A 71062-nucleotide genomic window follows, 5' to 3' on the forward strand; every position below is an offset into this window, starting at 1 on the left:
ATAATTAAAATAACCCTTAGACTACTGAGAGAGTTATTGAAGTTAATGCGAAAACTCTTGTGGAAAATATGCAAAGGAGTAATAATATGGACTATGGTATACGAGAGAGTACATCAAAGATCTCCTGGCCGATTAGAGCAACGGGAGACAGAGGGAACACGGGTAGACCTACTAGAGGTCACGAACTTGTGACCTGCCGAGTTGTCAACCGCAAACATACACTGCTCTAAGAGAATTCTCTTCGATTATAATCACAGCCGTATATATCCCCCCCCAAGCAGACACATCGATGGCTCTGAACGAACTTTATTTAACTCTTTGCAAACTGGAATCCATTTATCCGGAGGCTGCATTCATTGTAAGCTGGGGATTTTAACAAGGCTAATCTGAAAACAAGACTCCCTAAATTTTATCAGCATATCGATTGCGCAACCAGGGGTGGAAAAACCTTGGATCATTGTTACTCTAACTTCCGCGATGCATATAAGGCCTTGCCCCGCCCCCTTTATGAAAAGCTGACCACGACTCCATTTTGTTGATCCCTGCCTACAGACAGAAACTAAAACAAGAGGCTCCCACGCTGAGGTCTGTCCAACGCTGACCAAGCTGACTCCACACTCCAAGACTGCTTCCATCACGTGGACTGGGATATGTTTCGTATTGCGTCAGATAACAATATTGACGAATACGCTGATTCGGTGTGCGAGTTCATTAGAACGTGCGTTGAAGATGTCGTTCCCATAGCAACGATTTACAGCTGTAATCGCAGCAAAAGGTGGCGCTACAAAGTATTAACTTAAGGGGGCTGAATAATTTTGCACGCCCAATTTTTCAGTTTTTGATTTGTTAAAAAAGTTTGAAATATCCAATAAATGTCGTTCCACTTCATGATCGTGTCCCACTTGTTGTTGATTCTTCACAAAAAAATACAGTTTTATATCTTTATGTTTGAAGCCTGAAATGTGGCAAAAGGTCGCAAAGTTCAAGGGGGCCGAATACTTTCGCAAGGCACTGTATATACTGAGAGGAAGCATGGTCGCTGTGTTGCGATGTGTGGGTTTGCTGTTAAATTCTACTCCATTCTATATATATGCGATGGATCTGTGAAGATGGCCTGCTTTTTGTAAAGTGGATGGATACCAGAGAGGTGGTGATGTGCACAACAATCCACAAGTCCTTCAGTGGGGATCATGTTGTCAGACGTGTGAAGTACGGTGCCGGGGCATGGACCACCAAAAATGTCCCCATTCCAACTGCAGTAACGGACTACAACAAGAGCATGGGAGGTATCGACCTATCAGATGCGCTAATAGGCTATTACAATGTTCTACATAAGACAATGAAATGTTACAAGACGTTCTATCATTTCATATCTATCATTTCATCATTTCATTCAAAGCCCTTCCTCTCACAGAAAGCTGCTCATCAAGGAGCTTGCTAGCTGCAGCACCACAGCACCATGTTCTACCTACTCTACCTCTGTCCCTTCTGCTCCTGCCCAAATGTATTTCTGCAGGTATGGATGTGCCTAAGGGCCAAAAGGGCACAGCATGGAGGCGTCGCTGTGTTGTTTGCAAGATGAAGTCCCCGATCACTTGCACCACATGCTTGGTGACCCTCTGCTTTACAGCAGAAAGAGACTGCTATGGCACCTGGCATCAGCAGCACAATATTGTGTAGAGCTTTAGCAAAGTGGGTGGGGTTATATACTTCCTGTTTGGCACTGTCCGGGGGTCTCATCAGACTGGGCCACAGTGTCTCCTGACCCGTCCCGTCTCAGCCTCCAGTATTTATGCTGCAGTAGTTTATGTGTCGGGGGCTAGGGTCAGTTTGTTATATCTGGAGTACTTTTCCTGTCTTATCCGGTGTCTTGTGTGAATTTAAGTCTGCTCTCTCTTTCTCTCCTTCTTTCTCTCGGAGGACCTGAGCCCTTGGGCCATGCTTCAGGACTACCTGCCACGATGACTCCTTGCTGTCCCCAGTCCACCCGGCCTTGCTGCTGTTCCAGTTTCAACTGTTCTGCCTGCGGCTATGGAACCCTAAACTCTTCCACCGTGCTTCTACACCTGCATTGCTTGCTGTTTGGGGTTTTAGGCTGGGGCTATATCTTCCAAATATTGAAAGTGTGTAAATAGTTACCCATCTTATTTTGTAAATTATATATATATATATATACATTTTTTTTCTTCTTTTTTTTAAATCGATAATTGTTTTTTCCCCATTTTTTTTCTAAATTTTTTGGTGGGGGGGGGGATGTGTTAGGACACCATTTTGGTATTTTGTATATATTCATTTGTTTCAAAATGTATACCTTCACCAATTTGGCCACTTGGGTACATTTGGGCTACTTGTGTGGGACACCTGGGTGACTTCATGATAAATGTCATGTAGCACACTCATTTTGGAAGTTATCATTCTGAAACGTTGCACAAGTACTGTTGCCCTCTTATATTTTTCACTGAAATTGTCCCCATCATCCTATCTGAATGTGTGTTTTATCTTGTTCATTTGAAAAATAATGATACAAAAAGAAAAAGGAAACATGTTTTTTTTCATTGTTTTATCTAAACCAGATCTATTGTGTGTTATTCTCCTACATTCAATTCACATTTACACAAACTTCAGAGTGTTTTCTTTCAAATGGTACCAAGAATATGCATATCCATGGTTCTGTACCTGAGCTACAGGCTGTTAGATTTGGGTATGTCTTCTATAATTGAGAATTTTAATAAGCATTTCTCTACGGCTGGCCATGCTTTCCACCTGGCTACCCCTACCCCGGTCAACTGCTCGGTACCCTCCACAGCAACCCGCCAAAGACCCCACCATTTCTCCTTCACTCAAATCCAGATAGAAAGATAGATAGACCTGCAAAATCTGGAAAGAGCCGTTCTGAAAGAGCTGCCAAATCTGGACACGTACAAATCAGCCGGGCTAGACAATTTGGACCCTCTCTTTCTAAAATTATGTGCTGAAATGGTTGCAACCCCTATTACTAGCCTGTTCAACCTCTCTTTCGTATCGTCTGAGATTCCCAAAGATTGGAAAGCTGCCGCAGTCATCCCCCTCTTCAAAAGGAGTGACACTTTAGACCCAAACTGCTACAGACCTATATCTATCCTACCCGGTCTTTCTCAGGTCTTCAAAAGCCAAGTTAACAAATAGATTACCGACCGTAATGAATCCTTCCGCTATGCAATCCGGTTTCAGAGCTGGTCATGGGTGCACCTCAGCCACGCTCAAGGTCCTAAACGACATCATAACCGCCATCGATAAGAGACATGACTGTGCAGCCGTATTCATCGACCTGGCCAAGGACTCAGTCAATCACCACATTCTTATTGGCAGATTCGACAGCCTTGGTTTCTCAAATGATTGTCTCGCCTGGTTCACCAACTACTTCTCTGATAGAGTTCAGTGTGTCAAATCGTAGGGCCTGTTGTCCGGACCTCTGGTAATCTCTATGGGGGTGCCACAGGGTTCAATTCTCGGGCCGACTCTCTTCTCTGTATACATCAATGACGTCACTCTTGCTGCTGGTGATTCTCTGATCCACCTCTACGCAGGGGACACCATTATGTATACTTCTGGCCCTTCGTTGAACACTGTGGTAACTCAAATCAAATCAAATGTATTTATATAGCCCTTCGTACATCAGCTGATATCTCAAAGTGCTGTACAGAAACCCAGCCTAAAACCCCAAACCGCAAGCAATGCAGATGTAGAAGCACGTGGCTAGGAAAAACTCCCTAGAAAGGCCAAAACCTAGGAAGAAACCTAGAGAGGAACCAGGCTATGTGGGGTGGCCAGTCCTCTTCTGGCTGTGCCGGGTGGAGATTATAACAGAACATGGCCAAGATGTTCAAATGTTCATAAATGACCAGCATGGTCGAATAATAATAAGGCAGAACAGTTGAAACTGGAGCAGCAGCACGGCCAGGTGGACTGGGGACAGCAAGGAGTCATCATGTCAGGTAGTCCTGGGGCATGGTCCTAGGGCTCAGGTCCTCCGAGAGAGAGAAAGAAAGAGAGAAGGAGAGAATTAGAGAACGCACACTTAGATTCACACAGGACACCGAATAGGACAGGAGAAGTACTCCAGATATAACAAACTGACCCTAGCCCCCCGACACAAACTACTGCAGCATAAATACTGGAGGCTGAGACAGGAGGGGTCAGGAGACACTGTGGCCCCATCCGAGGACACCCCCATCCACTACCATCCTGAGACAAGGCTGAGTATAGCCCACAAAGATCTCTGCCATGGCACAACCCAAGGGGGGGCGCCAACCCAGACAGGATGACCACATCAGTGAATCAACCCACTCAGGTGACGCACCCCTTCCAGGGACGGCATGAGAGAGCCCCAGTAAGCCAGTGACCCAGCCCCTGTAATAGGGTTAGAGGCAGAGAATCCCAGTGGAAAGAGGGGAACCGGCCAGGCAGAGACAGCAAGGGCGGTTTGTTGCTCCAGAGCCTTTCCGTTCACCTTCCCACTCCTTGGCCAGACTACACTCAATCATATGACCCACTGAAGAGATGAGTATTCAGTAAGGACTTAAAGGTTGAGACAGAGTTTGCGTCTCTGACATGGGTAGGCAGACCGTTCCATAAAAATGGAGCTCTATAGGAGAAAGCCCTGCCTCCAGCTGTTTGCTTAGAAATTCTAGGGACAATTAGGAGGCCTGCGTCTTGTGACCGTAGCGTACGTGTAGGTATGTACGGCAGGACCAAATCAGAGAGATAGGTAGGAGCAAGCCCATGTAATGCTTTGTAGGTTAGCAGTAAAACCTTGAAATCAGCCCTTGCTTTGACAGGAAGCCAGTGTAGGGAGGCTAGCACTGGAGTAATATGATCAAATTTTTTGGTTCTAGTCAGGATTCTAGCAGCCGTATTTAGCACTAACTGAAGTTTATTTAGTGCTTTATCCAGGTAGCCGGAAAGTAGAGCATTGCAGTAGTCTAACCTAGAAGTGACAAAAGCATGGATTAATTTTTCTGCATCATTTTTGGACAGAAAGTGTCTAATTTTTGCAATGTTACGTAGATGGAAAAAAGCTGTCCTTGAAATGGTCTTGATATGTTCTTCAAAAGAGAGATCAGGGTCCAGAGTAACACAGAGGTCCTTCACAGTTTTATTTGAGACGACTGTACAACCATTAAGATTAATTGTCAGATTCAACAGAAGATCTCTTGTTTCTTGGGACCTAGAACAAGCATCTCTGTTTTGTCCGAATTTAAAAGCAGAAAGTTTGCAGCCATCCACTTCCTTATGTCTGAAACGCATGCTTCTAGCAAGGGCAATTTTGGGGCTTCACCATGTTTCATTGAAATGTACAGCTGTGTGTAGCATAGCAGTGAAAGTTAACATTATGTTTTTGAATAACATCCCCAAGAGGTAAAATATATAGTGAAAACAATAGTGGTCCTAAAACGGTACCTTGAGGAACACCGACATTTACAGTTGATTTGTCAGAGGACAAACCATTCACAGAGACAAACTGATATCTTTCCGACAGATAAGATCTAAACCAGGCCAGAACTTGTCCGTGTAGACCAATTTGGGTTTCCAATCTCTCCAAAAGAATGTGGTGATCGATGGTATCAAAAGCAGCACTAACGTCTAGGAGCACGAGGACAGATGCAGAGCCTCGGTCCGATGCCATTAAAATGTAATTTACCACCTTCACAAGTGCAGTCTCAGTGCTATGATGGGGTCTAAAACCAGACTGGAGCATTTCGTATACATTGTTTGTCTTCAGGAAGGCAGTGAGTTGCTGCGCAACAGCCTTTTCTAAAAAATGTGAAAGGAATGGAAGATTCGATATAGGCCGATAGTTTTTTATATTTTCTGGGTCATGGTTTGGCTTTTTCAAGAGAGGCTTTATTACTGCCACTTTTAGTGAGTTTGGTACACATCCGGTGGATAGAGAGACGTTTATTATGTTCAACATAGGAGGTCCAAGCACAGGAAGCAGCTCTTTCAGTAGTTTAGTTGGAATAGGGTCCAGTATGCAGCTTGAAGGTTTAGAGTAACTAACCTCCAGATGAGCTTCAATATCTACAACTCTCCTTCCGTGGCCTCCAACTGCTCTTAAATGTAAGTAAAACTAAATGCATTCAATCGATCACTGCCTGCACCTGCCCACCCGTCCTACTCTGGACGGTTCTGAGTTAGAATACGTGGACAACAACAAATACCTAGGTGTCTGGTTAGACTGTAAACTCTCCTTCCAGACTCACATTAAGCATCTCCAATCCAAAATTAAACCTAGAATCGGCTTCCTTTATCGCAACAAAGCATCCTTCACTCATGCTGCCAAACATACCCTCGTAAGACTGACCATCCTACTTTGGCGATGTCATTTATAAACACTCTACTCAACAAATTGGATGCAGTCTATCACAGTACCATCCGTTTTGTCACCAAAGCCCCATACACTGCCCACCACTGCGACCTGTACGCTCTCGTGTTGGTTGGCCCTCGCTTCATACTCGTCGCCAAACCCACTGGCTACAGGTTATCTACAAGTCTCTGCAAGGTAAAGCCCCACCTTATCTCAGCTCACTGGTCACCATAGCAGCACCCCCTCGTAGCACACGTTCCAGCAGGTATATCTCACTGGTCACCCCCAAAGCCAAATCCTTCCAGTTCTCTGCTGCCAATGACTGGAAAGAATTGCAAAAATCACTGAAGCTGGAGACTCATATCTCCCTCACTAGCTTTAAGCACCAGCTGTTAGAGCAGCTCACAGATCACTCCACCTGGACATAGCCCATCTGTAAACAGCCCATCTATCTACCTCATTCCCATACTGTATTTATTTATCTTGCTCCTTTGCACCCCAATATCTCTACTTGCACATTCATCTTCTGCGCATCTACCATTCCAGTGTTTAATTGCTATATTGTAATTACCTCACCACCATGGCCTATTTATTTACTTAACTCCCTTATCTTACCTAATTTGCAGTCAGTGTATATAGACTTTTATTTTGTTTCTACTGTATTCTTGACTGTATGTTTTGTTTATTCCATGTGTAACTCTGTGTTGTTGTATGTGCCAAATTGCTATGCTTTATCTTGGCTAGGTTGCAGTTGCAAATGAGAACTTGTTCTCAAATAGCCTACCTGGTTAAATAAAAATGAAATATATATATTTTTTAAAGCCTGCCACCAATTGTTCCTGTTCCCAAGAAAGCTAAGGTAACTGAACTATATTACTATCGCCCCGTAGCACTCACTTCTGTCATCATGAAGTGCTTTGAGAGACTAGTCAAGGATCATATCACCTACACCCTACCTGTCACCCTAGACCCACTTCAATTTGCTTACTGCCCCAATAGGTCCACAGACGATGCAATCGCCATCACACTGCACGCTGCCCTAACCCATCTGGACAAGAGGAATACCTACATTGGAATGCTGCTAATGGACTATTGCTCAGCATTCAACACCATAGTACCCTCCAAGCACATCATTAAGCTCGAGGCCTCGGGGTTCTGGACTTCCTGATGGGCTGCCCCCAGGTGGTGAACGACATCTCCACTACCCTGATCCTCAACGCAAGGGTGCATTCTCAGCCCCCTCCTGTACTCCCTGTTCACCCACGAGTTCGTGGCCATTGCACGCCTTCCAACTCAATCATCAAGGTTGCAGACGACACTACAGTGGTAGGCTTGATTACCAACAACGACGAAACAGCCTACAGGGAGGAGGTGAGGGCCTTCGGAGTGTGGTGTCAGGAAAAAAAAACTCACTCAATGTCAGCAAAACAAAAGAGATGATCGTGGACTTCAGGAAACAGCAAAGGCAGCACCCCCCTATCCACATCGATGGGACAGCAGTGGAGGAGGTGGAAAGTTTTAAGTTCCTCAGTGTACATATCACTGACAAACTGAAATGGTCCACACACACATACAGTGTGGGGAAGAAGGCACAACAGCACCTCTTCAACCTCAGGAGGCGGAAAAATGTGGCTTGCCACCAAAAACCTTCACTACGTTTTACACAATTGAGAGCATCCTGTCGGGCTGCATCACCGCCTGGTACGGCAACTGCACCGCCCACAACCGCAGGGCTCTCCAGAGGGTGGTGTGGTCTGCACAACGCATCGCTGGGGGCAAACTACCTGCCCTCCAGGACACCTACAACACCCAATGTCACAGGAAGGCAAAAAAGATCAAGGACAATAACCACCTGAGCCACTACCTGTTCACCCAGTTTCCATCCAGAAGGTGAAGTCAGTACAGGTGCATCAAGGCTGGGACAGAGATTGAAAAACAGCTTCAATCTCAAGGCCACCACTAGCACAGAGAGGCCTTACCAACCTACACAGACTTGATATCATTGGCCACTTAAATAAATGGAATACTAGTAACTTTAATAATGCCACTTTAAAAATGTTTACATATCTCGCATTACTTATCTCATATGTATATACTGTATCCTTCACTATCTATTGCATCTTGCCGTTCTGTCACTGCTCATCCATATATTTTATACTTATTATCCCTTTTCTTTACTAGATTGTGTGTATTTGGTTTTGTTGTGGAATTTGTTAGATATTTGGTTTTGTTGTGGAATTGTTAGATATTATCTCTTAGATACTGCTGCACTGTCAGCTCTAGAAGCATAAGCATTTCTCTACACTTTGCAATAACATCTGCTAACTATGTGTTTGTGACCAATAAAATTTGATTTGATTTCCACCGGTCCAATATGCATTGCTCATGTTTCTTGGCCCAAGCAAGTATTTTCTTCTTATTAGTGTCCTTTAGTAATGATTTCTTCACAGCAATTCGACCACGAAGGACTCATTCAACATCTCCTCTGAACAGTTGATGTTGAGATGTCTGTTACTTGATCTCTTTGAAGCATTTATTTGGGCTGCAATCCGAAATCGCAAAAGCAGGTTGCCCAGCCCAGCAGAGATAGAATCTTCTGCAAAATCTTTCACAAGGAGATTCCTGCAAAAAATATTATCCTTTGCAGCAGAGGTAACTCTGGGTCTTCCTTTCCTGTGGCGGTCCTCATAAGAGGACGCTTGGTTTTTGCAGCTGCACTTGAAGAAACTTTAAAAGTTCTTGAAATGTTCCGCATTGACTGACCTTAATGTCTTAAAGTAATGATGGACTGTCAATTCTCTTTGCTTATTTGAGCTGTTCTTGCCATAATATGGACTTGTTATTTTACCAAATAGAGCCATCTTCTGTATACCACCCCTACCTTGTCACAAAACAACTGATTGGCTCAAACGCATTAAGGAAAGAAATTCCACAAATGAACTTTTAACAAGACAAACCTGTTAATTGAAATGCATTCCAGGTGACTACCTCATGAAGCTGGTTAAGAGAATGCCAAGAGTGTGCAAAGCTGTCATCAAGGCAAAGGGTGGCTACTTTGAAGAATCTCAAATATATTTTGATTCAAGACTTTTTTGGTTACAACATGTCATATAGGTTATTTCATAGTTTCGATGTCTTCACTATTATTCCACACTGTAGAAAATAGTAAACAAAGAAAAACCCTGGAAGGAGTAGATATGTCCAAACCTTTGACTGGTACTGTAGGTAGCTAGCAATATAGCTTCTTTGCAAAAAAAAACTTAGCCTAGTATTCATGGCACACTATAAATATCTGACTGCTACTAGGAAAGTATTCTGTACAAGACTAAATAGACAAATAAGACATTAGTTAACTTCTTGCGTCGAGCCATCCCGGATCCGGGATCGTGAATACAGCCTCAAGCTCATTACCATAACGCAACGTTAACTATTCATGAAAATCGCAAATGAAATTAAATAAATATGCTAGCTCTCAAGCTTAGCCTTTTGTTAACAACACTGTCATCTCAGATTTTCAAAAATATGCTTCTCAACCATAGCAAAACAAGCATTTGTGTAACAGCATTTAGCGTTAGCATTAGCAGGCCACATTTTCACAAAAACCAGCAAAAACATTCAATAAATAATTTACCTTTGAAGAACTTCGGATGTTTTCAATGAGACTCAGTAAGATAGCAAATGTTCCGTTTTTCCTGAAAGATTTTTTGTGCAGGAGAAATCGGTCCGTTTGGTGCATCACATATGGCTACCAAAAAAAAACGAAAATTCAGTTATCCAAACGCCGAACTTTTTTCCAAATTAACTACATAATATCAACTGAAACATGGTAAACGTTGTTTAGAATCAATCCTCAAGGTGTTTTTCACATATCTCTTCGATGATATATCGGTCCTGAATGTCTCCTCTCTCCTCTCAATCACATGGAAGAATGGTTGCAGCTGGAGATTGCGCACCAATTTCGACGCAGGACACCGGGCGGACACCTGGTAAATGTAGTCTCTTATGGCCAATCTTCCAATGATATGCCTACAAATACGCCACAATGCTGCAGACATCTTGGATGAACGGCAGAGCGCATAAACTCGTTCCCAGCATATTCACAGCCATATAAGGAGACGTTAGTAAACACAGCGTCAAAAATCCTGTTCATTTCCTGTTAGAAGTTGCATCTTGGTTTCGCCTGTAGCATTAGTTCTGGGGCACGCACAGATAATATCTTTGCAGTTTTGGAGACGTCAGTTTTGTCTTTCCAATTCCATGCATAGTCGAGCATCTTTTCGTCACAAAATATCGCGCTTAAAACGGGCACGTCTTTTTATCCAATAATGACATAGCGCACCCATAGATTGAAGAGTTAGACCATGCGGTCCTAACAGTGGCGTACATCCGTTTCGCGGGGCCAGCAAAGTTAACGAGGCAGAGAAACATTTGCAGTTTTATAGCTAAACTCATGCTATTTTACACATTTGCCATGAGGCTGAGAGAACATGTTGCATTTTTAAAACACATTTTCTGTAATATATATATATATTTTTTAAATGCTTATGAAATGTTCATATACTATCTGAAGAGCCCAATCAAAAAATATATTAAAAAAAAAAAATTAATTGGGGGTGGGGGGGGGGCTGATTCAGTCAGATCACATGCCAGACTGTTCTTGGTCTGTTTCACTCTGACATGGTGGACTGGATTAATCTATTTCTGCTGTGAGAAATTTAAATGACCTCATAAGGCAATTGCAGGATACTGATATTCATACAGTAGTTCATTTGTATCATCAACAGCTGCAATTGCATGTACCATGCTCCTCAACAATGTTCCTTCTGTTAAACGACAGAATTAGATTCATCAAAATGAAGAAACAAATACCAATTCCAAGATTGAATTTTGGAAGTCTTAAATGAACAATACATATACAGCACAACTGTTAAATTGTTTAACTATTTTAGTTACATACAGCTTTATTGGCGACTTCAGACAAAGGCAAAAACGGGAAGGCAATTATTCACAATGAATGAGGCAATGCATTCTTATTTAAATAATTTGTGAATGAAGGGTAGAGGAAGGGAACGAAGGAGTGATTTAAGCTCTGGCTTGGTCCTTCTGCTGGAACTCTGCAATTCGGGTCTCCATGATAGGCCTGAAGTGTCTGATTAATCCCTATAGAGAGAAAGAAGAGTATGAGGCAGTGAGTTAAGAAAAGGGCAAGTTAGCCAACTACACTATTACCAAATCAAATACAGTCTGTTTAAATAGCAGTCTCTATGGACAGATGCAGGCAGTCCATAGAACCCTGTATTACGTACCACCAATACACAATAATTGCTCATTCTATAGGACTAACCCGAACCATACTGTGCTGGCTTGGATATTTTCACTATGAGGCATTATTGTGTAACCAGGCCAGCCAAGTATAGTTTAGTTTGGCACTATAATGTGAATCAGGCATTTCACTGAAATAATAAACGTTTTGTTTTAGAAATGATAGTTTCCGGATACGACCATATTAATGACCAAAGGCTCGTACTTCTGTGTGTTATGTTATAATTAAGTCTATGATTTGATAGAGCAGTCTGACTGAGCGGTGGTAGGCAGCAGCAGGCTCGTAAGCATTCATTCAAACAGCACTTTCGTGCGTTTGCCAGCAGCTCTTTGCAATAATCTCGGGAGTTGATAGGCTTGAAGTCATAAACAGCGCAATGCTTGAAGAATTGCGAAGAATGAATGCTTACGAGCCTGCTGCTGCCTACCACCGCTCAGTCAGACTGCTCTATCAAATCATAGACTTAATTATAACATAATAACACACAGAAATACGAGCCTTTGGTCATTAATATGGTCGTATCCGGAAACAAAACATTTATTCTGGTGTAACCGATGTGAAATGGCTAGCTAGTTAGCGGGGTGCGCGCTAATAGCGTTTCAAACGTCACTCGCTCTGAGACTTGGAGTCGTTGTTCCCCTTGTTCTGCATGGGTAACGCTGCTTCGAGGGTGGCTGTTGTCGATGTGTTCCTGGTTCAAGGCCAGGTAGGAGCGAGGAGAGGGACGGAAGCTATACTGTTACACTGGCAATACTAAAGTGCCTATAAGAACATCCAATAGTCAAAGGTATATTAAGTACAAATCGTTTAGAGAGAAATAGTCCTATAATAACTACAACCTAAAACTTCTTACCTGGGAATATTGAAGACTCATGTTAAAAGGAAACACCAGCTTTCAAAAGTTCTGAGCAAGGAACTTAAATGTTAGCGTTTTTTACATGGCACATATTGCACATTTACTTTCTTCTCCAACACTTTGTTTTTGCATTATTTCAACCACATTGAACATGTTTCATTATTTATTTGAGGCTAAATTGATATTATTGATGTATTATATCAAGTTAAAATAAGTGTTCATTCAGTATTGTTGTAATTGTCATGATTACAAATAAATAAAACACCATCATCCAATTAATCGGTATCGGCTTTTTTTGGTCCTCCAATAATCGGTCTCAGCGTTGAAAAATCATAAATCAGTCGATCTCTAGCCCAGACAACACAGTAGTGGCTTCGGGACACGTCTCTGAATGTCCTTGAGTGGCCCAGCCACAGCCAGGACTTGAACCCGATCGAACATCTCTGGAGAGACCTGAAAATAGCTGTGCAGCAATGCTCCCCATCCAACCTTACAGAGCTTGAGAGGATCTGCAGAGAATAGGAGAAACTCCCCAAATACAGGTGTGCCAAGCTTGTAGTGTCATACCCAAGAAGACTTGAGTCTGTAATCGCTGCCAAAGGTGCTTCAACAAAGTACTGAGTAAAGGGTCTGAATACTTCCGTAAATGTGATTTCAGTTTTTTTTTTAATACATTTGCAAAAATGTCAAAACCTGTTATGGCTTTCATTATGGGGTATTGTGTGTAGATTGAGGGGAGGGGGAGGGACTATTTAATTCATTTTAGAATAAGGCTGTAACATGACAACATGTGAAAAAAGGGGTCTGAATATTTTCTGAATGCACTTTGTATACAGTATCTCATGTATTTACCTGTACGGGCCACGCGGCTCCATCACCCAGGGCACAGATGGTGTGCCCCTCAATCTGCTTGCTGATTTCCCAGATCATGTCGATCTCAGCTGCCCGCGCATCACCCTTCACAAAGCGCCACATCATCTTGTTCATCCAGTCCACTCCTTCACAGAGGGAAAGAGAGATGGAGAAAATAAGTAAGATAAATATGGGAATAGGGTAGAAAGAGAGACAAACAGACTTGTAAGCAGTCTTTAAAAGGCACAACATATGGATCAAAATAGTTAAGTAGCTTTCCTTACCCTCCCTGCAGGGGGTGCACTGGCCACAGCTCTCATGTTTGTAGAACTCAATCAAGCGGGCGATGGCTCTGATGACGTCAGTCTGCAATGAGAGTACATCTCTCAACAACATATCTCAATGTGTCAGATCTAATTTCAATTACCCTATATGTAAGAATCACTTTCTCATCAGTGTTATACTGATACATACAGGGCCAGTTTCCCAGACACAGATTAACCCTAGACCTGTCCAAAATATCCTTTTCAATGGAAATTTTCTATTGAAAGTGTTTCTTATTCCAGGACTAGGCTTGATCACTGTCTGGGAAACCAGCCCATACAGTGTGGATGAGAGTTTACAGATTTGTCCATGACGATGAGAGCGGCAGTGCCAAGGCCAGTCTGAGCCTGGACCAGGCCGTCAAAGTCCATCAGCACGGTGTCACACACTGAACGGGGGATGAGGGGTGTGGAAGAGCCTCCAGGGATCACACACAACAGATTGCCCCAGCCACCGCGCACACCACCTGGGAGAGAGAGAGACATTCACTTTGGTCAGTTGAATTGAGGCTGCACATGTGTGTTAATGAGCAAGTACGATATATATACTGTACCTTAATACTGAGAAAGGTATGTTGTGGCATTAGTGTTTACTAGGAAACCTGATTGAGGGCTTTGATACAAAACCACCTGATAATGTTCAAATCCTCTGGATTGCTTTATTACTAATTTAAGACAACATACAGTACATATATTTGATTTCTTTGAACTGACATGTTTGCTAACTGTAGCAACAATGGTGAGGTGGTTATTATACATTGGGAAGAGAGATGCAGCTCAGTTTTAAATGCTCACGTGGTGTACGGTAAGGACGTACCTGCGTGTCTCTCGATGAGGTCCTTGAGAGGAATAGACATCTCCTCCTCCACTGTGCAGGGGGTGTTGACATGACCTGAGATGTTGAAGAGCTTTGTGCCTGAATTCCTCTCTCTGCCAAAGCCTAGGAACCACGTGCCACCACGGCGACAAATAGTGGGCGCCACGGCTACCGTTTCAACGTTGGCGACAGTTGTTGGGCAACCAAACACACCTTGGAGGGAACAAAATGGTCAACCAGTTTAGAACTAAACTTTTAGAAGAAATGTTAAAGGATATTTGGATGTTATTGATGTAGAGGGTGTTCTGTTGAACCTCTAAATTGACCTATTATCATCAAAAAGATATCATTGCCATGTCATGATTAGTTCCATATTCTGGTATTACTACATCATGGGGGGACTCCATCTTCTTCTCCACCTCAGAAACTCACCAACGTCAGCAGGGAATGGGGGCTTCAGGCGGGGCTTCCCCTGCTTGCCCTCAAGGGACTCGATGAGTGCAGTCTCCTCTCCACAGATGTAGGCACCAGCCCCACGCATCACAAACACGTCAAAGTCGTAGCCAGAGCCGCAGGAGTTCTTCCCAATCAGACCAGCTGCATAGGCCTCGTTGATGGCCACCTGAGGTCAAAACCAGGATCAAATCAAATGTATTTATAAAGCCCTTCTTACATCAGCTGATATCTCAAAGTGCTGTACAGAAACCCAGTCTAAAAACCAAACAGCAAGCAATACAGGTGTAGAAACATGGTGGCTAGGAAAAACTCCCTAGAAAGGCCAGAACCTAGGAAGAAACCGAGAGAGGCCAGTCCTCTTCTGGCTGTGCCGGGTGGAGATGGCCAAGATCAAAAAAGACATCATTCAAAATCAAAATCAATTACCTTAAAAGGAACCATATATGTGTTGAACGTACTAGGAACATTGGAAAAGGTGAAAAAGTGTGCCACATCTAAGAAGAGTAAGCATAACTGTTTAGAGATCAACCTCTAAACCATTGTAGTTATGAATTTGTTTTCCCTTTTCATGCAGTCCACGCTCTCACCTGCAGGTTGGAGGACTCATTGTAGAACTCTCCCCTGATGTAAATGTAGGCAGCGCGGGCTCCCATGGCCCTCCCGGCCACCAGGCAGCCCTCCACCAGCTTGTGGGGGTCGTTACGCATGATCTCCCTATCCTTACAGGTGCCAGGCTCTCCTTCATCAGCATTCACCACCAGGTACTTTGGTCTAAGGATCAGATGAAGGGGGGATAGGAGTTTTAGATTCCTTTCTCAGGTCAAAGTTGGCAGTGTCAAATGGGGGTGTAGGGTAAAGTTGCGCCTGGATTCTGATTTTGGGTAAGCTTAGCATTCTCCCCACTAATGTTTAAGATTAGTATTGGGGGAGGGAAAGCTGATCCTAGATCAGTACCTAGGGGTAACGTCACAACGGAGCATCACATGAGCAACATAGGCAGTACCACTGACCTGCCATCACTGGGCTTGTTCATGAAGCCCCACTTCATGCCGGTGGGGAACCCTGCTCCGCCTCTCCCCCGCAGCCCTGAAACCTTGATCTCGTTGAGGATCCAGTCCACTCCCTTCAGCAGGATCTCCTTGGTCTTGTACCAGTCACCACGACTTTGAGCTCCCTTTAGCCTGGAGCGACATAGGGAGAGAGAAATAATATGACACCTAATTCCTAAGAATACTATACGACTGATTGATTAAGTAATATGCATGGAATGTTATATAATTGTACAGATGAAAAATGATGGTCCAAGCTCTCATACCCCAAAGGCCAGCATTTCTGACATTGTGTAGAATGTTATTGTGTATAGAGAACAGTTTGTAATGGTACCTCCAGTCATGTCGGCCATACAGGTTGGTGAAAATTCTATCCTGGTCAGCCAGGGGTCCAAATGTTGTCTTCTTTGGTGGTGCCTAAAGAGATTGCAAAACATTAGGCCTAATAGTCTAAATACAATATAGAATATTTGCTACCAATAGTCTGGAACTGTCAAGTTTGCACTTTACACAGCTTGTGGAAGGATACCTCAACAGTTGTGCTGTTAAGTCGTGTGATGGACGTCACTCTGCCTTGACAGACAGCAACTGGGCCCCGAGCCGCAGCACAGACCAAAGCCAACCGGGACAGGGACAGCATCCTGATACCTGGTTGTAAGGACAGGAAGCAGTCAAGTCGATAGTTCAAATAATTTCAAATGTAGCCACAATACGATTATATTCATTGGTCAACATCCAGGGCAGGCTTCAGTTCCATCCCCATTACAAAAGCTCAAGCAACAACATTACAAAACCCAATGGCAATGTGACACGACCCAAATACAACACAAAAACATCAGGCGCCGTTACATGAATAGCATCAACGTCCATCATAAAATCCATGCCAAGGAAGCATACCGATTGCTTGTCAGGCAACTCTTTTCGTCGCCACTGAACAAAGAATACTGTTGTCATTGTGTTAGTTAGATAAGGATGCATAGCACTGAAATTGTAACATTTCACGGGCCTAATGTTCAAAGGTGTATAAGGTGTTAGCTAGATAAGGATGCATAGCACTGAAATTCTAACCTTTCACAGGCCAAATGTTCAAAGGAGACATCGTCAAATATCTAGCTAAAAGCCAAACACATTTCCCCTGGCACAGCACTACAAGGACCTGCAAACGTCCCACCATGACCTCCACTTTGTGATAGCTAACATTACAGTAGCTAGCTAGCATGCTAAACAGGCTACGACAATCGACTTCTGATGCATAAAACTGCTCCAAGTCTCATAATAATCCTATTATTTTTGTTACGTTTTGCATGATATATTAATGTAGCTATGCAAATAACAAAAGCACCTATGTTTTTGTTGCAAAAGTGGTCTTCGTACCTTGGTGTTGAATCCCGAACCTGTGTTACAAAATTACGTTCTTCTTCTTCTATGAGGTTTCTATGAGGCATCCAATTTGTTGCATTACCGCCACCTACTAGACTGGAGTACAACTCCCTAATTTACACTTCCTTGATAGATAAAATGTAACAAATAAATACCATACCCTCTAACACTACGCTCACAAATTTCAAAATTATATCAAATACAATTTACACCACCCTACTGCACTAATTAAATGCATTTATTCCTACCTCATCATCCTGAATTTAAATTTAATTTGTTTTCAATTTAACCAGGCAAATCGGTTAGGAATAAATTATTTTTTACAATTACAGCCTAGGAACAGTGGGTTAACTGCCTTGTTCAGGTGTAGAACAACATATGCTTACCTTGTCAGCTCAGGGATTTGATCAAGCAACTTTTCCATGCCATGAAAAGTGTGTTGGCCACTAACCACTAGCCTACCTGCAGCCCCAAGGAAAGGATAGGACATCACCACTTAACACACACCCTGTAACTCTTGATGTCAAATCTCGTACACCCAAATACCTCTCTGCAACTACCACCACAACTGAAATGTTCTGTGACTTACATTCCATCACTGCAGTACAATTGATAACCATAACTATAAATGCTAAAAATCCAATCTTACTGAAACACATTCACTTGATGGCCTATCCCTCTGTACTGGTACAGATCTACTACTCACACCACTCCTCTCAGGATCCCTCCCCCTTGACCCATCTTCCTCTACTGTCTTCACTGCCTCAGCATATGACAACTTCTGCTCTACTCTGACCCTGGAAACCTCAACCTGTCTCTCTCGCACGGGACATTTCTGAACCCCAGCCCCATGGGCACCCCTACAATTAACACATTCCACTACTTTCCCCAATGCTACACATTCCTTTGTCTCATGCCCTTCTGCACACTTCTCACACCTAGGAACATCCCTCCTACACACTGCTGCCACATCCCTATAAGCTTGACACCTGTAACAACGTAATGTATTTGGTACAAAAGCTCATACATGATAATACGGCACTTCTCCTGACATACATCTTGTTCTTGCCTTCTCAAGGTACGCCATTTAACAGGCTGTCACAATCTCCATACAATCAGCACAAACCCCTTGGGATGTGGCGCTCAACAGTGCATCCCACAGCTTCGTCTTGATGTGCTTCTTTATCTCCCTACAAAATAATGAGCAGAAGCAGCAGCAGCAGATTCTTCTTCTGTAATAGCTTGGCGGTCCGCAAACAATCGTTTAAGTGCATGCCGCCACCTACGATCACTCATGATCTGTACGATCACTCAGGATCTGTCCAATTCTGTACTACCATGAAAAAAATGTTTAAAAAAAAAATCCCTACTAACTTCTACCACACCATATGTCCCCCACATTTACAACACGTAACCTTCACATTGCTCCCACATTCACCGTAATCATGTTCGCCTCCAACACTTGGCACATATTTTCCTTCCTTTACATTGAACAGCTACATTTCCCATTCTTTAGCTTTTTATTCTTCTGTAAGGTTTCATGGCAGTCTACACCTATTGGTGTACTGCTACCACCTACTCTATGGGTAGTGAACGAAATATAAAAATAAACATCTTATACAATACAAAAATCAAATAAATCCAAAACATCCCCACCCCACTCCTTCAGTGATAATCCAAATCACATCCCTACACAGGCCCAGGTGCCTGTATGGACACAACATTCATCGATGGGATTCCTTGTAATGCCTCTGCTGTAAAATCCCTGAGTCCCAAAAAACCTTCAGCTACACTCACAACAATGCCTATTTTCTCCGATTTCATCGTTGTTTGCGCTGTGCACTTTATAACCAATGCAATAAATAATACAAAGTCCACCCTTTTATGTCAGGATCCTGTTGGCGAGTAATATTTAGTGATGTCTCTAATCCAACTACCATGGTTTCTTCAATGTTACTCCCTTCTTCCACTCTTCTCACCACCTCCAGATAGGCGACATGCCCGTATTCTTGCCACCTCGGTCTCCATCACCCTAACAGAGCACTTCATGAATTCTGGCGCATGCTCGCCACCACAATTGTAGCATTTCGCCTCATGAGCGGAAGCTAATACCTCTCGACCGGAAACAGTCCGCCTCGGAAATGGTCCGGGTGCCGCAATTGCAAGGTATTTGAAACTTTTCTAACATCCAAAAATTAGTTACCTCAGGTTCATTCAGCCGTTCCTATAGGGAAAATGAATGGGGAAAGAACAGGGTTTTGGGATGAATGCAGAAAATTCACTTTAGCGGTACTAGCGGACCAGCACTTGTGATCCTTAAACCCCACCCACACAAAATGTATGATAGGAAGATGACATGTTGGGCCTATGGGATTGGGTGATCAGCACTAACCAGACTATTGTTGGTTGTAGGAATGCATGGGAAATGGCAGATGTCAAGATTGAGTCTGATGCATCTACCAGTGAGAGGAGTGAAGAGAATGAGAATTCTGGATGGACGACTGTCGCTAAACGTCGGAGTAAGATAGCCAAAGTGTCAGTTGAAATGCAGTTTAGTAAGCAGAAGGCTCACGCTCCAACTTCTCAGTTTGTAGTGGGAGTAGGGTTTAGGGATAAGGAGATGTACGTTGGGAATCCGTTCTATGTTTACAAAATGGTGAAGAATGTATTGTGTGCTGTGGAGTCTGTGAGAGTGACCAGAGGTGGAATTGTATTGCTCTGTTGTGCATCGGAAAGCAAAATCAGCGAGCATTGAACCTCAGGAGTAAGGGATGGTGGCCATGCATGGACAAGGCTGCAAAGAGACACTTCAAGTCGTGCCATGGTTGTCAGATTGTACCACGACCAGATGTGCCAAAACTGCTGAGACCCACAGCGCTACCTGATGGGCCGTGGCAGGACGTTGCCACTGACCTATTGGGTCCACTACCAACAGTACACTCAATACTAGTAGTTGTAGACTACTACAACAGATATTATGAATATGATATCATGCAACTACAACAGAAAAGGTGATTGGAGACTATTTTCAGTCGTCATGGTCTACCACTAACAATCCGGTCTGATTGTGGCCCACAGTACATATAATCGCAGTTCCAGAACTTCTGCCAGGAAAATGGGATACAGCAGGTAAAAACAATGCAAAAATGGGCACAGGCAATGGTGAAGTGGAGTGGCAATATGCTTCCCTCATGAAATGGATTCGCATTGCACAAGCTGAGGGGCTGGACTGAAAGCGGGAGCTACGCAAGTACGTGACAGTATATAGATCCATTGATCACTCTACCACGGGCAGGAGCCCAGCTGAGCTCCTTTTCAAAAGGAAAATGAGGGGAAAGCTCCCAGATATAGCTACACCACAGAGTTACCTGGAGACACGGGACTATGATGCCGAGCAGAAAGGAAAATCCTAAATCTATGCAGACAACCGTCGCAGAGCCAAACACTCTGATGTGGACATCAGAGATCAGGTTCTCCTACAACAGGACAAAACAGACAAGTTCACAACAACTTTCAACAAGATACCACACATGGTGATCAATAAAGAGGGAAACAATGTGGTTGTTCAATCTCAAACTGGAGCCAGGTATTTAAGGAATACAACATTTGTGAAGAGGTATATAATTGAGGAGCCGGATCCACAATCTAAGGACAACTAATCTGAGACAGTACATAGAATCCAAACCAGAGACCATCTGTGAGAGATCACTACAAAGACCAGACACCCATGCCAGTCAGGCCTCACAGACAAATTCAACTGCCACAGAAGTTAACAGACTTTGTCATTAAATAATTATCCTGATGCGAAGACTCTGAATATTTGAGTTATGTTGTGAAAAAGAAAATGTGAAAAATGTTTTGTCACAAAAGAAAGGGAAGTCCATTAGGAGAACAGAAATAATAAGACATTGAACAGATTTCAGTTGTTTATTGATAAGATAAAGGTTGCTATACGGGTAAAGAGTAAGTGCTGTTGTGTATGTCAGGGTGACATTGACGTTCATATCCATGTAAAGGAGGGATGTTGTGTATTGACATGACATACTGAGATAGGACGTCACCACGTCAGTAAAGTAATGTGGGGATTACACAGATAGTGATGGAGTAAAGACATGAAGTTTACCTCTGAGTCTGGTTAATTTCATTCAGTATAATATCTTAACTTAATACGAGTTGTAAGTATTAGATTGAACACACACCACTGTTATACTGTGCCATTATTTGCCTGTTTATGCCCCGCCTGTTAGCTTGCAAGATTCTTTTCATTTTCCTTTGACCTCTCTCATCATAAAGCTGTTTTTGCCCACAGGACTGTTGCTGACTGGATATTTTTTGTTTGTCGCAACATTCTCGGTAAACCCTAGACACTGTTGTGCGTGAAAAGCCCGTTTCTGAGATACTGAAACTGGTGCGCCTGGCACCGACGATCAAATCATGCTCAAAGTTGCTTAGGTCACTATTTTTGTTCAATCAAACAGTAACTGAATGCCTCAATGCCCGTCTGCCTGCTTTATATAGCAAGCCACGACCACGTGACTCACTGTCTGTAGGAGTGAACCATTTTCGTGAACGGCAAACCAAATAAACTGGCCTCTGAGTGTATACCACCCCCTCATGTTTTATTCAACGAGGCACCTTCATTTTGTGTCTATCTGTCTCTGTCTGTCTGTCAACATATCGGTCATTAGCAATGTCCTTTTTCAATTCATAAGTGCAATTTTTTTCCCCATAAGAGCTAAATAAATTGTATTTACATGTGCCATAATACACATAATATACAATCAAATAAAGCATCATCTCCTTCAGCTAATGAGAAATAAATTGATAATTTCAGCCTCCAGTATTTATGCTGCAGTAGTTTATGTGTCGGGGGGCTAGGGTCAGTTTGTTATATCTGGAGTACTTCTCCTGTCCTATTCGGTGTCCTGTGTGAATTTAAGTGTGCTCTCTCTAATTCTCTCTTTCTCTCTTTCTTTCTCTCTCTCGGAGGACCTGAGCCCTAGGACCATGCCTCAGGACTACCTGACATGATGACTCCTTGCTGTCCCCAGTCCACCTGGCCGTGCTGCTGCTTCAATTTCAACTGTTCTGCCTTATTATTATTGGACCATGCTGGTCATTTATGAACATTTGAACATCTTGGCCATGTTCTGTTATAATCTCCACCCGGCACAGCCAGAAGAGGACTGGCCACCCCGCATAGCCTGGTTCCTCTCTAGGTTTCTTCCTAGGTTTTGGCCTTTCTAGGGAGTTTTTCCTAGCCACCGTGCTTCTAAACCTGCATTGCTTGCTGTTTGGGGTTTTAGTCTGGGTTTCTGTACAGCACTTTGAGATATCAGCTGATGTATGAAGGGCTATATAAATACATTTGATTTGATTTGATAAGACAGACTATGTCAATAGAACCTAAACGTAACATAGAGGATAGATAAATAGGTAAGTTACATTTTGGGCAACAGAAGTAAATAGAAATAAACTATAATGAACAAAAATATAAACGCAACATGCAACTATTTCAAAGATTTTACTGAGTTACAGTTCATATGAGGAAATCAGTCAATTGAAATAAATAAATTATGCCCTAATCTATGGATTTCAAATGACTGGTCACAGATACCTCAAATTGCCATCGATAAAATGCAGTTGTGTCCGTTGTCCATTTGTTATGCCTGCACATACAGTGCCATAACCCCACCGCCACCATGGGGCACTCTGTTCACAACGTTGACATCAGAAAACCGCTCGCCCATATGACGCCATACACATGTTCTGTGGTTGTGAGGCCGGTTGGACGTACTGCCAAATTCTCTAAAACGACATTGGAGGCAGTTTATGGTAGAGAAATTAACAATACATTCTCTGGCAACAGCTTTGGTGGACATTCCTGCTGTCAGTATGCCAATACACACTCAAAACTTGAGACATCTGTGGCATTGTGTTGTGTTATAAAACTGCACATTTTAGAGTCTCCTTTTATTGTCCACAGCACAAGGTGAACCTGTGTAATGCTCATGCTGTTTAATCAGCATCTTGATATGCAACACCTGTCAGGTGGAAGGATAATTTTGGCAAAGAAGAAATACTCACTAACAAGGATATACATAAATTTGTGCACAACATTTTTGATAAATAATATTTTTGTTTTTTATTTCACTCATGAAACATGGGATCAACACTTTACATGTTGCATTTATATTTATGTTGAGCATTGGTAAAGCCTAATTTAAGGGGTTACAAAAGGTAAAATATTAAACAGCATTATCGCAAATGTCCTCACTAACCTAATGCCGAAAACTACTAGCCAGTGAAGCTATCTCTGGCATCGTGAGATGAAGTAACATTACATGTACAGTGCCTTCAGAAAGTATTCAAGTATTTTCTTTTAGCCCCTTTTCTCCCCAATTTCGTGGTATCCAATTGTTGTAGTAGCTACTATCTTGTCTCATCGCTACAACTCCCGTACGGGCTCGGGAGAGACGAAGGTTGAAAGTCATGCGTCCTCCGATACACAACCCAACCAAGCCGCACTGCTTCTTAACACAGCTCGCATCCAACCCGGAAGCCAGCCGCACCAATGTGTCGGAGGAAACACCGTGCACCTGGCCACCTTGGTTAGCGCACACTGCGCCCAGCCCGCCACAGGAGTCGCTGGTGCGCGATGAGACAAGGACACCCCTACCAACCAAGCCCTCCCCTAACCCGGGCGACGCTAGGCCAATTGTGCGTCACCCCACGGACCTCCCGGTCACGGCCGGTTACGACAGAGCCTGCCCAGGCACTCTGATGGCACAGCTGGCGCTGCAGTACAGCACCCTTAATCACTGCGCCACCCGGGAGGCCAGTATTCACACTACTTGACTTTTTCCACATTTTGTTGTGTTACAGACTATATTTAAAATGGATTCAATTGCAATTTTGTGTCACTGGCCTACACACAATACCCCATAATGTCAAAGTTTAATTACATTTTATGATTTTTTTTCTCCAAATTCATTAAAAAAGAAAAGCTGAAATGTCTTGTGTCAATAAGTATTCAAACCCTTTGTTATGGCAAGCCTAAATAAGTTCAGTAGTAACAATTTGCTTAACAAGTCACATAATAAGTTGCATGGACTCACTCTGTGTGTTTAACATTATTTTTGAATGACTACCACATCTCTGTACCCCACACATACAATTATATGTAAGGTCCCTGAGTCAAGCAATGAATTTCAAACACAGATTCCACCAGAAAGACCATTGAGGTTTTCCAATATCTTGCAAAGAAGGGCACCTATTGGTAGATGGGTAAAAATTAAAAGGCAGACAGAAGTTATTAATTACACTTTAGATGGTGTATCAATATACAGAGTCACTGCAAAGATACAGGCATCCTTCCTAACTCAGTTGATGGAGAAGAAGGAAACCGCTCAGGGATTTCACCATGAGGCCAATGGGGACTTTAAAACAGTTAGAGTTTAATGGCTATGATTGGGCTGAAAACTGGGGATGGATCAAAAACATTGTAGTTACTCCACAATACTAACCTAAATGACAGAGTGAAAAGAAAGAAGCCCGTATAGAATACACATATTCCAAAACACGCATCCCGTTGCAATAAGGCAATAAAGTAAAACTGCAAAAAACGTGGGAAAGAAATTAACTTCATGTCCTGAATACAAAGTGTTATGTTTGGGGCAAATCTAACACAACACATCACTGAGTATCACTCTTCATATTTTCAAGCATGGTGGTGGCTGAATCATGCTATGGGTATGCTTGTCATCGGCAAGGACTAGGGAGTTTTTTAGGAAAAATATTTACGAAATAGACCTAAGCACATGCAAAATCCTAGAGGAACACCTGGTTCAGTCTGCTTTTCAAGAGACACTGGGAGACAAATTCACCTTTCACAAGGACAATTACCTAAAACACAAGGCCAAATATACACTGGAATTGCTTACGAAGATGACATTGAATGTTCTTGAGTGGCCTAGTTACAGTTTTGACTTAAATCGGCTTGAAAATCTATGGCAACAACCAGCTTGACAGAGCTTGAAGAGGGGGAGAAGGGCCTTGGTCAGGGAGGTAACCAAGAACCCAATGATCACTCTGACAGAGCTCCAGAGTTCCTCTGTGGAGATGGGTGAACCTTCCAGAAGGACAACCATCTCTGCAGCACTCCACCAATCAGGCCAGACAGACGTCACTCCTAAGTAAATGGCACATGACAGCCCGCTTGGAGTTTGCCAAAAGGCACCTAAAGACTCTCAGACAATGAGAAACAAGATTCTCTGGTCTGATGAAACCAAGATTGAACTCTTTGGCCTGAATGCTAAGCATCACATCTGGAGGAAATCTGGCACCATCCCTACAGTGAAGCATGGTGGTGGCAGCATCATGCTGTGGGGATGTTTTTCAGTGGCAGGGACTGGGAGTCTAGTCAGGATCGAGGGGAAGATGAATGGAGCAAAGTACAGAGAGATCCTGCTCCAGAACGCTGAGGACTTCAGACGGGCAAATCTTCACCTTCCAACAGGACAACAACCCTAAGCACACAGCCAAGACAATGCAGGAGTGGCTTTGGGAAAAGTCTCTGAATTTCGTCGAGTGGCCCAGCCAGAGCCCGGACTTGAATCCGATTGAAGATATTTCGAGAGACCTGAAAATAGCTGTGCAGAGATGGTCCCCATCCAACCAGACAGAGCTTGAGAGGATCTGCAGAGAAGAATGTTAGAAATTCCCCAAATTCTAGTGTGCCAAGCTTGTAGCGTCATACCCAAGAAGACTTGAGGCTGTAATCGCTGCCAAAGGTGCTTCAACAAATTTCTGAGTATAGGGACTGAATACCCTGTTTTTTCTTTGTCATTATGCGGTATTGTGTGTAGATTGATGAGGAAAAAACCTATTTAATCAATTTTAGAATAAGGCTGTAATGTAACAAAATGTGGAAAAATTCAAATTCTAAATACTCTCCAAATGCACTGTATGTGGGGGACTGGGTGTGAAGAGGGGGGTACTATTAATTTGTATTTAATATTTTGTTTTGATGTACATTACTGTTATTTTATCTGTTAAAAAGGGAAGCTCATTGATATGTTTATACACTTGTTTCCATTGTAATATGCTTCTTAATAAACATAACTTTCTATAAGTAGGTTCCCAAACTAAAAACAAGAGCAACATGTCCATTGACTGTCAGATTTTTATCAGTTGAATGCCCTCCATCTTGTCACATAGGTTTCCACTGTGCTGCCTGTGTCAACTCTCCTCTATGAGCCCATAAGTGTCAGTCAGTCTGTGGAGAAGCTCATGAAGGGTTCTCGCCCCTGTACCCGGTCCAGACGGTCCACAGCCACGCTCTCAAAGGCCCTCCTCATCAGCGGGTGCTCCTCCAGGACCTCGTTGAAGCTGTCCACACTCAGGGAGTAGAGGCGGCAGTACGTATCAGCTCTCACGCTTGCCGTCCGACGTCCACGGGTCAGCAGGCAGATCTCTAAGGGAGGAGAGGAGATTTAATTCAGTTTATCCCCATGTACTCAACATACATGTGATGTTTAAGGTAAATAATATTTCCCAATAAAGTTGTCTGTATAAAACAGTTACATTGATTGTTTCGCAGTGTTAGGATGCTAGGGTATTAAACAGAATTGAGTAAAGAGTTGGGAAGAAGAGTAGCGATATAGAGGAAGGCAAGGATAGAAGAAAGAGAAAGGGGAGAGTAGAAACATGACTTGAGGACAAAGGAAGAGAGTTGAGAGAAGAGTAAATCAAAGGGGTGAATGAGAAAAGAGGGTGTAACACACTGGTGGAGAGCGCTTTGAAACCAAACTTGCAAACAGCTCACCCCCAAAGTAGGCTCCATCGCTAAGCTGTATCTCTTTTTTTCCGCGGGGGAGCACGGTAACACAGCCGTGTTGGACAAAGTACATCTTCCGCCCCAGTGTTCCCTCCCGTATGATGAAGTCATTAGGCTGAAAGACCTCAAAGCGCAGCTTGGTCAAAATCACCGTTACAAAATGAGGATCTGTATTGGCAAACAGTGGCATGTTGGCTACCAACCCACGGCAGTTGAAGCTCACAATTTCCTAATGGAGAAAAGAAGAGAAGAGAGGAATCATTAAGAACAGAATGTATGTACAGTACAAGAGTACTGTAGATAGTCTGTGACAGTGAAACAGAGATAGACCACATCTTGGGCAAATATAAATAGTTTTCTTTGTCTTTCTACACTACCGGTCAAAAGTTTTAGAACACCTACTCATTCAAGGGTTTTTCTTTATTTTTACTATTTTCTACATTGTAGAATAATGGTGAAGACCTCAAACTATGAAATAACACATATGGAATAATGTAGTGTCCAAAAAAGTGTTAAACAAATCAAAATATATTTTATATTTCAAATAGCCACCCTTTGCCTTGATGACAGCTTTGCACACTCTTTGCATTCTCTCAACCACATTCATAAGGTAGTCCCTGGAATGCATTTCAATTAACAGGTATGCCTTCTTTAAAAGTTCATTTGGAAAGAACAGCTCAAATAAGCAAAGAGAAACAACAGTCCATCATTACTTTAAGACATTAGTCATCTGTCAATACGGAAAATGTCAAGAACTTGAAAGTTTCTTCAAGTGCTGTCGCAAAAACCATCAAGCGCTATCAACATCAGGAATTGCAGCCCAAGTAACAAACACATCTCAACATCTACTGTTCAGAGGAGACTGAGTGAATCAGGCCTTCATGGTCGAATTGTTGCAGAGAAACCACCACTAAAGGACACCAATAAGAAGAAGAGGCTTGCTTGGGCCAAGAAACACGAGCAATGGACATTAGACCGGTGGAAATCTGTCCTTTGGGCTGGAGTCCAAATTGGAGATTTTTGGTTCCAACCGCCATATCTTTAAGAGATGCGGTGTGGGTGAACGGATGATCTCGGCATGTGTAATTCCCACTGTAAAAGCATGGAGGAGGAGGTGCTACAGTGTGGGGTGCTTTGCAGGTGACACTGTCTGTGATTTATTTGGAATTCAAGGCACACTTAACCAGCATGGCTACCACAGCATTCTGCAGCGATATGCCATCCCATCTGGTTGAGGATTAGTGGGACTATCATTTGTTATTCAACAGGACAATGACCCAACACACCTCCAGGCTGTGTAAGGGCTATTTGACCAAGAAGGAGAGTGATGGAGTGCTGCATCAGATGACCTAGCCTCCACAATCCCCCGACCTCAAACAAATTGACATGGTTTGGGATGAGTTGGACCGCAGAGTGAAGGAAAAGCAGCTAACAAGTGCTCAGCATATGTGGGAACTCCTTCAAGACTGTTGTAAAAGCATTCCAGGTGAATCTGGTTGAGAGAATGCCCAGAGTGTGCAAAGCTGTCATCAAGGCTAAAATATATTTAGATTTGTTTAACACTTTTTTGGTTATTACATGATTCCATATGTGTTATTTAATAGTTTTGATGTCTTCACTATTTTTCTACAATGTTGAAAATAGTAAAAATAAAGAAAAACCCTTGAATGAGTAAGTGTTTTAAAACTTTTGTCCGTTAGTGTATGTTTGCTCCAACTGTTTTGAAAGGGGAAATGGCAAGTATGTAAGGGTATAGACAGAGAGAGAGTGAAAGAGAGAGAGAGAGACAGAGAAGAGATTGAGGTGTAATGGAAGAGACCTCCTTGAGCGGGTCGCTGAGTTCTCCCAGAATACTGTCTTCGTCAAACATCTTGCCCTGGAAGCGAATCTCATAGTACTCATGGATCCTCTGCCTCACGTCCGCCGGCAGCTTATGGAACGACATGTACTGCTCCACCTGCTTATACTGAAAACATGGGTTCCAGGCAGAAAACATTGTGAGTGGGTGTGTTTAATTTGTTTTAACCTTATCCAGTAAGTCCTGTTGAGGTCAGAAGAACTCTTTTACAAGGGAGACCTGGCTAAGAGGGCATCATTGTAAATAAGAATGTGTTCTTAACTGACTTGCCTAGTTAAATAAAGGTTAATTAAAACAATATTTAAAAAAGAGGGCAGCAAACTGTACATATTTGATGTAAAATGTAGATTTATGTGAACAACAAGAAAGAACAACAATGTACTAGAGTATATTTTTCTCATCTATTTGTAAAAGTACTCTGCTCATGTGAGTCAAAGAGCTGGGTACCTTATCTTGATACTGTCGTCGGGAGGCGTCTATGGACTGAACCAGGTTGGCGGCATGGCCCAGAAACATGGCATAGCAGGTGGCACCCACAATCATACTCATGATAGTCAGCCATACGTCCGTCATGCCCTCGGGAGCCTGGGCACCATATCCTATACACAACATGTGACTCATTGCCATGAACAAGGCATATGAGTACTGTAAATGCCATGTGGAATTCTGTGAATGAGAGAAACAAGGGGTGAGGAGGCAAGATTGAAGTAGCAAAGGGGTGTCATATTGAATAGGATGAATTTAATGTGCAGGATAATTTGATTGCTTTCTTACCTGGCTGATTATCTTGCTAACTATGTAAAGTAACTTTGGGTGTTTTGAAAGGTGCTTAAAATAACATGTATTATGATTATTTATTGTTATAAACCACAATGGGAATTCGCCACCTTCCAGTCCTCACTCACCACCATGTTGTTCTTGGTAACCCAGCAATCTGGTGGGAAATCCTGCAACATGGGCACCATGAATTGCATGCAGCCGTCCCAATGGCACAGCAGTAGCATCATACCAATCAGGTTTACTATACGCACAACAGCACTGGCCAGGTCATAGGTCATGTGGAATATCTGAGAGGGAGAAAATTTGTTATAGTTATAGAGAGGAATGTCAACACTGGCAAGGACTTACAATGGTTGTCTCCAAAATGGCACCCTACTCCCTTAATTGTGCAATAATTTTGACCAGGTCCCATAGGGCTCTGGTCAAAAGTAGAGCATTTTAAAGGTGACAGGGTGCCATTTGGGACACAGATTAATTGGTATACACACTCACATTGTAAAATCACTCAGTCAAAGATTCACTCATACTCATACTGTCTAGAAATTGATCCAATAGCCATACCTCTCTATTAGCATGAATACAGTGAGCTCCAAAAGTATTGGGACAGTGACATTTTTTTGTGTATTTTATACAATACCTTTTCTCCCCTAAAATGGGGGGACTATGTACAACAAGTGCTGTTATTTCACCTGATATGAATGAAAATACCCTTAAGTTAAATAATTTCAACTGCAGGTGCTGGAGTACAGAGTGTAATGAACAAATATGTGTCACTGTCCCAATACTTTTGGAGCTCATGCTAATAGAGAGGTATGGCTATTGGATCCATTTCTAGACAGTATGAGTATGAGTGAATATTTGACTGAGTGATATTACAATGTGAGTGTGTAAGTACACAGCGTTTAAGTATATAGCCTTATCCTACATGAAATATGCTCACAGTCCACAATAAAACTCTATCCTTCCCCCTCTCCCTCACCTCCTCCCACTGATGGATGTAGCGGATGAAGCGGGACAGTCTCAGGAGGCGCAGCAGGCTGAGGATCTTGGTGAAGCGGACGATACGGAGAGCACGGGCCGTGCGGTACACATCCGAAGCCTCCATCTGGGCCTCCAGGTCCACTATCAGGAAGATGTAGTCCATTGGGATGGAGGAGATGAAGTCCACCACAAACCAAGTCTTCAGGTAACGCATACGGATCACCTATGATTAAATTATTGATTGACTGATTGATTTGACCTTCATTAAATCACTGACTCAAACTGTATTTGTTAAGCACATTTCATACAATAAAATGCATTGGTGCAAAGGGTTTGACCTAGCTACAAAATGAATAATAACAAATAAAACATATATAATAATAATTTCTAGACAAGGTGTAAATAGATATTGGTAGTAAAATAACAGTGGACTTGAGAGGCTAATGCAGCAAAGCCTGTCACTAGCAATAACACTCCCGGCCAGGCACATATACTCCCCACCGGAGACTGGGGTTCAGATGCACCATTGAGAGCATCTTGACTGGCTGCATCCCCGCTTGGTATGGCATCTGCTCGGCATCTGACTGTAAGGAGCTAAAGAGGGTAGTGCATACGGCCCAGTACATCACTGGGGCCGAACTCCTTACCATCCAGGACCTATATACCAGGCAGTGTCAGAGGAAGGCCCTAAAAATTGTCAAAGACTCCAGCCACCCAAGTCATAGACTGTTCTCTCTGCTACCGCACAGCAAGCGGTACCGGAGTGCCAAGTCTGGGACCAAAAGGCACCTGAACAGCTTCTACCCTCAAGCCTTAAGACGAATGAACAGTTAGTAACATGGCTACCTGGACAATTTACATGAAATATCCTGATTGCCTAGCCACTTTTATCCTTACCCACATGTACATACTGTATTTTCTCAACTACTTTTTACCCGGCACTGGTACTCCTTGCATATAGCCTCTTTATTGTTTTAATTGTGTTACTATTTCATTTTTTGTTTAGCAATTAATTGTATTTTTTAACTCTGCATTGTTGGGAATGGGCTCATAAGTAAGCATTTCAAAGTAAAATCTACACCTGTTGTATTCTCAACATGTGACCAATAAAATTTGATTTGAAATACCTGTGTCCACCCTTCTTACTGTTCTCCCATTTGCCAATATCCCCCTTTGTTTCCAGCTGTTTTGAAAATGAGTGAAATGTAACCTTGGGGTCCAGGATGATCTGGTCGTCTCCCTCTAGGACGCCCGTGCGGAAGTTGAGGACCAGGTCGACCAGGAAGCAGGTGTCAGAGATGACGTTGAACGAGATCCAGGGCAAAGTTTTCTGGTCTTCAAAGAAGGTGATGCCCCAGGGGAGGATGACCAGGTTGCACATCATCAGGAGTAGCATCACAATGTCCCAATAGAACCTGGATAGGACGGGGGGTTGAGGTCAGGGAGTTGGGAAGAGCACAAATAGATCTGGGAACAGGCTGAGAGAGAAGTCCATTGTTACATCTTGTATTTCCACATCAAATTAAAGTATTGTGTTTCCACAGTATGTAAAGTTACTGTCAAACTTCAGGATCCAGAATAGTGAAATTCACTATGGCTCTTTCTATAAACGTAGGTACCAGAGAGGCTTAACTACACCGAGCAACTTGTTATAGCTGTGTCAAAAAAACATTACTGTTCTGTCAATGCATTTATGGCAATGTAAATTGTTGTTATATCATATATTAAGCATTAATCACTGAAATCACACATCTAACTTGAACCCTGTAAGAATCCTGGATATAGTTGTTGGACATTTTTTTTGCATAGAGGTCTCAAAAATGCAGTGTAACTACATAACATTTCATAACTCTGTTTTTTTTTTTTTTGACTTAACCTTTAACCTAGGCAAGTCAGTTAGGAACAAATTCTTATTTACAATGACGGCCGTATATGGGGTAAAATAGTTTTCATTGGCACACAACTCCCCCCAAAATCAGTTGGACAGGGATTCATTTGATTTCCATAGACGGGCCCATTTTTTCACGGGACCTCCTATGTGCGAACTTGCACGCATTTTTTAAATGGGTGTAATAGTAAAGACCATAGGCAACTCGTGAGTTTCAGGTTTGGGGAAGTTTACAATTTATCCTACCATTTCTACCGCTCTGCATGCCAGTTATGAATATTTATATATGCACATTTTCGTGGAACAGTTTTTATTTCCATAATAATCTTTTCGTTTCTCAAAATCATTGTCACGTGGTTACTCATACAAATCTGAAGTAAAATGATAAAAATGTAAAATTCCAACTATTGGCTATAGCCTAGCCTCTGCCATATGGACAAATTGATACACTGTGATCTGCTAGTCGATTACCTATCAACTAGACTCCGTAACATCATCCTTTTCAATAGAAAGTGCAAACATAACGGCATAACATTAAGTTCTTAACAGTCAAGTCATAACATAACATTTGAAAAAGTATGACATTTTATTTTTACTTCAGTTGTCATCTTCCTTTTTTTTATACAAGCAGAGGACAAGTTAACACAGTCTCTTGCTTACAGAGTAAGCCTGTCCGGTGGCTTGCACAGCCGACCCACCCGTGAGTAACTATTGGCTCTGACAGGGGTAGGATTAGGGCCACGAGCTGGAGAGCTTGGTGGGGTAGAAGCCTCACCTTCAGTTGGCTCATGTCTCAATTCTGCGCCCCTTACCCTTAGGCCTGGACTGTGATCCAGCTCATCTAGGTGAGTGTATGGCGTGTTCTGGTTTGTCTGCTGGCGGCTAAATAAATGAGAGCATATACTGTAACTCAGAGATGGAAATTATAGGCCTATACTCTATCATTCATTAAGTAAAATACATAGGACTAAAGCCGACAAAATAAAAACAGTAGAAAATATCCTGATGAAAATGTTGGTTCTTTCAATCAAATGAATCTCTTCTCCGTCTGTCTGTCCCTTTCTATCTGTCTTGACTTGCGCTATGGCTTGTGAAGTTCAACATTGTATCAAGAGCTCACGCTGTAGATAACACCTCCTGAGTGCAGGGGGCAGTATTTTGATTTTTGGATGAAAAACGTACCCAAATTAAACTGTCTATTTCTCAGAATCAGAATCTAGAAAATGCATATAATTGTCAGAGTAGGATAGAAAACACTCTAAAGTTTCCAAAACTGTCAAAATATTGTCTGTGAGTCTAACAAAACTGATATTGCAGGTGAAAACCTGAGGAAAATCAAACCAGGAAGTGGCCTCTATTTTGAAAGCTCCATGTTCCATTGCCTGCCTTTGCTCCATTTAAAGGGATATCAACCAGATTCATTTTCCTATGGCTTCCCCATGGTGTGAACAGTCTTTAGACATAGTTTCAGGCTTTTATTTTTTTTAATTAGCGAGAAAGATCACATGGCTGGGTGCCAGCAGCGTTTTGTATGCGCAACAGCTTGGAGCAGCCATTTTCTCTCTCTCCTATTGAAGAAGCTACATTCCCGGTTGATATATTATCGATTATATATTGTAAAAACAACCTGAGGATTGATTATAAAAAACGTTTGAAATGTTTCTACGAACATTACAGATACTATTTGGAATTTTCATCTGCGATGTCGTGACCGCTCGAGCCTGTTGATTTCTGAACATAACGCGCCAACCAAATGGAGGTATTTTTGATATTTTTGAGTGCAAACATCCGAAGATCATCAAAGGTAAGCGATTTAATTTATTTATTTTCTGACTTTTGTGATCAATCTTATTGGCTACTAGCTGTTTGTAATATTTTGCATACTGAGAGAGATGTGCTTACATAAACGCTTGGTATACTTTCACCGAAAAGCTTTATTGAAATCTGACACGCCGGGTGGATTAACAACAAGCTAACCTGTGTTTTGCTATATTGCACTTGTGATTTCATGAAAATTTAATATTTTTAGTGATTTAATTTGAATTTGGCGCCCTGCAATTCAACGGTGGTTGACGAAAATGATCCCGCTAACGGGATGGGTGTATCAAGAAGTTTCAAGAAGTAAACATTGTATCAACTAGCCTATTCTGCCGTGACCTAAAACTTTCCTGCGCCGGTGAACTCGCCGGTGAACTCCGGACAGAAAGCTGTTTTTTAATGACATTTCCACTGGATATATGGGGTCATCAGATCATCATATATTGCTCTTTCACATCGCGGCTTGGTGATTATCGAGGCAGGGAGTGATTTTTCAAATACTGAGGAACTATCATTCCCAATGGATGTTAAAAAAATCAGACTTTGTTGACTTGTTTGAGGCGAAGAAAAAATTAGTGGTGAGCTAAAACAATCAGGAATAATACATTGCCAAATGGGCACTTTCCTACATAGAGTACTGTATGCATGCATTCTGGAGACGCACCATCTTCGCCACAGTTCCATCCTCTTCTTGAGGCAACCTTTTTTATTATACTCAATACACATTATCTTCACACATATTTTAGACGCGTTTCACTGACAGGTGCTACTCAATCAACTAGACCTATTGTCACGTGCACTACCCACATTTCGGGCTTCCCAAACACACTTGTGATTTGAAACCACAAAAAAAATGTAAGAAGCGAATGATCCTCTGAGGATCAAGTCATGCTCCCTGGGGAAGTATTTTGAATGATTTTATTTAGACAGAAGTAATTGTAGAATTTTGGCGAATCATCTATTAACTTTAGGGCAATCCAGCATCCTAACATTGCACTGTGCTCCCGCCAACTTTCCTTTCCAATTCGCAAGAGGTTGAAACCAGAGATCAATATATAATGACGAGATGCTCATGTCTCCGCCCAAACAATGGAATATTTGTCCAAGCGACAAGCTTGGGTCTGCATATTATTCCCATAGAAACGCATTGGGTTTATACTGGACAGATTTAGGCGAGAGTGAGCCCTCTCGCTTCACCTCATCCACTCTGCTAAAACTATAACACCGGAGAAAGCATCCGAGCGAGCAAAACAGCGGCCCTCTAATATGTAGCACATGTGTTTGATGCTGTCTGGACAGAAATAGTATGACATGGCATACTCTTTTGGTCCAAACAGCATCAGATGCATACACATACTGATACAGAGGGGCGCTGTTTCGCTCACTCGGATGCTTTAACTGAAATTGATGCGTCTTTCTCTATTCTGTCGGCACGCGTCTCGGTCAACTAAATTACCATTATTTCCATGTTTTTGGATGGGCAAGGCAGTACGGTAGAGTGGCCAGGTCCCCTAACAGGCTAACCACACCGCTCGCGTCGCATGCACGAGCGTTGCAAAATACATGTAGAAATCTATGTTATTCAATTGTTGCACCCACACTGCTCGCGTGCACCAATGAGTGTCTGCGTTGCCAAAGGCAAAAATAGAAATCAGTTCTATTTCTGAGCAGATCGCACTGCAAGTCCTGCCTCTCCCATCTCCTCATTGGTTTATAGAAGCAGGTACCCACGTACCATCTCCTCATTGGTTATAACCACGTGGGTGACAAAGATGAACGAGGTCAGTGGCGGTAATGCACCTAATTTATGAAAGTTGCCAATTGCAATATAAAGTCAAGAGAAGAAAAAGCCTGGAAGGAAGAGAGATGACTAGAAACGATTTGGTTGACAGTTTTATGCTTGGATTAATTGGTGGAGTGGAGGACCTTGTGCATTTCAGGTAAAATAACAACTTAATGTTTATATCCCAGGACAAATTAGCTAGCAACAGCAAGCTAGCTAAATAGGCTAATTAGCTAGCAAGTGCAAGCTAACTAGCTAAATTGCCATAAATGTTTAATGCTTTTCGACCTGTCCCCAAATTAATATAATTTGTTCAGAGTTTGTTTTGATATTTTAACCTGCATGTCATGATCGCGTTTGGTGTGGGGGGACAAAATAAATGTATGCACGATGACGCACGCTCGCAGCCGGTTTGGGTTCCGTGTAAGGCCATAACGCCGGCCCTGGCTGTTGTCATAGTCATAGCGCATGCGATGGAACAAAAGTCCAAGTGCAGGAAAAAAAGGTGTTCTGGAGGAATGTCCAGAATACTTTGGTGTCTTATTCGTTTACACCAGTGAAGACAGTTGTGCCTGGATCCACGTTGGATCTAATATCCCTAGCGAATTGATGCTGATTTTCTGTTGTTTTCTGCTTGATTGACAGTATGGTCTCGTTAGATTTAACAGAAAAAGCATCAAGGTAATGTTTTTGTGCCTCGGATTGGACACCGAGTCATACTGTGCAGTGTGCGCAATTGTGTAATGCGCAAAATCCTACGGTATCCCAAATTAATTATATTTACAACAAATTACCATGCCTAGTGGGCTTCTTCAAAATATGATCTAGTAATGAAATGGTTTCACCCCAACAGAATAAGTTAACCTGCTATTTTAAACAATACAAGGGGCTTGAAGTAGTCTAACGTTACTTGAACTATATTTTTTTGACCTTCAAGGCCTACCTGAAAATCATACATTTCCTCAATGTGGTATTTGAAAAGGCCTTGTAATTAGCGTAGCCAATGTATAAGTTCTCCTGGTCCCTTATACGTTTCCGTGAATCAGTTTTTGTTAGAGATGTGCCTGGCCATTTTTGTTTTTTTCCCGCCACTTCAATTGAGTGGTGTTGCGCTACTCTGTTGCCGTAAAACCATGTGCGGTTATTACGAGGACAACAACATCCAATGCTGGCTTCAACTTGGCCTTCCATAAAAATCCTTCCATCACAAAAGGAACCTGTTTTTTGGTAGCTTGTGGTTAGAGCATTGGGCCAGTAACCGAAAGGTTGCTGAACTGAATCCCCGAGCTGACAAGATAAAAATCTGGCGTTCTGCCCGTTCCCCGGTAGACTGTCATTGTAAATAAGAATTTGTTCTTAACTGACTTGCCTAGTTAAATCAAGGTTAAATAAATAAAATAAATAATAATAATACAAATATAAAATATATATATATATAATATATATATATATACAGTGGGGCAAAAAAGTATTTAGTCAGCCACCAATTGTGCAAGTTCTCCCACTTAAAAAGATGAGAGAGGCCTGTAATTTTCATAATAGGTACCCTTCAACTATGACAGACAAAATGAGAAAGAAAATCCAGAAATCACATTGTAGGATTTTTAATGAATTTATTTGCAAATTATGGTGGAAAATAAGTATTTGGTCACCTACAAACAAGCAAGATTTCTGGCTCTCACAGACCTGTAACTTCTTCTTTAAGAGGCTCCTCTGTCCTCCAATCGTTAAATGTATTAATGGCACCTGTTTGAACTTGTTATCAGTATAAAAGACACCTGTCCACAACCTCAAACAGTCACACTCCAAACTCCACTATGGCCAAGACCAAAGAGCTGTCAAAGGACACCAGAAACAAAATTGTAGACCTGCACCAGGCTGGGAAGACTGAATCTGCAATAGGTAAGCAGCTTGGTTTGAAGAAATCAACTATGGGAGCAATTATTAGGAAATGGAAGACATACAAGGCCACTGATAATCTCCCTCGATCTGGGGCTCCACGCAAGATCACAAGAACGGTGAGCAAAAATCCCAGAACCACACGGGGGGACCTAGTGAATGACCTGCAGAGAGCTGGGACCAAAGTAACAAAGCCTACCATCAGTAACACACTACGCCGCCAGGGACTCAAATCCTGCAGTGCCAGACGTGTCCCCCCTGCTTAAGCCAGTACATGTCCAGGCCCGTCTGAAGTTTGCTAGAGAGCATTTGGATGATCCAGAAGAAGATTGGGAGAATGTCATATGGTCAGATGAAACCAAAATATAACTTTTTGGTAAAAACTCAACTCGTCGTGTTTGGAGGACAAAGAATGCTGAGTTGCATCCAAAGAACACCATACCTACTGTGAAGCATGGGGGTGGAAACATCATGCTTTGGGACTGTTTTTCTGCAAAGGGACCAGGACGAATGAATGGGGCAATGTATCGTGAGATTTTGAGTGAAAACCTCCTTCCATCAGCAAGGGCATTGAAGATGAAATGTGGCTGGGTCTTTCAGCATGACAATGATCCCAAACACACCGCCCGGGCAACGAAGGAGTGGCTTCGTAAGAAGCATTTCAAGGTCCTGGAGTGGCCTAGCCTGTCTCCAGATCTCAACCCCATAGAAAATCTTTGGAGGGAGTTGAAAGTCCGTGTTGCCCAGCAACAGCCCCAAAACATCACTGCTCTAGAGGAGATCTGCATGGAGGAATGGGCCAAAATACCAGCAACAGTGTGTGAAAACCTTGTGAAGACTTACAGAAAACGTTTGACCTCTGTCATTGCCAACAAAGGGTATATAACAAAGTATTGAGATAAACTTTTGTTATTGACCAAATACTTATTTTCCACCATAATTTGCAAATAAATTCATTAAAAATCCTACAATGTGATTTTCTGGATTTTTTTTCTCATTTTGTCTTTCATAGTTGAAGTGTACCTATGATGAAAATTACAGGCCTCTCTCCTCTTTTTAAGTGGGAGAACTTTCACAATTGGCGGCTGACTAAATACTTTTTTGCCCCACTTTATATATATATATACACACACACACACACACATAGGCTACAGAAAAATGAATCCAATTTATTTAGTCAGGCAAGTCCACATTATTCTCACATCTTTTAGAATGTAATAATAATTTGAATATCAATGCAAGTAATCATTCTTAAAGTGGCGATGGCCTACTTCTTGTACAATTTTTACATGCTTTTTTGGGGGGGTTCTATATTAGGCCTTATATGTACCATACTTATATGGACCACTACCTTGTATCCTTTTCCCTCTTGCTCTCATCCAACACTTCCCACACTGCCCCTACTCGGATGGTATCGCGCCGTCCCAATCTTCGCTCTCTCTCCCCCGCTACTCTCTCCTCTTCCATCCTATCATCTCTTCCCTCTGCTCAAACCTTCTCCAACCTATCTCCTGATTCTGCCTCCTCAACCCTCCTCTCCTCCCTTTCTGCATCCCTTGATTCTCTATGTCCCCTATCCTCCAGGCCGGCTCGGTCCTCCCCTCCTGCTCCGTGGCTCGACGACTCATTGCGAGCTCACAGAACAGGGCTCCGGGCAGCCGAGCGGAAATGGAGGAAAACTCGCCTCCCTGCGGACCTGGCATCCTTTCACTCCCTCCTCTCTACATTTTCCTCTTCTGTCTCTGCTGCTAAAGCCACTTTCGACCACTCTAAAGTCCAAGCATCTGCCTCTAACCATAGGAAGCTCTTTGCCACCTTCTCCTCCCTCCTGAATCCTCCTCCCCTCCCCCCTCCTCCCTCTCTGCAGATGACTTCGTCAACCATTTTGAAAAGAAGGTCGACGACATCCGATCCTCGTTTGCTAAGTCAAACGACACCGCTGGTTCTGCTCACACTGCCCTACCCTGTGCTCTGACCTCTTTCTCCCCTCTCTCTCCAGATGAAATCTCGCGTCTTGTGACGGCCGGCCGCCCAACAACCTGCCCGCTTGACCCTATTCCCTCCTCTCTTCTCCAGACCATTTCCGGAGACCTTCTCCCTTACCTCACCTCGCTCATCAACTCATCCCTGACCGCTGGCTACGTCCCTTCTGTCTTCAAGAGAGCGAGAGTTGCACCCCTTCTGAAAAAAACCTACACTAGATCCCTCCGATGTCAACAACTACAGACCAGTATCCCTTCTTTCTTTTCTCTCCAAAACTCTTGAACGTGCCGTCCTTGGCCAGCTCTCCCGCTATCTCTCTCAGAATGACCTTCTTGATCCAAATCAGTCTGGTTTCAAGACTAGTCATTCAACTGAGACTGCTCTTCTCTGTATCACGGAGGCCCTCCGCACTGCTAAAGCTAACTCTCTCTCCTCTGCTCTCATCCTTCTAGACCTATCGGCTGCCTTCGATACTGTGAACCATCAGATCCTCCTCTCCACCCTCTCCGAGTTGGGCATATCCGGCGCGGCCCACGCTTGGATTGCGTCCTACCTGACAGGTCGCTCCTACCAGGTGGCGTGGCGAGAATCTGTCTCCTCACCACGCGCTCTCACCACTGGCGTCCCCCAGGGCTTTGTTCTAGGCCCTCTCCTATTCTCGCTTTACACCAAGTCACTTGGCTCTGTCATAACCTCACATGGTCTCTCCTATCATTGCTATGCAGACGACACACAATTAATCTTCTCCTTTCCCCCTTCTGATGACCAGGTGGCGAATCGCATCTCTGCATGTCTGGCAGACATATCAGTGTGGATGACGGATCACCACCTCAAGCTGAACCTCGGCAAGACGGAGCTGCTCTTCCTCCCGGGGAAGGACTGCCCGTTCCATGATCTCGCCATCACGGTTGACAACTCCATTGTGTCCTCCTCCCAGAGCGCTAAGAACCTTGGCGTGATCCTGGACAACACCCTGTCGTTCTCAACTAACATCAAGGCGGTGGCCCGTTCTTGTAGGTTCATGCTCTACAACATCCGCAGAGTACGACCCTGCCTCACACAGGAAGCAGCGCAGGTCCTAATCCAGGCACTTGTCATCTCCCGTCTGGATTACTGCAACTCGCTGTTGGCTGGGCTCCCTGCCTGTGCCATTAAACCCCTACAACTCATCCAGAACGCCGCAGCCCGTCTGGTGTTCAACCTTCCCAAGTTCTCTCACGTCACCCCGCTCCTCGGCTCTCTCCACTGGCTTCCAGTTGAAGCTTGCATCCGCTACAAGACCATGGTGCTTGCCTACGGAGCTGTGAGGGGAACGGCACCTCAGTACCTCCAGGCTCTGATCAGGCCCTACACCCAAACAAGGGCACTGCGTTCATCCACCTCTGGCCTGCTCGCCTCCCTACCACTGAGGAAGTACAGTTCCCGCGCAGCCCAGTCAAAACTGTTCGCTGCTCTGGCCCCCCAATGGTGGAACAAACTCCCTCACGACGCCAGGACAGCGGAGTCAATCACCACCTTCCGGAGACACCTGAAACCCCACCTCTTTCAGGAATACCTAGGATAGGATGAAGTAATCCTTCTCACCCCCCTTAAAAGATTTAGATGCACTATTGTAAAGTGGCTGTTCCACTGGATGTCTTAAGGTGAACGCACCAATTTGTAAGTCGCTCTGGATAAGAGCGTCTGCTAAATGACTTAAATGTAAATGTAAATGTACAATTAAATAAATTATACAATTGTATAATATTGAGGTCCTTAAATTACAATTAAGTGTTTGAAAAAGTCACCGAAAGTCCTTGAATTTGACTTGCCAATGTCTGTATGAACCCTGCTTGAAGGATGTATGTTGTTGTATAGGTGGAGTTATGGGTCAATTTACTCCTCGAAATACTCATGTGGAACTGCCTACATTTATTTTTTTAAATTCTACCCATTTTGAAATGTTGATCCCAATGTCACACATTGGCCCCATTATTTATAGAAATACCCATATCTATTGTATGACATCAGCATTTCCCCTGTTCTAAATGCTCTCGTAACTGTCAGACACTCGTTGCCACTAAATTTAAATGTATGTTGATTGAAATTTGAACTCAAGTGACAGGAGTACCCCTTGACATAATAGTGTCACAAAGATAAAGGCCAAGCAAGCCCATCCACTCAGAACAGTGATAGATGTCCAATGAGTTGTTTCTGAGTGCTACTGAGCCTAACACAGACACTCCCTGCTGTAAAAGGAAAGCCATTCATTAAAAATGTACATTACACCAAGTAGGCCTACAGCATCCTCAGCAAACTTCCATGAAGAGAAACAGAGGGTCTGCTACCGTACAATATAAATAGGTTTAATAATGCACTAGTTAGTACACTAAAGCTTGGAACACTCCAAGAATTCTACAGTACATACAGAGATGACTGCATGTCGTCACATAAGCTCTCATTGTCTCATGTCTAGGTTTGCAATGTGTACTTGGTTTTCATGCGGCTGACAGGCAGTAATTGCTGTCCAATGTGGTCTCAGTCACTCAGTGGATCGCTTTGAATGCCTGCGTCCAATGGCACCCTATAGTGCACTACTTCTGACAAGGGCCCTTTGAGCTACGGTCAAAAGAAGTGCACTATAAAAGGTAATAGAGTGCCAGAATAGAGTGCCACTTGGGATGTAAGCAGTGGTGAAAGTAGATTTAATTTCTTCCTGGTACGGGACCTCATCTGTGTGCACACACTTGTGTGTGTACAAACATTTTCTATTGGCTTAAAAGCAGTGTTGGGGAAGCTGCTCTGAAAATATAGTTTACCAAGCTACCAATTACATCACACTGGAAGAAGTTGATCTACACCAAAGCTAGTAAAATATAGTTTTCTTAATTGAAGTTACTTTGGAAAAAGTTTTCATGCGGCTGACAGGCAGTAATGATAAATTATAGTGTAATAGCCTAATAGTTTTCTTGACATCTTTGTTTTAATTATTGTAATAGGCTCATGTCTTACCGGTACGTTACCCTGTACGGACACTATTTATTTTTTTACTTTGCCGTTACTCCATACCGTACCATACCAGACCTTACCGGCTTACTTTCCCCCGGCCTCCCTTCCTCTAAGTTTTTTTTACCTGCATTCAAGTAATGGCAGTTTAAAATTAGCTGTTTGTAGTTGTACTGTAAATCCACAACAAGACAGTATATTCTCACTTGCCCTTATTTGAGCACGTGTGCTCAAATACTGTTTCAGAACAGTCTGACTGTTTCAGAACAGTATTTCCTTTTTAGATTGATAACATTGGTAAAGCAATCAATTGGATGTGTAGATGTATGTTTTCAAAACCCACCCCCATTAAAGTGAAGGTTGAACATAAGGTTGCAGAGGGCAGACCTACAGTAATCTTCCTCTCATCTGTCTCAGTATTTATGACATAATACAGGGCAAGATTGAAATTATGGGGTTTCTTCTTGTTGGCAATAATCCCTTAGCATGGATTTAACCTCACTGTCTGGCATTGACCTATATAGTGTTGAGTATGTGTGGAAAATGTATGATGTGTATATATAGACATTAACCCCAAAGCCACAGCCTTTGACTGGCTTTACTATATGTTCCTTGAAAAGTGTTTGGATAAAAATCTTAAAAGCTGAACCCGCTCCAATTGAAAACGATAAGATTCTTCAATTGATTGCATCTTTTGTGGGAGTTTGGATTAGTACATGCATGGGATTTTAACATTTCCTTTAGGGTTAGGTTTACAGACAGGGCGAGACAAAGGTATGCAGGGTTCTGCTCTAATCCAGATGATCTCATTCAATATTCTGTATCACTAATCAAATCCCTTTATCTTCTTATCAACAGTGCAGGCTGACCTTGAAAAATAAATCACAGCAGATTTTTACCCTCTAACATCTGTCTACTTACTGTACACTTGGGGACAGTTTCCAGTACAGAAGTCAAGCCTACTCCTGGACTAAAAAGCTTTTTCAATGGAGATTCTCCATTGATCTTGCTTTTTCTAGACTAAAAAGCATTTTCTTGCTTTTGACTCCAGGACGAGGTGTAATCTGTGTCCAGAACACTGCCCTTGATGTAACTAGTTTGTGATAGGCCTAAATAATAAAGCATTTTTGAGTTGCTATGAAATGTTTAGAAGTTATGGACAAGAAATAGCATGTTATCATGGATGGTTCTATCTAATCTGAACCAAAATTGCATCATGGATGGTTTAATTTGAACTGGATTATTAATCTGAGTCATTGAAAAATCTGTTTGGCCTCCCCCATTGGTCTTGCCAGTTTAGGCTTCTTTTTATTTTTCCAATCCTCTGTGCTCTCTATGTAGCCCTGTTCCACTCCCACTTCTCTGAGTTACCTGAAGTCACTGTAGGGGTGGATGATCCACACTCCAAAGGATTTGACCCTGGCCTGCTCCGCTGCCACGCCCTTGTGACTACCAAACATGCGCAGGGAGAACTTGTTGACCCCTGGCTGGAGCAGCGCCCCAAACTGCCTCTGAAAGTAGGTGGACTGGTCCACATGGTCATTCTCCTCCGTCTCTGAGGCCTGAGTAGAAGTGATGACTTCTGCTCCCTTGGAGAATGTGGTAGTGGCGGTATTGGTGGTGGTTGTGTCAGGTTCTGCTGACACCCACAGTTGGCCCTTGGGATCTGCTGTGGTGCTGTGATGGTCATTGTATTGGGAGTTGACGATATAATTAAGTCTCTTACTAACATTGCTCCCTAGATCTTCCTTTTGGGAGGACTGGGAGGATGAGCTCCATGTGGCAACTGCGTGGAAGCTGCCCCTGGTGCTGCCTCGGTGCCTGGACTCCCCATTGCGGGCAGGGCTCTCCCCCACACATGTCTGTCCATCAATACTTCTTGTAGGACTAGTATCCATCTTTACACCATGTAGGTTACCTTCATCAGCCCCTGAATGACAGAGGATTAGCACAGTTGCTTTTTCTTCCAATATAAAAAACAGAAACTAGATTTCTATATATGTTTTTCAGAACTTGCCTCAAGGAACAAGACGACAGTAAAAAGAATCGGCCTATGCCTATTTTGGTCAGCCTATTCTGCAGCCTGTCGAAACGCGCGAATGCACGCTAAAACCCAACATAAATATAGCCTGATGCGTACATTTGACATGATTACTGTTCAAAAGAAAACTTCGAATCAACAATATGCATTTGATTAAATCCTTCAAATTTGGCAACCTTTTCTTGCACGTAGTGTCCTCCACTTGATAGCCTAAATGTCCACAGATAATTCCTCCATACATAGGTAGGCTAGCTCAAAGAAAAGTTGCAATGTTGCTCACTTTCTCTTTAGTTCTATTACAATTAGTATAAAAATACAAATAAATACCCCTTGTTCAGTGCATGCGACGGTTCTTCTAAGTGGGTCTTGCTCCTAAGCACTGCTGGTATGCGCATAAATAGCCTGCACAGATAAGTGTCTCAATGTAATCGGATTGTTGTCATGACGGCGGAGTTCCTGTCACCTCTCTCATCCTTCTACTACGGAATGTCCCGCTCCGACGGAGACTCGCGAGTCTCGAAGGCGCACGTGTTGGATTTGCAAAGTTTACCTGTTGCTGCAGGAGCAACTAATGACAGGGGGACAACACCAACATTGCACAAGGAGATGGAGATCTTAGAGGGGTAATCTTCCTTTAAAAAAATTAAGTACCGCCTGAAGTTACTAACAAAGAGTAAGCTAAACTAAACTAACAGTAACTGAAGATGTATTGCAACATCTTGACCCCTATGTAATAAGTGAATGTGAATGTGAATGTAATAAGTTACATTACAAGCAAAAATATTGTAATCAGATTAGATACTTTAGAAAACGTTACATATTTTTTTAGGGGGTAGATCAGCTTTAATATGGCAGATTGTAGCTTTATTTCCAATCCCCCAGATGATTTTTGTAAATATATACAGTACCAGTCAAAAGTGTCGACACCTACTCATTCAAGGGTTTCTTTATTTTTACTATTTTGTAGAATAATGAAATCATCAAAACTATGAAATAACACATATGGAATCATGTAGTAACCAAAAATAGGTTAAAAACATCAAAATATATTTTATATTCTTCAAAGTAGTGATGCTTTGCCTTGATGACAGTTTTGCACACTCAACCAGCTTCATGAGGTAGTCACCTGGAATGTATTTCAATTAATAGTGCCTTTTTAAAAGTTCAATTGTGGAATTTCTTTCCTTCTTAATATGTTTGAGACAATCAGTTGTGTTGTGACAAGGTTAGTGTGGTAGACAGATTGCCCTACTTGGTAAAATATCAAGTCCATATGTGACCGACCACCTTGATTCGGTCTTATGTAGCAACATTGGAAATTGTGTGTTTTTTATTTTTTTACTTTGAACGAAAGCAGAGAAAGAGCTACAAAATGGTATATTATACACTGCATTTGAGGAACAATGGGAAAGTAATTCGGCTTTGAAAGTTGATAAACTTGTAACCTCAATTTTGAGAAAATGGCCTTTGAATGTTTGGTACTACTGCTGGAGAGTTCTCCTTTGTCTACACCAATTCAGCATTGTTCACACCCTCTTAATCCAGCCCCACCCATTTCTTTATCCTCTTACAGCTACCCCCCTACTTTTTTCAATGTCCACCTGAAGACATACCCAAATCTAACTGCTCAGGCTCAGAACCAAGGATATGCATATTTTTGATTTAATTTGAAAGAAAAGTTTGTGTAAATGTGAATTTAATGTTGGAGAATATAACACAATAGATCTGGTTTAGATAATACAATGAAAAAAACATTTTATTGTTGTATCATCTTTAAAATGAACAAGACAAAACAAACATTCAGATAGAGGATGGGGACAATTTCGGTGAAAAACATAAGAGGGCAACAGTACTTGTGCAAAGTTTCAGAATAATAACTTCCAAAATGCGTGTGCTACGTGACATTTATCATGAAGTCACCCAGGTGTCCCACACAAGTAGCCCAAATGTACCCAAGTGGCCATTGAATGGAATAACTATATACAAAATACCAAAATGGTATTCTACCCCCCCAAAAAAAAAAAATGAAAAAAACATTAAGAAAAAATATATAATTTACAAAATAACACTTTCAATATTTGGAAGACCCGCAGTCCTCTACACAATATTGTGCTGCTGATGCCAGGTGCCATAGCAGTCTCTTTCTGTTGTAAAGCAGAGGGTCACCAAGCATGTGGTGCAGGTGATGTGGGACTTAATTTAGCGAAGAACACGTTGACGCCTCCATGCTGTGCCCTTTTGGCCCATCCATGCCTGCAGAAATACATTTGGGCAAATGAACACCACTTGTGGCAGGAGCTGGATGAACCAGCTTCAGTGGGGGATGGACACCTTGGCACTGGGGGCTCCCATTCGGAGTCAGTGTCACTGTGAAAGAAAATTTTCAGTTAGAATAGTTTCACATATGAGCCCTGTATCAACAGGTATAATAAACATATATATAGAGTACAGGGAACATAAGGTTCAATATATTATTATAGACCTGCTAGATCTACTCTCTTTATTATATTACAACAGACCAGCTGTATCTACTGTCTCCATTTCACTTTGGCCATTGTTGTGGGCCTGCCATTAGCATGAGAAGAATTTACCGGTCCAAAAACAATGTCCTCTCCGTTCCAAAAAATATTCCTCCATTTGGGAATTGCTAAATGAATCATCCTCCAACAATCTGTGTGTACATCTATATATCTAGACTTAGATTTAGCTTTCCCTGACTTAGTCACCATACTGATTGATATATAAACAGCTGAAAATGCGCTTTACCAAAACAACGCTGTGCGTAACATGCGTTGCTCCTTCCAGTATGAAACTTCAATGGCGAATGACCCTCTTTACGCCGGAGTTTACTACATGGGTTGGTCTTCCAACACATAAACATTACATATTGCCGTTTACCTCAGCTCATTGGCTATCTACCCAGCTAGATTTCAAGACGATCAGTGGTCATTGTGTTAAAATACAGTCAATCAACGAAACAGCAGTCATATCATTGGTGCACAATGATGTCATTACTTGTTGTCTTTAAATCGGTTTCTTTCAGTCAATACGTCCCGCGAAATGACCCATCAAGTTTGGTTGTGTTCCAAACAAACCAGTTGATTGCAATGAAACCAAACATGACTGGAAAAGTCACGTTTAGTGTGTGTATTTACATCGAATGTGTCATCGAAAATGGAATGAGACGGAATTCACGACACAAGCGGTTCACAAAATGTTTAGTGTTAGGCTATAAAAATTGATTTTATCAAACAAAAGACCATTCATTGTGTAACAATGAGCATTGGGATTGCAAACAGAGGAAGATCGTCAAAGGTACATTTATTTTATTGCAGTTTGTGATTTTGTTACGCCTGTGCTGGTTGAAAGAGTTTTTTTTTTTTATGGGGATCTATCCTCAGATATTCGCATCGTATTCTTTCGCAGTAAATCCTTTTTTAAATCTGACAACGCAGTTGGATTAGCAAAATTCTAGGATTTCGAAAAATGTGAGACAATTGTATTTTCATGAATGTTAATATGACTATTCATGTAACGATCACCGTATGTTGTCGAATTTCATCCCGCTAACGGGTTTGGTGCGCAGAGAGGTTAATGCAGGGATACATTTTAGGATTTATCCCCCCTTAATGTTTGAGCAGAATGTTTGGGTCATCACTCTAGCCAACATGAGCACACTTGCAGTGCTTACTCAAGTCAAATGTGTCTTCAGTTAACTATTTTTTTTCTTCTTTTTTTTACTTTTTGTTGTATAGTTACATTTTATATATATTTTAAAGCCTCCGACTTTCCCCAATGGTGAGCCACTTCACTAATGTTATATGATTATGAAACTAACCTTCAATACATGAGACTGAAGGACTGTTATTCAGGGTAAGGAATGAAAATATATAACCTTAGCTTACCATCACGGTGTCAAACAATGGTGTTTGTGGGATTATGGACTTGAAACTTGTGATTTTAACTTCCATAATGAAGGTTTGAAAGTTAGTACACACCGTCTTTTGAAAACAGGTGTTAGCATTCATGCTTACATGACAGCTTCCAGTTTGAAATTATATGGACTCACAACAACTCTCCCCTTCCCTTGTACAGTGATATGAGAGAACTGACTATGCTATAACTGAAGAACAATCTGCTATTGGAGAATCCCACCAAGAATACATATTGCCTCACTGACCATTTCGTACAAACAGTAATTAAAATATTTGTAGAATCACATTTTCTGCCAAAACCTCGCCTCCGATTTGGAATGGTAAAATCATTACAATGGTAATCAAGTCGATTTAAATATTTTCTATATAATAGAAAGTACTAAGCTGGTTTTGCTGGATTCATTATCTCTAGATGTAATTTGATATCTAAATTATACTGAATTATAAATTAGTGTTCTGAGAGAAGTATCCTTTCGAATACACATTCTTGTAATAAAAAACACAATTAAAACTCAGTTCATAAACTTGTATATTACATCAAGGAAATAGTGCTGTGGTGACCAGTCAAATACAAGCTTGTTCCTTGATCATGTGAAACATTCCCCATGCCCAGAAAACACTAGGCACCAGTGAAAGTCTACACACCCCTTGCACAGACTTCACGTTTTAAAAATGAAATCTAAAATGTTTCAGGATCAAAAAGACATGAAAGGAACAAAGCCCAGGTAAAAAGTTAGAGGAAAACCTAGTTCAGTCTTCTGAAAACCTAACAGTCAGAGGGACAATTTCATAAGGTTTAATGCCAATGACACACCAGAACGGCTTTCCAAAAGGTGTTGAGTGTTCCTGAGTAGTCCAGTCTCAGTCCTGATTTTAAATTAGCTTGAAAATCAGACAAAGTTTGAATATTGCTGTCCAATGATTCCCAACAAAATGTAATGAGCAATTTTGACAAAAACAATGGATAAATGTTGCCATAAGAGTTTGGCAAGGCTGGTGGAATATTATTCAAAATGATGGCTGCCAAAGGTGCTTCCATCAAGTATTAACTCTGGTGTGTGAAGATATTCTCTTAGTATATATTTTTTCTGTCTACCTGTTTCAAAGTAGAACCTTTTCGGGAACACAATGGGGACAGCCGAATAACCCTATTGGAGCCTTTATTCTTACACGGACCCAAACCGGCTGTGAGTGTGCGCCATCGTGCATTCATTTATTTTGTCCCCACACCAAACACGATCACGACACGCAGGTTAAAATATCAAAAACTCTGAATCAATTATATTAATTTGGGGACAGGTCAAAAAGCATTAAACATTTAAGGCAATTTAGCTAGTTAGCTTGCACTTCCTAGCTAATTTGTCCTATTTAGCTAGCTTGCTGTTGCTAGCTAATTTGTCATGGGATATAAACATTGAGTTATTATTTTGCCTGAAATGCACAAGGTCCTCTACTCCGCCAATTAATCCACACATAAAACAGTCAACTGAATCATTTCTAGTCATCTATTCCTTCCAGGCTTTTTCTTCTCTTCCCTTTCTGCGATTGGCAACTTTCATAAATTAGGTGCATTACCGCCACTGACCTCATTCGTCTTTCAGTCACCCACATGGGTATAACCAATGAGGAGATGGCACATGGGTACCTTTCTATAAACCAATGAGGAGATGGGAGAGGCAGGTCTTGCAGTGCGATCTGCATCATAAATATAACTGATTTCTATTTTAGCCCTTGGCAACACAGATGCTCGTTGGCACGCACGAGCAGTGTGGGTGCAATAATTGAATAACAGATTTCTACATTTATTTTGCAATGCGACGCGAGCGGTGTGGTTAGCCTGTCCACGATCAAAACATCTTTGCTCATTAGGAAAATGTTCTATAATTTTCTTTCACTTTAAAAATGTGGAGGAGATTGTGGAGATCTGTAGGCAGAAAAACATTCTAATTGAATCCCTTTTAAAATATAATTTTAAAACAGGAAAATGTGAAGATTGTGCAAGGGGTGTATAGACTTTCACTATGCACTGTATGTCCTGCCATCACAAGGAAGCCATATTTTTGTGTACATAATCAACTATTTTCTATAACCTGTCCCTAATGTAATCCCCATTGCAGAACATGGAATGAATTATCTGGAGAAGTACAATAGAGATAATACATCAGTTCTTGATGCTTTCATGTCAACATTTTATTGTTTGGTTTTTACAGAATAATTTCTAAATTACCGTTTACCTGTGAACATTGAAAAAGAAGGTAACACTGATGGAACAGTATACCATCTGACAATCCTAGATACTGAAGGGAATTGGTGTCATCCTTAAATATTGCATAGTCTAAACTAATAAATACAGTTGTCATGACGTTGGCCCGGGGGTAGGTTTATGACAGTCATCCCCTCTTATTCCTCTCTACCCTACTGATGTTACATTTGCAAACCCCTTGGTTAGAGATTCTAGGAACATCAGAAGGTGGGTGGAAATTAACTATATTCTGGTAATCCGACCAATTGAACATATGTGGTGGTACTTAATGAATAATGATGTCAGTTCGGTTGTCATCTGAGACATTCTCATCAATGATAAGATGAAAAACTCTACAGTGCAAAGTCTACACAGAGTTATCGGATTCACATGGAATTGTTGTTCAATTTAAATGTTTGAATATGAAATTATTTGTGATGGGATGAAACGTGATTTTAGCTTCTAAAATGTGTTTGAGTATATCTTTTCATGTGACAACACTGAAGAAATGACACTTTCCTACAATGTAAAATAGTGAGTGTACAGCTTGTCTAACAGTGTAAATTTGCTGTCCCCTCAAAATAACACACAGCCATTAATGTCTAACCCGCTGGCAACAAAAGTGAGTACACCCCTAGGCGAAAATGTCAAAATTGGGCCTAATCAGCCATTTTCCCTCCCCGGTGTCATGTGACGCGTTAGTGTTAAAAAGTCTCAGGTGTGAATGGGGATTGGTGTGTTAAATTTGATGTCATCGCTCTCACACTCCCTCATACTGACTGGTCACTGGAAGTTCAACATGGCACCTCATGGCAAAGAACTCTGAACTCTGTTTATTCGACCTGGAATATATATTTTTTAAGTTTTCGTCAGAGTTTTCCTGGACCAGCATCAGCTTTTGGGCACGTGAGCTGAAAGTGCTAGCAAATGCAGCTAATTGGACTCTAGTATTGGACATTATGGAACAAAACAACGATTTATTGTGGAACTCCTTGGACTCCTTGCACTGCATTCTGATGAAAGATCAAAGGTAAGGGAATATTTATGATGTAATTTCTGTTGACTCCAACATGGCGGAGAAATATATTTACGTCTGAGCGCAGTCTCAGATTATTGCAAGGTAGGCTTTTTTCGTAAAGTTTAAAAAAAATCTGACACAGCGGTTGCATTAAGAACCAGTGGATCTTTAATTATATATATATATATATGTATCTTTAGTCAAAGTTTATGAGTATTTCTGTTATCTGGCGTAGCTTTCTATAATTCCTCTGGATATTTTGGAGGCATTTCTGAACATGGCGTCAATGTAAACCGAGATTTGTGGATATAAATATGCATATTATCGAACCAAACATAAATGTATTGTGTAACATGTCATCTGATGATTTTCAAAAGGTTAGTGATTCATTTTATCTCTAATCCTGTTTTTGTGACTATCTTTGGCTGAAAAAAATGGCTGTGTTTTTCTTTTGATTTGGTGGTGGTCTAACATAAATATATGTTGTGTTTTCGCTGTAAAAAAAAATTATAATAATAAATATTACAAAATTAAAAATAAAAAAAAATCGGACATGACGGGTAGATGAGCAAGATGTTTATCTTTCATTTGCTGTATTACCAACCATTTCGAATCTCACCGTACCTTCTCCGCTATGCAATCTGGTTTCAGAGCTGGTGCACCTCAACCGCGCTCAAGGTCCTATACAATATCCTAACCGCCATCGATAAGAGACATTACTGTGCAGCCGTATTCGTCGACCTGGCTATGGACTCAGTCATTCAACAACATTCTTATCGGCAGACTCCACAGCCTTGGTTTCTCAAGTGATTGCCTCGCTTGGTTCACCAGCTACTTCTCCGATAGAGTTCAGTATGTCAAATCGGAGGACCTGTTGTCCGGACCTCTGCCAGTCTATGGGGGTACCACAGGGTTAAATTCTTGGGCCGACTCTTCTCTGTATGCATCAATAATGTCGCTCTCGCTGCTGGTGATTCTTTGATCCACCTCTAAGCAGAAGAGGTATACCTCTGGCCCTTTGTTGGACACTGTTAACTAACCTCCAGATGAGCTTCAATGCCATTACAACTCTCCTTCCATGGCCTCCAACTGCTCTTAAATGCAAGTAAAACTAAATGCATGCTCTTCAACCGATCGCTGCCTGCCCGTCCAGAATCACTACTCTGGACGGTTCTGACTTAATATGTGGACAACTACCTAGGTATCTGGCTAGACTGTAAACTCTCCTTCCAGACTCACATTAAACATCTCCAATCCAAAATTAAATATGGAGTCTGCTTCCTATTTCTAAACAAAGCATCCTTCACTCATGCTGCCAAACATACCCTCGTAAAACTGACCATCCTACCTATCCTCAACTTCGGCGATGTTATTTACAAAATAGTCTCCAACACTCTACTCAACAAATTGGATGCAGTCTATCACAGTGCGTTCTGTTTTGTCACCAAAGCCCCATATACTGTACTACCCACCACTGCGACCTTGTATGCTCTCATTGGCTTCAGTTACCAAACACTGGCTCCAGGTCATCTACAAGTCTCTTCTAGGTAAAGCCCCGCCTTCTCTCAGCTCACCATAGCAGCACCCACCCGTAGCACGCATCTCACTGGTCACCCCCAAAGCCAATTCCTCATTTGGTCGCCTTTCCTTACAGTTTTCTGCTGCCAATGACTGGAACAAACTGCAAAAATATCTGAAGCTGGAGACTTACTTCCCCCACTAGCTTTAAGCACCAGCTGTCACAGCAGCTTACAGATCACTGCACCTGTACATAGCTCATCCAATCTACCTCATCCCCATACTGTATTCATTCATTCATTTTGCACCCCAGTATCTCAACTTGCAAATTCATCTTCATATCCTACCATTCCGGTGTTTAATTGCTATATTATAACTACTTTGCAACCATGGCCTATGTATTGCTTTACCTCTTATCCTACCTCATTTGCACATGCTGTATATAGATCTTTCTACTGTATTATTGTTTGTATTTTTGTTTATTCCATGTGTAGCTCTGTATGTGTCGAAGTGCTTTGCTTTATCTTGGCCAGGTCGCAGTTGCTCATGAGAACATCAACTAGCCCATCTGGTTAAATAAAGGTGAAATAAAAAATAAAAAATCAGAATAGACTGACGAGTTTCAGAAGAAAGGTCTTTGTTTCTAGCCATTTCGAGCCTGTAATAGAATCCACAAATGATGCTCCAGATTCTGAACTTGTTTGAAGGTTTTATTGCTTCTTTAATCAAAACAGCATGCTAACAATTGCAAAAGGGGTTTCTAATGATCAATTAGCCTTTTAAAATTATAAACTTGGATTAGCTAACACAATGTGCCATTAGAACACAGGAGTGATGGTTAGCGATAATGAGCTTCTGTTCACCTGTGTAAATATTCCATTAAATCAGACGTTTCTAGCTACAATGGTCATATACAACATTAACGATGTCTACACTGTATTTGATGTAATTTTATTGGACAAGAAATGGCTTTTCGTTCAAAAACAAGGACATCTAAGTGACCAAACTTTTGAACGGTAGTGTACATAGAATGCATTTTTTTCAGAACATTAACCATGTGCGTTCTCTTGTTTTGTACTATTCTGAAGTGTCGACCCAATGATTTGTCTGACAAAAACTGTGCTGCAGGCCCAGGAATGGACCAAAGCTGGCGAGACATTCAATGTAATTCAATGTAGTCTTTGAGCAATTGCGACAGGGGAAAAAAAAGATCAAGCAAGCCGAGTCCCAAGCATCCTGTCGAACTCCATGTGTGGAGGACAATTCTCGCCAGGGATCAGGCCCATGTTTGATGGTAAGTTTTGCTATTTGCAAAGCTAAATGTACATACAATATTGTTGCCAACACCTCACAGACTGCCATGTGTTCCACTGTTGCCTCCTTTTTCAGCTATCATAGCTCGAGATTTCATTGAGGAAGAAATAATCGAGATATGCTGGACACTATGTCAGTGTAAGGGGTGCATGTTGGTGGCAGGGAAGTCAGGCGCAGGAGAACAAACTTGGTATAAACAGAGTAGTTTAATAAATGCTGACAAAACTCCAAAAAACAAAATGTACAAAACAAGTGGGTACAAAACCCATTGCACACCAAAACGAAATAGTGCATCACATCCAATCAAACAGAGGGTTAAATACACATGTAATTGGAACCAGGTGTGAAGGAAGACGAAACAAAACCAATGGAACATGAGAAATGGCTCAGTGATGGCTAGAAGGTTGGAGACGTCGACCGCCGAACACCGCCCGAACAAGAAAAGGGACAGACTTCGGCGGAAGTCGTGACAGTCAGAGGTGTATCTGGGAACACATTGTTTCTGTCAAGGAAGGATTATGGCAATATTTTGTTATGTTTTGGTCTATTTACATGTATATTTCTAGTATTGTACCTAATGCTGGCTGTTAGGCAAAAAAAAAAAAAAATGCAGACAATGACCCAAAACACACTGCCGCCTGGGTCTGCATTGAAAATTAGGTCATAAACTGGGTCAAGATGCCATCAGGGTAAGTACACCTTTATATAGTTAAATAAATAAAAGTCCTACAACACTTAACAGCAAATTACACAACACTAGTGAGACTCATGTCACCTACGGTAGGCCTAGAGTATATTTTTCATTTCTACATGCAAGTCTCCTGATTTATAAACCCGATCAAACTAGTTTGGCATCAACTGAAAACATTCATCCGTACCTCGACCAAGCAAAGATGAACTGGTCAAGGCCATCAAGACATTTTGGCTTGTAGCTGGGTGTAGCTGGGTGGAAGTGCAACTAAAATGTAACTGAGATGTACAGTAGCTGAAATAAAACATTGCATTTTGAAAGTCTTGTTATTTTATTAACGAAAGCATAAAGATGAACAGATACTGTATGCTTTGTCCAGCATTTTGCAGTTGCATGAGGTTGAGTTAGAAATGTAAAACTTGAGTACTTAAGCATCGAATAAATTGAAATTGGGGGGGAATTTTCTCCCCTACAGTAGCCAGGCTATTAAACTACCATTTTGTAAATAAATTATGAAGAGTCTATTGTCCTACTAATAGCCCATCATGGAAACATTGCATGATGGGCCCCACCTGCTACACTTGTCAACAACAAGTGTTTGAAAACACATTTTTAAAATGCTTCCAGCTGTCCACTACTGTAAATAGAAACACAGCATCTAAAGTGGTACAAATGTAATTTAATTTGACTCAAATATAAAAATGCACATAATGCTTGATGCATTTTTTGATAGGGCAAATGTGGTCTGTGATAGTTAGAAATGTTGTTCATTGTAACCAGAATTTCACAAATAACTGAACACACGCAACATGAGCCGATTAATTTGGCCAAAACTTTATTTATTAAAAGAATACCAGAAATAATGTTGGTTTATTTATTTTGATCCAAAGACATTAGTGAATAATCCAATAATAATTGGTATGACACGGCTCTCGGAACTCTTGGCTTCTAAATGAAAATACTTTCAGATCAATAAAATGTCCCTGTAGATGTCAGATGTGTGTATAGGTGGCAGGGAAGTCAGGCGCAGGACAGTCAAACGGAGTGTAAAATGGAGTCTTTTAATAAATGTCCAAGTAACATGCTCCATAACACTAAATAGAAAAATGAAAATAAACAAATATGGGTACGAAGACCCGTCGCGCACCTATACTAAAAACACTACCCTGACAATAAACAATCTCTGACAAAGACATGAGGGGAAACAGAGGGTTAAATACACAACAGGTAATGAATGGGATTGAAAACAGGTGTGTGGGAAGACAAGACGAAACCAATGGAAAATGAAAAATGGATCAATGATGGCTAGAAGACCGGTGACGTTGAACGCCAAGCACCGCCCGAACAAGGAGAGGCAATGACTTCGGCAGAAGTCGTGACAGTAGAGCTAATGAAATGTAGAGGATTCTAAATTAATATCTAAGGTGACATTTGTTAGGGCAAATCTGGTCTGAGAATATCTAATGGCCTTTTATATAATTATAATGCAGTGTTAAATCATAATCGTTGGATAGCAGATCAGGTCTCAGAACTCATGTAGGCACAAATCTTCAATAAATTAAATGTCACAAATATTTGAACAATAACATCATGAGCAGCTTAACTTGGTCAAAACATTTCTTTATTAAAGATTGAGAAAGAATGTGGGTATTTATTTATTTTGATCAAAAGCCATGAATGAGTGAGTCACTCAGCTTGATGACAAATCGCAGGACTTTCATTCCGTTTCTTCACATCAGCAAAGGACTCAGTGTTTCAGAAACTCACTTTACATAGAGGGGCTATCACTCTTTCACACTGTGGTAAATAAAGCCAGTTTGTTCTTTTTTTCTGTTTTTAGAGGGAGAGAAACCAAAAGCCCACCATGCCTATTTTTCAAAAATCGTCAGTCTGACGATGGTGGTGCAATGACAGAATGCCACCATCTACCACTAATGGTCGGGCCATAAGAGTTTACACTTTTACAGGAAGAACCACTGTATTACGCATTGGATCACTAAAAAACTAAACATTTACATTACCGTGTAGTTTACCAGCAAAATGCAAAATGACTGATATGGACATAAATCGGTAACTATATATCACACCAATACATTATAGAAATCTACCAAAAATAGACAAGATCATGCCACCACAGAAAGAAAAATGCCTGTCTATGTGGAAAAATCACCCTGATTAACTCTTTAGTCATATCCCAGTTTACCTATTTGCTTATGCCTTGCCTACACCTAGCGAACAGTTTAAAATTATATGAGATTTTTATTTTATTTGGAAAGGTAATATTAAAAGGGCCTATTTATATAATGAATATAAATTCAAAGGGCAGAAATGGTTAAATATTAAAACATTAGACCTCACTAAAGTCATACAAAAGTTATACTTAAATCCAAACTGGTTCTCTAGAAAATGAGTAAGAATGTCTCACCACATGTTCAAGAATGGCTTTTTCCCCTTTATTCAGATTACAACCCCTTACTTTCGGTTATTTGAGTAAAAATAGCGCCATTTTTAAAACAAGCCATAGAAAATGGGTTGCATTGTCAATTTAATCCACCAGAAAAGACAGAAAATACAACACCAATATACCATTTGATAAAAATAAAAAGATTGATACAATAAAAAAATATATTTTTAAAGTATAATCTTTGTAAATTATATCATAAACAGGACTAGTGGATTTATCACACATGCCAGCTAGCAATGAGGAAGCGGCCCACTTCCGGGGTGCCGACGCGGATTGAATTGGCCCGGAATCGGGTGTCAGACTCGGCTCAGAATCAAAATGAATGACTGCCCAGAATCGTCCATTTCAGTCTACAGGAAATTCAGCCATCTTTGCCGGCATCTTGCCAAAATCCCACCAGAAACAGCTAGATGTAAATTTAAATAAATGTAGAGTAAGGAACTTTTGTCGGCCCAGCTTTAAAGTCCAAAATTGGTAAAAAAAAAAAAAATTGTGAAAAGGAAAAAGGTTAACTACATACAAGAAGGTATCCTATAATAGTATACGTTTAAGGAGCAAAATATTGACAGCTGTACCATATAGATGGAAAAATACTTTCAAACTATTTTGCAATGTACCGATTCCATGGCACATGGTTTATGAACTGATATGCAAAGCGACGCCGGATTCAAAACGTATAATCTTTCCATATAAATTTGACAAAATTCTTGCAACCAATAGAATGATAGATATACAGCTACCAACCAGTAAGAATTCCGACTCACAGACCTGTTAGTTTTTCATTCAGAAGCCCTCCTGTTCTCCACTCATTACCTACATCTGTTTGAACTAGTTACCTGTTTAAAAGACACCTGTCCACACACTCAGACTCCAACCTCTCCACAATCAACAAATCCAATTTGTAAGTCGCTCTGGATAAGAGCGTCTGCTAAATGACTTAAATGTAAATGTAAATGTAAATCGGCAAGCAGCTTGGTGAGAAGGCAACAACTGTTGGCGCAATTATTAGAAAATGGAAGAAGTTCAAGATGACGGTCAATCACCCTCGGTCTGGGGCTCCATGCAAGATCTCACCTCGTGGGGCATCAATGATCATGAGGAAGGTGAGGGATCTTCCCAGAACTACACGGCAGGACCTGGTCAATGACCTGAAGAGAGCTGGGACCACAGTCTCAAAGAAAACCATTAGTAACACACTACGCAGTCATGGATTAAAATCCTGCAGCGCACGCAAGGTTCCCCTGCTCAAGCCAGCGCATGTCCAGGCCCGTGTGAAGTTTGCCAATGACCATCTGGATGATCCAGAGGAGGAATAGGAGAAGGTCATGTGGTCTGATGAGACAAAAATAGAGCTTTTTGGTCTAAACTCCACTCGCCGTGTTTGGAGGACGAAGATGGATGAGTACAACCCCAAGGTCACCATCCCAACTGTGAAGCATGGAGGTGGAAACATCATTCTTTGGGGATGCTTTTCTGCAAAGGGGACAGGACGACTGCACCGTATTGAGGGGAGGATGATGGGGCCATGTATCGTGAGATCTTGACCAACAACCTCCTTTCCTCAATAAGAGCATTGAAGATGGGTCGTGGCTGGGTCTTCCAGCATGACAACGACCCAAAACACACAGCCAGAGCAACTAAGGAGTGGCTCCGTAAGAAGCATCTCAAGGTCCTGGAGTGGCCTAGCCAGTCTCCAGACCTGAACCCAATAGAAAATCTTTGGAGGGAGCTGAAAGTCCGTATTTCCCAGCGACAGCCCCGAAACCTGTCTGTATGGAGGAGTGGGCCAAAATTCCTGCTGCAGTGTGTGCAAACCTGGTCAAGAACTACAGGAAACGTATGATCTCTGTAATTGCAAACAAAGGTTTTTGTACCAAATATTAAGTTCTGGTTTTCTGATGTATCAAATACTTGTCATGCAATTAAAATGCAAATTAATTACTTAAAAATCATACAATGTGATTTTCTGGATTTTCTCACAGTTGAAGTGACAGACCTTTACATACTTTGTAAGTAGGAAAACCTGCAAAATCAGCAGTGTATCAAATACTTGTTCTCCTCACTGTGTGTGTGTAATATATACACACACACACACACACACACACACACACTGCTCAAAAAAAATAAAGGGAACACTAAAATAACACCCTAGATCTGAATGAATGAAATATTCTTATTAAATACTTTATTTACATAGTTGAATGTGCTGACAACAAAATCACACAAAAATTATCAATGGAAATCAAATGTATCAACCCATGGAGGTCTGGATTTGGAGTCACACTCAAAATTAAAGTGGAAAAGCACACTACAGACTGATCCAACTTTGATGTAATGTCTTTAAAACAAGTCAAAATGAGGCTCAGTAGTGTGTGTGGCCTCCACGTGCCTGTATGACCTCCCTACAACGCCTGGGCATGCTCCTGATGAGGTGGCGGATGGGCTCCTGAGGGATCTCCTCCCAGACCTGGACTAAAGCATCCGCCAACTCCTGGACAGTCTGTGGTGCAACGTGGCGTGGGTGGATGGAGCGAGACATGATGTCCCAGATGCGCTCAATTGGATTCAGGTCTGGGGAACGGGCGGGCCAGTCCATAGCATCAATGCCTTCCTCTTGCAGGAACTGCTGACACACTCCAGCCACATGAGGTCTAGCATTGTCTTGCATTAGGAGGAACCCAGGGCCAACCGCACCAGCATATGGTCTCACAAGGGGTCTGAAGATCTCATCTCGGTACCTAATGGCAGTCAGGCTACCTCTGGCGAGCACATGGAGGGCTGTGCAGCCCCCCAAAGAAATGCCACTCCACACCATGACTGACCCACTGCCAAACCGGTCATGCTGGAGGATGTTGCAGGCAGCAGAACGTTCTCCACGGCGTCTCCAGACTGTCACGTGTGCTCAGTGTGAAACTGCTTTCATCTGTGAAGAGCACAGGGCACCAGTGGCGAATTTGCCAAACTTGTGGTTCTCTGGCACAACCCCAACCTGTGGACGTCGGGCCCTCACACCACCCTCATGGAGTCTGTTTCTGACCGTTTGAGCAGACATATGCACATTTGTGGCCTGCTGGAGGTCATTTTGCAGGGCTCTGGCAGTGCTCCTCCTTGCACAAAGGCGGAGGTAGCGGTCCTGCTGCTGGGTTGTTGCCCTCCTACGGCCTCCTCCACGTCTCCTGATGTACTGGCCTGTCTCCTGGTAGCGCCTCCATGCTCTGGACACAACGCTGACAGACACAGCAAACCTTCTTGCCACAGCTCGCATTGATGTCCCATCCTGGATGAGCTGCACTACCTGAGACACTTGTGTGGGTTGTAGACTCAGTCTCATGCTTCCTCTAGAGTGAAAGCACCGCCAGCATTCAAAAGTTACCAAAACATCAGTCAGGAAGCATAGGAACTGAGAAGTGGTCTGTGGTCACCACCTGCAGAACCACTCCATTATTGGGGGTGTCTTGCTAATTGCCTATAATTTCCACCTGTTGTCTATTCCATTTGCACAACAGCATGTGAAATTTGTCAATCAGTGTTGCTTCCTATGTGGACAGTTTGATTTCACAGAAGTGTGATTGACTTGGGAGTTACATTGTGTTGTTTAAGTGTTCCCTTTATTTTTTTGATCAATATATATATATATATATATACACACACCCTTCCCAGCACTGTAGATTTTGCTGTGAAGACAGTCATTGGATCATTTAATTTGGTACTGTCCATATGTAGCTTGTTTTTGGTCACAGGTCCAGGAATGCCTGAAGAATTGCAAAATTTAGCACTACTGGGTGGTTTGAAAAGTCATAGTCAATCGATCAATAATATAATACTTTTAGAACAAAATTTACAATCAGTAGAAAACATGAGAATAGAAATGTCCAGAACTTTTGTTTAACATCACAGCTGAAAAAATATTTGGCAAGTAGAAATCCAATATGGATGGTATTAAGAGATAGATGGGAATGTGTCCGAAAAATGTATCTTGTGTGGCAGATGGTAGGGAGAGGTGAGGAGAGTAGTTATTGAAGGGAGATACATTGCAGCCCTTCCTGGCTCCACCCCCGAGTCTTATATGGACTTCATGCCCAACGAGGCAAGCCTGTGGATCATTAAGCCAGGGAGTACTTGGGGATAAAAGAGGAAGCGGCCTACACAAAGGGGGCAGAGAATTGAGATGGAAGAGTGCGAGAAGAGAGAAATAGCGATGTGATTACCTGTGGTGACCTGGACTCTGACTAACCCCACTGTGTACTGAACCGGTTTGGCTGAGGACCTGAGTTTTAGGATTACCCCTGGAGAACGGAACGGACAGCGTGAATGGATTGAGGACTGAAATGGTTGGTGAATCCCCCTCTTTTCCCCACTGTGCAAAACTCCCTAATAAACTCCCCCATTTGCAGTCTAGTTGTGCTCCTTGTGTGTTTGGTTATTGAACTTGGTGACATGGAAACCTCATAGTATGTATAACCTGGAAGTAGAAGCCTCAGTGTTCATTAGTTTACTCCAATTAGGGGAGGGGTGGTAGGGTTAATGGAAAATATATTAAAAAGTTTGGTATGTATTACTGTTAAGAATCCCTTTGGCCCTGCAGTCTAGGAGGGGATGGAAACGAGACTCGTAACATAACTCATGCAAATCAGTGAAAAAGTAACAGTGAGAACGAAAAACCACAGACAACTTAAATCTACCGTCAAACACTATGGTTTATTTGGTAAACACACGGTAAAGGGGGGCGGGAAAAGGGGCTGAGCTGGACCCAAGGAAAGAAACATATCCAAAAACACCCCTAAGTTAGACTAGCCTACTTTATACAGCTACCTAACCAAAAATACAGTGGGTGGTCCACCCAGTTCCAACTAGGGTATTTAGACAAAGTATTCCTACCTGTAAATGTATGCCCATGGGCGACTTGGCACGCCCTTTTCCTACCAACAAACAGTCATGAAGCACAATACATACTCACATAATTACGGACAAATGTGACATGGAGCAACAACCAAAAGAGAGCTCAATCCAAGAGATAGCGAGAGCTTGAGACACAGATCGAGCTCCAGAGAACTAGGTTTTTAAACCAAGGGAAAGGGGATGTGATTGGGTAAGGGAAAAGGAGCAGGTGTTTTCTGATTTGACACTTGTGAATAGTGGAGAAGAAAATACAGGTATCCTGTGTATTCGTAACACTTCCACTCTTAAAAAGAGCAACCCTATAAGGATTGCGACCAAAGCATTACAAGACATACAAAAATCATTTTTAAACACGAGACAAAGCATCTGCTAATACATTAGCAGAACCCTTTCTGGTGGATCTCCAAATTATAATTTTGCTAAATAAGCCCCCAACGCATAAGGTGCAGGTTCTGGTTGTACATCCGGTGGAGAAACACTAAGTGGTTATACATTTACATTTACATTTAAGTCATTTAGCAGACGCTCTTATCCAGAGCGACTTACAAATTGGTGCTTTCACCTTATGACATCCAGTGGAACAGCCACTTTACAATAGTGCATCTAGGTCTTTTAGGGGGGTGAGAAGGATTACTTTATCCTATCCTAGGTATTCCTTAAAGAGGTGGGGTTTCAGGTGTCTCCGGAAGGTGGTGATTGACTCCGCTGTCCTGGCATCGTGAGGGAGTTTGTTCCACCATTGGGGGGCCAGAGCAGCGAACAGTTTTGACTGGGCTGAGCGGGAACTGTACTTCCTCAGTGGTAGGGAGGCGAGCAGGTCAGAGGTGGATGAACGCAGTGCCCTTGTTTGGGTGTAGGGCCTGATCAGAGCCTGGAGGTACTGAGGTGCCGTTCCCCTCACAGCTCCGTAGGCAAGCACCATGGTCTTGTAGCGGATGCGAGCTTCAACTGGAAGCCAGTGGAGAGAGCGGAGGAGCGGGGTGACGTGAGAGAACTTGGGAAGGTTGAACACCAGACGGGCTGCGGCGTTCTGGATGAGTTGTAGGGGTTGAATGGCACAGGCAGGGAGCCCAGCCAACAGCGAGTTGCAGTAATCCAGACGGGAGATGACAAGTGCCTGGATTAGGACCTGCGCCGCTTCCTGTGTGAGGCAGGGTCGTACTCTGCGGATGTTGTAGAGCATGAACCTACAGGAACGGGCCACCGCCTTGATGTTATTTGAGAACGACAGGGTGTTGTCCAGGATCACGCCAAGGTTCTTAGCGCTCTGGGACGAGGACACAATGGAGTTGTCAACCGTGATGGCGAGATCATGGAACGGGCAGTCCTTCCCCGGGAGGAAGAGCAGCTCCGTCTTGCCGAGGTTCAGCTTGAGGTGATGATCCGTCATCCACACTGATATGTCTGCCAGACATGCAGAGATGCGATTCGCCACCTGGTCGTCAGAAGGGGAAAGGAGAAGATTAATTGTGTGTCGTCTGCATAGCAATGATAGGAGAGACCATGTGAGGTTATGACAGAGCCAAGTGACTTGGTGTATAGCGAGAATAGGAGAGGGCCTAGAACAGAGCCCTGGGGACACCAGTGGTGAGAGCACGTGGTGAGGAGACGGATTCTCGCCACGCCACCTGGTAGGAGCGACCTGTCAGGTAGGACGCAATCCAAGCGTGGGCCGCGCCGGAGATGCCCAACTCGGAGAGGGTGGAGAGGAGGATCTGATGGTTCACAGTATCGAAGGCAGCCGATAGGTCTAGAAGGATGAGAGCAGAGGAGAGAGAGTTAGCTTTAGCAGTGCGGAGCGCCTCCGTGATACAGAGAAGAGCAGTCTCAGTTGAATGACTAGTCTTGAAACCTGACTGATTTGGATCAAGAAGGTCATTCTGAGAGAGATAGCGGGAGAGCTGGCCAAGGACGGCACGTTCAAGAGTTTTGGAGAGAAAAGAAAGAAGGGATACTGGTCTGTAGTTGTTGACATCGGAGGGATCGAGTGTAGGTTTTTTCAGAAGGGGTGCAACTCTCGCTCTCTTGAAGACGGGAGGGATGTAGCCAGCGGTCAGGGATGAGTTGATGAGCGAGGTGAGGTAAGGGAGAAGGTCACCGGAGATGGTCTGGAGAAGAGAGGAGGGGATAGGGTCAAGCGGGCAGGTTGTTGGGCGGCCGGCCGTCACAAGACGCGAGATGTCATCTGGAGAGAGGGGAGAAAGAGGTCAGAGCACAGGGTAGGGCAGTGTGAGCAGAACCAGCGGTGTCGTTTGACTTAGCAAACGAGGATCGGATGTCGTCGACCTTCTTTTCAAAATGGTTGACGAAGTCATCTGCAGAGAGGGAGGAGGGGGGAGGGGGAGGAGGATTCAAGAGGGAGGAGAAGGTGGCAAAGAGCTTCCTAGGGTTAGAGGCAGATGCTTGGAATTTAGAGTGGTAGAAAGTGGCTTTAGCAGCAGAGACAGAGGACGAAAATGTAGAGAGGAGGGAGTGAAAGGATGCCAGGTCCGCAGGGAGGCGAGTTTTCCTCCATTTCCGCTCGGCTGCCCGGAGCCCTGTTCTGTGAGCTCGCAATGAGTCGTCGAGCCACGGAGCGGGAGGGGAGGACCGAGCCGGCCTGGAGGATAGGGGACATAGAGAGTCAAAGGATGCAGAAAGGGAGGAGAGGAGGGTTGAGGAGGCAGAATCAGGAGATAGGTTGGAGAAGGTTTGAGCAGAGGGAAGAGATGATAGGATGGAAGAGGAGAGAGTAGCGGGGGAGAGAGAGCGAAGGTTGGGACGGCGCGATACCATCCGAGTAGGGGCAGTGGGGAAGTGTTGGATGAGAGCGAGAGGGAAAAGGATACAAGGTAGTGGTCGGAGACTTGGAGGGGAGTTGCAATGAGGTTAGTGGAGGAACAGCATCTAGTAAAGATGAGGTCGAGCGTATTGCCTGCCTTGTGAGTAGGGGGAAGGTGAGAGGGTGAGGTCAAAAGAGGAGAGGAGTGGAAAGAAGGAGGCAGAGAGGAATGAGTCAAAGGTAGACGTGGGGAGGTTAAAGTCGCCCAGAACTGTGAGAGGTGAGCCGTCCTCAGGAAAGGAGCTTATCAAGGCATCAAGCTCATTGATGAACTCTCCGAGGGAACCTGGAGGGCGATAAATGATAAGGATGTTAAGCTTGAAAGGGCTGGTAACTGTGACAGCATGGAATTCAAAGGAGGCGATAGACAGATGGGTAAGGAGAGAAAGAGAGAATGACCACTTGGGAGAGATGAGGATCCCGGTGCCACCACCCCGCTGACCAGAAGCTCTCGGGGTGTGCGAGAGCACGTGGGCGGACGAAGAGAGAGCAGTAGGAGTAGCGGTGTTGTCTGTGGTGATCCATGTTTCCGTCAGAGCCAAGAAGTCGAGGGACTGGAGGGAGGCATAGGCTGAGATGAACTCTGCCTTGTTGGCCGCAGATCGGCAGTTCCAGAGGCTACCGGAGACCTGGAACTCCACGTGGGTCGTGCTAATGCAGAGGAGATTGGAATGACAAGTGGACTACACGTCTCGAATGTTCAGAAAGTTAAGCTTACGTAGCAAGAATCTAATTGACTAAAATGATTAAAATGATACAGTACTGCTGAGGTAGGCTAGCTGCGTTGTTGACACTACCCTAATCAAGTCGTTCCGTTGAGTGTGAAGTTTCTACAATGCTGCTTTTCGGGGCAAGCTGGCTAGCTAGCAGTGTTGGTTACGTTACGTTGCGTTAGGAGAACGACAATAGCTGGCTAGCTAACCTAGAAAATCGCTCTAGACTACACAATTATCTTTGAAACAAAGACGGCTATGTAGCTAGCTATGTAGCTAGCTACGATCAAACAAATCACACCGTTGGGACTGTAATGAAATGAAATGAAAATATGATACTACCTGTGGAGCGAAGCGGAATGCGACCGGAATGCGAAAGTTCTATTCAGTAGACGTTGGCTGGCTATTGGCTAGCTAGGAGTGTCTCCTACGTTAAGGACGACAAAATAGCTGGCTAGCTAACCTCGGTAAATTAAGATAATCACTCTAAGACTACACACTCTAACTACACAATTATCTTGGATACGAAGACAGCAAAGACAACTATGTAGCTAGCTAACACTACACTAATCAAGTCGTTCAGTTGAGTGTGATAGTTACTACAGTGCTACGGTAGACGGTGAACGTGTTGGGCAGATAGGAGACGACGAAATACGATAATTACGCAATTATCTTTGATACAACGACGACTATGTAGCTAGCTAAGAAGAAATTGCTAAGATTAGACAAATCAGACCGTTGTACTATAATGAAATGTAATGAAAAAGTTATACAACCTGCAGACCGAAGCGCGGATGCGACCGGCTCGCTCCAACCCGGAAGTGTGAATGGTTATGGTCAGTATATATGATCACTGGTAGGGCACTGGAACCAATATATACTTCAAAGTATTGCAGAGCTAACAACAAAGAAGCTAGAGCTTCTTGTTATATGGTTGCATAGTTTGACATTTGTGAAAAATAACAAACAGGATGATCCACTCCACTCTTGTCCTGCTGCAGTAGAACAGCACCACTAGCATCTAACCCAAGTTTAAACGGTTGCTCAAAATCTGTAGCAGCAAGTACAGGGGTATTACATAAGAGTGCTTTAGCAGTATCAAAAGCTACCTGACAATCAGGGGACCATTCAAATGATCTAGCAGGACTGAGCATATCGGTCAATGGCGCAACTACCGCAGAGAAGTTTACAGAAACTACAGTAGTAGCCAAACATCCCTAAAAAGCGGCGTAGCTCTCATCTGGTGGTAGGTGCAGGGAATGCAGTTATAGCCAAGACCTTGGCATCAACAGGGCACACCTGTCCATGGCTGACCTCTTTGCCGAGATTGGGAAGGCTACTGTTACTTAACTTACACTTTACCAAATTCAGGGTTAGAGAAGCAGCTGCCAAACAGTCACATACTACCCTTAGAGTTAACATGGTCTGACCACTCAGACGAATAAATCACTAGATCATCAAGGTAGGCACTAAAATTGGGAACACCAGCTAATACGTCGCTGGAAAGTGGCTGGTGCATTCCGCATCCCAAAAGCCATAACAGTATTGTAGGAAGTTGACTACGCTCACAAAGGCAGAAATCTCAGAAACACGTGAGGTTAACAGAACCTGCCAGTAACCTTTGTGGTCCAACTTAGTTACATAAGTAGCAGCACCAACAGTGTCGATACAGTCGTCCAGTCTGTAAAGGGAACGAATCTGGCATTGTGACAGAATTTACCTTTCGATAATCCTTACATAACCTGGACGTACCATCAGGTTTAGGAACCAGCATGCAAGAAGTCCAAGGGCTTGAACTTGGCATAGCTAGGCCATTCTCCAACAAATCTCACCTCATCCCTCATTATCTTCCTCTTAGAAGCGTTGCTACAATATGGGTGTTGCTTGATAGGGGTAGCATTTCCAAAATGAATGTCGTGTTCCAACACGTTTGTGCGAGTAGGAACGTCATTAAAGAGACATGGAAAACTGTGTAGTAGTCTTGAGACACAGCGCAATTGAAACACAGAGAGATCAAGCTCCAGAGAAAACAACTGACTGGGTTTTTTAAACCAAGGGAAAGGGGATGTGATTGGGTAAGGGAAAAGGAGCAGGTGTCTTCTGATTGGTGACTGATTGGCGACACTTGTGAATAGTGAAGAAGGAAAGAAAATACACACAGGATACACACACAGGATACCTGTATCCGTAACAATGTCTATACGTACTGCCAAATTCTCTAAAACGATGTTGGAGGCAGTTTATGGTAGAGAGATTAACATTCAATTATCTGGCAATTGCTCTTGTGGAAATTCCTGCAGTCGGCATGCCAATTGCACTCTCCCTCAACTTGAGACATTTGTGGCAATGTGTTGTGACAAATTGCACATTTTGGAATGGCCTTTTGTCCTCCAGCACAAGGTTTACTTGTGTAATGATCATGCTGTTTAACCAGTTTATTGATATGCCACACCTGTCAGGTGGATGGATTATCTTGGCAAAAAAAGAAATGCTCACTAACAGGAATTAAATACAAATTTTGCACCAAATTTAAGAGAAATAAGCTTTTTGTGCATATGGAAAATGTCCTGTAGCCCGCTTTACATGTTGTGTTTTATATTTTGTTCAGTGTATATTAGTCATGTATTGAACTGCATCTATCTATCCTGCCAACAATGCCTTACTGTACTTCATGGAATTTTGCATCAAATATAACCTAGCATAAAATAGGAATATGACATTTTTGACTATGATTGTCTGTTTCATATATGCAAAGTAGTTAAACTGTCAGTTCCACTTTAAGCCAACTCCTTCAAAAAAAATAAAAAAATAAACATATCCAGGTGTTAGAATGGCCAAGTCAAAGTCCAGACCTGAATCCAATCGAGAATCTGTGGAAAGAACTGAAAACTGCTGTTCACAAATGCTCTCCATCCAACCTCACTGAGCTCGAGCTGTTTTGCAAGGAGGAATGGGAAAAAATGTCAGTCTCTCGATGTGCAAAACTGATAGAGACATACCCCAAGCGACTTACAGCTGTAATCGCAGCAAAAGGTGGGGCTACAAAGTATTAACTTAAGGGGGCTGAATAATTTTGCACGCCCAATTTTTCAGTTTTTGATATGTTAAAAAAGTTTGAAATATCCAATAAATGTCGTTCCACTTCATGATTGTGTCCCACTTGTTGTTGATTCTTCACAAAAAAAATACAGTTTTATATCTTTATGTTTGAAGCCTGAAATGTGGCAAAAGGTCGCAAAGTTCAAGGGGGCCAAATACTTTCGCAAGGCACTGTACCTGTCTATTTGTGTCATAAAGTAATGATGGACTGTTTCTCTTTGCTTATTTGAGTTGTTCTTGCCATAATATGGGCTTTGGTATTTTATACCAACCCCACCTTGTCACACCACAACTGATTGGCTGAAATGTATTAAGAAGAGAAGAGATTCCACAAGCTAACTTTTAACAAGGCACACCTGTTAATTGAAATGCATTCCAAATCAAATCTAATTTTAGTGGTCACATGCACGTGATTATCAGATGTCATTGTGGGTGTAGTGAAATGCTTGTGCTGCTAGCTCAGTAACATCTAACAAATTAAACAACATATACCCAATACACACAAATCTAAGAAGGAATTAATTAAGACTATATACATAAGGACGAGCGATGTCAGAGGGGAACGGACTAAGATACAGTAGAATATAGTTATACATATGAGATGAGTAATGCAAGATATGTAAACATTAAGTGAATGAGATAACGTGGAATAGTATAGGAAACAGTACATACATATGAGATGAGTAATGCCAGATATGTAAACATTAAGTGACAAAGATACAGTAGAATATATAGAATACGGTATATACATATGAGATGAGTAAATCCAGATATGTAAACATTATTAAAGTGACTAGTGTTACATTCCTTAAAGTGGCCATTGATTTCTAGTCTATGCCTATAGGTCTCTAATGTACTAGTGATGGCTGTTGAACAGTCTGATGGCCTTGAGATAGATGCTGTTTTTCAGTCTCTCGGCCCCAGCTTTGATGCACCTGTACTGGTTATCTAGATGTATCTAGATACATAGTTGATTTTATTTATTTAAACACATGGGGTGTGTGTACAGTGTATTCGGAAAGTATTCAGACCCCTTGACTTTTTCCAAATTCTGTTACGTTACAGCCTTATTCTAAAATTGATAAAATAGAT

General features: G+C 42.4%; 2 protein-coding genes across 4 annotated transcripts; both read right to left on the minus strand.

The window, feature by feature from the left end:
* Window positions 1-11273: 11273 nt before the first annotated feature.
* Window positions 11274-17502, minus strand: LOC115128181 (NADH dehydrogenase [ubiquinone] flavoprotein 1, mitochondrial). 2 transcript variants are annotated; one of them, XM_029657792.2, is made up of 11 exons: window positions 17397-17502; window positions 16552-16670; window positions 16357-16439; window positions 15984-16154; window positions 15561-15744; window positions 14950-15139; window positions 14518-14730; window positions 14001-14167; window positions 13662-13743; window positions 13378-13523; window positions 11274-11506 (listed from the first exon to the last, which is right to left on the minus strand). In XM_029657792.2, the coding sequence occupies exons 2-11, from the start codon at window positions 16660-16662 to the stop codon at window positions 11429-11431; spliced, it is 1425 nt and encodes a 474-aa protein (XP_029513652.1). In that variant the 5' UTR covers window positions 16663-16670; window positions 17397-17502; the 3' UTR covers window positions 11274-11428. The 2 variants fall into 2 exon arrangements, with proteins under 2 accessions (XP_029513652.1, XP_029513651.1); XM_029657791.2 differs by having other exon boundaries at window positions 17365-17438.
* A 3813-nt stretch (window positions 17503-21315) lies between these two features.
* hcn3 (hyperpolarization activated cyclic nucleotide-gated potassium channel 3) lies at window positions 21316-45728 on the minus strand. Of its 2 annotated transcripts, none has more exons than XM_029657793.2 (9): window positions 45584-45728; window positions 44587-45145; window positions 32070-32274; window positions 30858-31082; window positions 30004-30165; window positions 29546-29764; window positions 29060-29206; window positions 27229-27469; window positions 21316-26877 (listed from the first exon to the last, which is right to left on the minus strand). In XM_029657793.2, the coding sequence occupies exons 2-9, from the start codon at window positions 45111-45113 to the stop codon at window positions 26675-26677; spliced, it is 1929 nt and encodes a 642-aa protein (XP_029513653.1). In that variant the 5' UTR covers window positions 45114-45145; window positions 45584-45728; the 3' UTR covers window positions 21316-26674. The 2 variants fall into 2 exon arrangements, with proteins under 2 accessions (XP_029513653.1, XP_029513654.1); XM_029657794.2 differs by having other exon boundaries at window positions 45433-45728.
* Between the last annotated feature and the right edge of the window lie 25334 nt (window positions 45729-71062).

This window comes from Oncorhynchus nerka, linkage group LG4 (assembly GCF_034236695.1).
Source record: "Oncorhynchus nerka isolate Pitt River linkage group LG4, Oner_Uvic_2.0, whole genome shotgun sequence".
Lineage (NCBI taxonomy): Eukaryota > Metazoa > Chordata > Actinopteri > Salmoniformes > Salmonidae > Oncorhynchus > Oncorhynchus nerka.

What these genes read in the sequence shown, in the direction of transcription:
- LOC115128181 (XM_029657792.2), bottom strand. Translation starts at nt 16,662, where the DNA reads ATGCTGTCCCTGTCCCGGTTGGCTTTGGTCTGTGCTGCGGCTCGGGGC. An exon ending in TTAACAGCACAACTGTTGAG is followed by an intron (nt 16,440 to 16,551) that starts GTATCCTTCCAC and finishes CAATCTCTTTAG; the next exon opens with GCACCACCAAAGAAGACAAC. An exon ending in TATGGCCGACATGACTGGAG is followed by an intron (nt 16,155 to 16,356) that starts GTACCATTACAA and finishes ATGTCGCTCCAG; the next exon opens with GCTAAAGGGAGCTCAAAGTC.
- hcn3 (XM_029657793.2), bottom strand. Translation starts at nt 45,113, where the DNA reads ATGGATACTAGTCCTACAAGAAGTATTGATGGACAGACATGTGTGGGG. An exon ending in GACGACAGTATCAAGATAAG is followed by an intron (nt 29,207 to 29,545) that starts GTACCCAGCTCT and finishes CCATGTTTTCAG; the next exon opens with TATAAGCAGGTGGAGCAGTA. An exon ending in TCAGCGACCCGCTCAAGGAG is followed by an intron (nt 27,470 to 29,059) that starts GTCTCTTCCATT and finishes TTTCTCCATTAG; the next exon opens with GAAATTGTGAGCTTCAACTG.